This window comes from Pelophylax lessonae (assembly GCF_965119305.1).
Source record: "Pelophylax lessonae genome assembly, chromosome: 12".
Taxonomy (NCBI): Eukaryota; Metazoa; Chordata; class Amphibia; order Anura; family Ranidae; genus Pelophylax; species Pelophylax lessonae.
The window spans coordinates 22,669,212-22,741,300 of NC_138779.1; the positions used below are offsets into that span (position 1 = coordinate 22,669,212).

A 72,089-nucleotide genomic window follows, 5' to 3' on the forward strand; every position below is an offset into this window, starting at 1 on the left:
GTTCGGCATTTGGTCTGAGCACTGACAGGCTGACCCCCCACCCCTTCGAACTTTGCAGCAATGCTGGCAGCACTCATATGTCTATTTCCCAAAGACAACCTCTGGATATGACGCTGAGCACATGCACTTAAGTTTTTTTGGTCGACCATGGCGAGGCCTGTTCTGAGTGTACCCTGTCCTGTTAAACCGCTGTATGGTCTTGGCCACCGTGCTGCAGCTCAGTTTTAGGGTCTTGGCAATCTTCTTATAGCCTAAGCCATCTTTATGTAGAGCAATAATTATTTTTTTTAGATCCTCAGAGAGTCCTTTCCATGAGGTGCCATGTTGAACTTCCAATGACCAGTATGAGAGAGTGAGAGTGATAACACTAAATTTAACACACCTGCTCCCCATTCACACCTGAGACCTTGTAACACTAACGAGTCACATGACACCATGGAGGGAAAATGGCTAATTGGGCCCAATTTGGACATTTTCATTTAGGGTTGTACTAACTTTTGTTGCCAGCGGTTTAGACATTAATGGCTGTGTGTTGAGTTATTTGGAGGGGACAGCAAATTTACACTGTTATACAAGCTGTACACTCACTACTTTACATTGTAGCATAGTGTAATTTCTTCAGTGTTGTCACATGAAAAGATAGAATAAAATATTTACAAAAATGTGTAACAGCTGCCATAACCCTGGTATTAATGTCAAAGTACTGACGTATATACACAGCGTTTGTTGACCTGTTTACTAATGAAGTCCATACGCTATACGAAACATCGACCGAAATTCACTCATTTGGACAGTTCATTTGTTTTTCTTGCAGTTAATGGACACAAATCGGTAAGCGGTTGTGATGTTTTTGAGCCAAAAAACAAAGGACAAGTTTGGAAATTATCTGCCAAATGAGCGATAAATTGAAAGGTTAATGTGTTTCTTGTCCAAACTGTATGCACTAGGTATATGTGAAAAAATGAACAAAAAACTGATTCATTTATGTTCATTGAATGATTTATCGGTCATTACATGACGGCACGATCGTCCGCTCTCACAGCCGACTGTTCATTTTTCAAAAATGCGTTTGAACGATTTTTCGTTTAGAGTATGGCAACCTTTTTCAAGCAGGGTGCCCAGGCACCCTGGGGTGCCTTAGGGTTTCATTAGAAGTGCCTCAGCAAAATGCCTAAAAATTGCCCAAAAATTGTATACAAGGCTGCGGGGTGGATGAAGGCTGCCTTTTTAGTTACAGGTTTTCCTTGTGCACCATTACGACCTTCTATCTGCCAACCTGCTAACGACCAATGACATCATCAGCTGATAAGGAATATGTCAGCCATCTGCATAGTATGTTAGTTTGACCCTCCCCTGCTTCCTCTATATCAGCTTTAAGGTCTCATTAGCTAAGTGATGGAGAAAAACTGAGGGAGAAGAGAAACATTGGATACTAGTCAGTACTAACAGCACCTCCGACATTGGGTGTCCTACGTGTCTGGATGTTGCTGCATTATGTAAAACTATTAGAATACTGTCGTTTTTACAATTCAGGATAAGGTGCCCCAAGATTGTCCATAATTTTGGAGGGTGCCTCGAGACTGTCTATAATTTGGGAGGGTGCCTCGAGACTGTCCATTATTTGGGAGGGTGCCTCAAGATCGTCCATAATTTTAAAGGGTGCCTTGACTGAAAAAAGTTTGAGAAACACTAGAGTATGGCCAGCATAAGGGTCAAAAAAAGAATATGCATTTTAAAATAACAGAGATACACTGTCTGAAGATGACTGTACCACTGTGGGTTGATCTAAAATTCTTTTTCCCTCACTTTCATTGTGGAAATGTTGCAGCAAACAGTTGTGGGACACCAGGAATGGAATTCGGACGCTAACTTTAGGAAAACAAACCTTTTTTTATTCACTAGCAAAAATGACTTAGCCCAGCTCATGCCCATTTGCCAAGTGACCAAATAAGAGTGTAAATCACATATTTAAAACAACAGTTACGTCACAGATACATATTTCCCTAACTAGCAATACATATCCTTCTCATACAGATTTTCCTTGTAACATTTATCTATGGCAATTTACATTCCTGGCTTCACGCTTATCTGTTTTCTTGTTAGTTCTAGGAGAACAGAGAGGAAGAGATAGTGAAAGAGGAGGGGGGGGGGGTCTAAAATACTCAGCTTGACTCTCCTGTCTTGGTCTCTGTAGTAACACAGAATCTACCATTTTGTTTGGCTAACTATCCACCATTTTAGAAGGCTTTCCAGGTGATGCCACATTCCCCCCTTTGATGCTATCGTAGCGAGAGTTTGAGCGGAGACTAAGCATCACATAGCATCATTGCAAAAACACTGAATTAAGAGGGGAAACCTCTGGAATGTGGGAATGAGTTATGGTACTTCTGGTTCGTCCCAGGGAGCTAATGGTTGATACTTCCACACGGCCATTACATGGGCTGCTGCCTTCCTTTCTACAGTGGCCTCAATAAAACCTCAGATCGCCCTGGCCACAAGGGGAATAAGACAAGGAAGAAAAATGCAGACGGCCATTATTACCATTGCTACCCCTAACATGGCTTTTAGCCCACTTGCATTTGGGAACCAATCCCCAAACCAACTGCCAGCATTAAACCCATCCCAGGTCTGTACAGGTATATGAGCTAGATTTCCCATGGTCATCAAACTTCAGACAGCAATTACTCAGATTGAACTTATACACACCCCTCCCTATGCAGCTAGCAAGTCATTTAAAGCAAGCATATTCTGGTAAATACCGGTACGTAGCTTGGTTTCTTGCTTAGCTAGTAAATTAAAAGAATTTTCAGACACATTAGTAATGATTTCTAATACAGCTTGTAGCCTGATAATTTTGATTAAACACTACGTTCAGGGGATCATCCATTGTCTTTCCAACTCCCTTTCTAGAGGCCAGGTGCCCTCAAAAACCAAGCTTGCTGCTACTTTGGGGTTGGTTATTAGAGTACAGTTTATTAGCTGGCCTGTGGAGCCACGGCTAACTAAATTTTGGTAGGTGCATAGGTGGGGTCATAACAGGTTACCTGGTCCCCTACAGTGCACATTGAATAGGTGGTTTCATTATGCACACAGATGCCAGTTACCACGCCTTCACATTTGTAATATGAATGTCACAGCAACATTTTGGTGGTTACGGGGCCCACCTTAGTAAAAAAAAAAAAAGGGGGCACATGATGTGCCCTCCCCCCTTACGGGTATTTCCAATATTATCACCATGGTTACCAGTAAGCTTATTAAACCATTTCTAACAAACATCATATCGGTGAATATTCCCAGCTTCGGCTGTGCGTTGACCAGTCAGCTTCCGGGTGTGACTGGAGCAGAGCTAGCAGATATCAGATGTCCTATTCTTCCACCGTATGTTGAGCCAACAGCTTCCAGGTATGTGTTGGAAGCAGGGCTGGAGTTCTTCCCTCTAATTTCTCTGGTAAGTTTTAGCTTTAACGGGTCCTGAGGGTCTACTGTACTCAGCCAGGAGTCTGTGTGGTCAGCAGTTCGCTTTACCCTGGAGTGGTGTATTCAGGGGGTCACCTCAGCCACCTTAATGGCTGTGGGGGGTTGAAAGTAGAACAATATAAGGACCCCTCCATTTTTGCCCTTAGGTGGTTGTGCTCCACTCTTTTACCTATACTGTATCTCCTGGCCTAAAGGGATGGACTGGGTTTAACAGACTTATGGGGAGTTTTTCCTGGACCCATTTCCCTATGTCCTGCATATTCTCCCCTAATTTCTGTAACATTTTCGCGGTTCACCACCCCCCATCTGGTATAAGTCTTCCTTGATGTCTTTTATGATAAGTGGGGGCCTACCATATAGTACTTCAAAAGGGGGCAATTTTATCCTCTTTGTTGAAGTACTCTGAATTCTCAGCAGAGTAATGGGCAGCATCAAGGTCCACTTCATTTGGGTTTCCTGACAGAGTTTGGCCAGTTGCGATTTCAGGTTACGATTCATCCTTTCCACTTTCCCAGAACTTTGAGGTCGATATGTGATGTGCAGTTTCCAAGTGATCTTGAGTGCTGTTGCTAATTCCTGGAAGCACTTGTGAACAAAGGCTGGGCTCATCCCCTATGGATGAGGGGATTCCATATCTGGGGATGATTTAATGGAGCAGGCATTTGACCACTTCTTTTGTAGTCTCAGTTTGTGTGGGCCAGGCCTCCACCCAGCCCGAATAGGTGCAGATGGCCACCAGCAAATATTTGTATCCTCCTGAGGGAGGCATTACAGTGAATTTAACCAGTAATTCTATTGGTGAGGCTCCTACAGCTTGTACTCCCAGCATCTGCTGGCTGCAGCTTGTGCCAGTGTGGCTAGTCAAGGAATATAAAAATGTGTCTCTAGGGCCTTTTCAATGGCAGTCTTGCCTATGTGTGTTCCCCTGTGGAATTCTGTCACTAACTCAGTTGCCACTGCAGCTGGGATGACAATTCTTTCATCCTGCAACTGATGCCACCGGTCTTCCCTGTACTTTCCGGGTTCAGTCTCTATCCATTCTTGTTCTGCTTTAGTGTAGATTGGATCCCATTCAGAAAGTGGTACCGGGAACAGGGGGGCCATTATCTGTTGTGGGGGCCGCTGGAATGCTGTATCCCTGGCCACTCAGTCTGATGTCCTGTTGTCTCTAGCTACCTGGAAGTCTCCTGGAAGTCTCCCTTCTGATGGCCGCTACAGTGGATCACTGCAACTCCAGATGGGGCCCATACGTCTTCCAAGAGTTCCAGTATTTCTGTCCCATACTTGATGCTCCTCCCTCCAGATGTAATGAGCCCTCTTTCCCTATACAGGGCTCCGTGAGCATGGAGAATAAGAAAGGCATTGCCAGGAAGGCTCTGCCAGAAGACAAGTTAATACCCGCAGGCAAGTCTCTGTTCCTCGAACCTCCCAAAGAAAACCGACTTGCATAGACTTCATCCATGACCTTAAGGCAGTCATGTGCCAGAGGTTCTGGTGGGGTGAGAAGCAGAGTGGCTGGGTTTAGGGTATTAACAGTCTCTAAATGGATTCGAGGATTTTCACACAGCATGGCCTGGAATTTGACCATCTAGCTGTTAGCGAACCAGTGATTTCCTTTGTAATCTATCAATGCCTGTACCTGGTGTGGGACCCAGACATGGGTTACCTGACCAAGCGATAGCTTGTCAGTTTCGGCCACCAAGAGGGCTGTTGCGGCGACGGCCCGCAGGCTAGGAGACCAACCCTGTCCTACAGTGTTCAGTTGTTTTGAAAGGTACACCACAGGGCGTTGCCATGATCCCAGTTACTATGTCAGGACTCCCACTGCTATTGTTCTTCTGTCACGGAACCATGAACCAAACGTACAACAACAGATAAGTGAAAATAAGAAGGCTTTATTGAAAATCAAGCTGTAAAGCAAAAGTCCAAACGGATGGCGAAACCGAGGCAGAGTCCTTGCGAAGCCAGAGGTCAGGAACCAGGAGGGTAGTCAGACGAAGCCGGGATCAGGAACCAGCAGGGTAGACAGACGAAGCCAGGATCAGGAACCAGCAGGGTAGTCAGACGAAGCCAGAATCAGGAACCAGAAGCAGCAGCAGTCTTAGAAGCATGTGAACACAGGAGGACCAAGCAAGGAACTGAAGCCACAGACCTCCTATATATATGAGCTAGGCATCCAGCTCCTCCCAGTGGGAAGGAGGAGCCGCAGAGTGGGAGGCTACAAGAAACCCAGAAACCAAGATGGCCGCCAGCACATGTCAAACGAAGGAGAACAGCAAGAAGGTAAGACCATGACAGTACCTCCCCCTCAAGGGCCCCTCCTCCGCGGAGTAAAGAACGGTTTCTGAGGGAAGTGTGCGTGGAAGGCACGGAGAAAGGCAGGAGCATGGACATCTGCAGAGGGAACCCAGGAACGCTCCTCTGGACCATAACCACGCCAATGAACCAAAAACTGCACCCGACCGCGGACCAGGCGTGAGTCCAGGATATTGCTCACCTCATACTCCTCACGATTGCCCACTTGGACCGGACGAGGCCGAGGAACCGAGGAAGTGAAACGATTACACACCAGTGGCTTCAACAGGGAGACATGAAACACGTTGGAGATCCGCATGCCAGGAGGAAGCGCAAGGGCATAGGCTACCGGGTTTACCCTGCGAAGCATTTGGAAGGGACCAACAAAGCGAGGCGCCAGCTTGGGAGTGGGCACTCGAAGGTTGAGGTTGCGGGTGGACAACCATACACGGTCTCCGGCCTGGTAGGAAGGAGCAGGCGCTCGTCTGCGATCAGCCTGGAGTCTCAAGGGACTTCTGGATCTGTACCCAAGAAGCACGTAGGACGGAAAGGTGATCCTCCACAGCCGGAATATCCTGGGGAGAGAATACCTCCGGTAACACGGCAGGTTGGAACCCATAATTGGCCATGAAGGGAGACGTCCCAGAGGAAGAGTTCACCTCCGTGTTCCTGGCAAACTCAGCCCAAGGCAGGAGGTCAACCCAATTGTCTTGGTGATCGGAGACATAGCAACGAAGGAATTGCTCCAAGGCCTGATTGGATCGTTCTGCGGCCCCATTGGACTAAGGTTGGTAGGCCGAGGAGAAGGAGAGATGAATCCCCAACTGGGAGCAAAAGGCGCGCCAGAACCTGGAGACAAACTGACTCCCCCGATCCGACACAATCTCCTTGGGCAAACCGTGCAACCGGAAGACCTCCCTGGCAAAAATCGTGGCCAACTCCTGTGCAGAGGGTAACTTCTTGAGAGGAACACAGTGGCACATTTTGGAAAACCGATCCACAATCATGAGAATGACCGTATGGCCTCGGGATGCAGGGAGGTCCACAATGAAATCCATGCCCAGGTGTGACCATGGGCGCTCCCCGGTGGCTATGGGTTGCAGAAGGCCCAACGGAAGGTGCCGAGGGGACTTACTCTGGGCACAAACGGAGCATGCCGCTACATATGCGGCAATGTCGGAACGTAGGGAAGGCCACCAGAACAGACGTGAAACAGCCCAGGACAGCTGATTCTTTCCAGGATGCCCCGCGGTCTTGGAGTTATGGTAGGTTCGCAACAACCGAGTGCGCAACTCCTCAGGCACAAAACATCTGCCGTTGGGTCTCCCAGAGGGAGCACCAGATTGAGCCGCCAAAATCTGCTCACCCAGGGGAGAGGTCAGGCTGGTGCGAATGGCGGCCAGGATCTGATTCGGAGGTATGACCGAAGTCGGAATTGACTCCTCCCTGGACAGGTCGGAGTACTGCCGTGATAAGGCATCCGCCCTGATGTTCTTGGAACCGGGTAGGTAGGAGACCACGTAATTAAAACGTGACAAGAACAGAGCCCATCTGGCCTGACGTGGTGTCAATCTCTTGGCCTCAGAAAGGTAGGTCAGATTCTTGTGGTCCGTCAGGATGAGGACCGGAACCACCGAACCCTCGAGCAAGTGCCTCCATTCTTTAAGGGCCTGCACGATGGCCAATAACTCCCTGTCACCAATCTGATAGTTGCACTCCGCGGAAGACAGTTTCCGGGAGTAAAACCCACAAGGAAGCAGAGGACCCTCTGGTGTTCTACGCTGAGACAGAAGGGCGCCTACTCCCGTCTCAGACGCGTCCACCTCGAGGACAAAGGGCAACCCAGGGTTGGGATGCGACAGAATCGGAGCCGACACAAAGGCGGACTTTAGAGCCTCAAAAGCTCGGATGGCCTCGAGCGGCCAGACCTGGGAATTACTGCCCTTCCTGGTCAGATCCGTGAGAGGCTTGGCTAGCATGGAAAAGTCCCTGATGAACTTCCGATAATAATTGGCGAAGCCCAAAAAGCGCTGCAGGGAGCGAAGGCCACTGGGCTGGGGCCACTGTAAGACAGCCGAAACCTTCTCAGGATCCATGGAGAACCCCTCAGCGGAAATGATGTAACCTAAGAAGGTTACCTGGGATCAGTGAAATTCGCATTTCTCAAGCTTACCGAACAGCTTGTTCTCTCGTAACCGTTGCAACACTCGTCTGACATCCAGAATGTGAGTCTCCATGGATTCAGAATATACCAAGATGTCATCCAAATAGACCACCACACACTGCTGCAACAGGTCACGGAAAACATCGTTGATGAATTCCTGAAAGACTGCGGGCGCATTGCACAACCCAAAGGGCATAACCAAGGATTTATAATGACCGGTCCTGGTGTTAAACGCGGTCTTCCACTCATCGCCCGCCTTGATCCTTACGAGGTTATATGCCGCCCTCAGGTCGAGTTTGGTAAAGACCGTGGCCCCTTTAAGGCGATCGAACAGCTCGGAAATCAAGGGTATCGGGTAAGCGTTCTTGATCGTGATGCGATTGAGACCCCTGTAATCGATGCAAGGCCTCAACTCACCGCCCTTCTTTTTCACAAAGAAAAATCCAGCCCCTGCCGGGGACGAGGATTTGCGAATGTGTCCGCGTGAAAGCGCCTCCTTCACGTACTCCTCCATGGCCTCATTCTCCGCTACCGACAGTGGATAGACCTTGCCACGAGGAGGAACGGCACCAGGTTGTAACTCGATGGCACAATCGTATGGGCGGTGCGGAGGTAGGGCAACCGCGCGCACCTTATCGAATACATCCCGGTACTCCTCGTATTCAGGAGGCAACAGAGAGTCCGAGGAAGTACACAGCAACTTGACAGGCCCATGGATGCAACTAGCCCCACACTGTGGTGACCACGAGAGGATCTCGGCCGATCTCCAATCGAAAGTCGGATTATGCTTCTGGAGCCAGGGGTACCCCAAGACCACCGAGTAGTGTGGAGACGAAATAACCTGGAAGCAGACCGACTCTCTGTGAACGGCACCAATGGCTATCCCCACTGGAAGGGTCTCATGAGTCACGTGTGGCAGCAGAAGGGGTCTGCCGTCTATCGCCTCAAGAGCCAGTGGAGAACCTCGGGCCTGCAGAGGAATGGAATTGGCGGCAGCGAACACACTATCAATGAACAAACCACCAGCACCAGAGTCCACCAACGCCTGGGTCGTCACTGAGCCCCCGACCCAGGAGAGGACAACAGTGATCAGTGGTTTGTCAACACGGGAAACCGGGGACGAGGAGACTCCACCCAAGATCTGCCCCCGACAGGATCTCAGGTGCGAGCGTTTCCCGGACGGTTCGGACATGCCAACCGAAAATGCCCACCGAGACCACAGTACATGCATCGGCCCTCGCGTCTCCGGAGTACCCTCTCCCCCTCGGACAGGCGAGCAAAGCCCAGCTGCATGGGTTCATCCCCAGCCAAGTCATCCCCAGGAGGCGTGGGAGGAGAGGGAGGCACGGGTGGGACAGCAAAGGTAGGCGCCAATCTGTTAGGAGGCCTCCGCAGACTCTCCTTAAAGGAAGGTCTCTCCCTGAGTCTGGTGTCAATCAAAATCAGGAAAGAAATAAGAGACTCGAGCTCCACTGGTAGGTCCTTAGCTGCAACCTCATCCTTCAAGGCATCCGAGAGACCATGAGAGAAAGCAGCGACCAGAGCCTCATTATTCCAGCCCACCTCTGCTGCCAGGGTACGAAACTCAATGGCGTATTCAGCTACGGATCGTGAACCCTGTCTGATGGACATAAGGAGCTTCGCAGCAGAGGCAGCACGAGCCGGCACATCGAATACCCTCCGAAGAGAAGCAACAAAACCGGAAAACCCGGCAACCACCGGATTGTTGTTCTCCCATAAAGGGCTGGCCCAGGCCAAGGCCTTGTCCGAGAGCAGCGAAATTAAGAAGCCCACCTTTGATCTCTCAGTAGGAAAGGCATGTGGCAGCAACTCAAAATAAATGCCCACCTGGTTAAGGAAACCTCGACACTGAGTTGGCTCTCCCCCAAAGCGCTGTGGAAGGGGGGCAGAACCGGTCATACCCCGAAACACCGCAGGCGCAACAACAGGTGTCGGGGTAGACTCTGGCGCAACAACCGGAGCGGCAGTAGGAGCGGGCCCAGGAGCGACAACCGACCCATCGGCAACGGGAGCGAAATGAGCCGTGCGTTCAAGCAGGGTTTGCAACGCCACGGCGAACCGACCCAACAGGTGATCCTGCTGATCAAGTCTGGCAACCAGCGTGGGTAGCGAGGATGGCCCTGTACCGTCAGAATTCATGGCTTGGTCCTAATGTCACGGAACCATGAACCAAACGTACAACAACAGATAAGTGAAAATAAGAAGGCTTTATTGAAAATCAAGCTGTAAAGCAAAAGTCCAAACGGATGGCGAAACCGAGGCAGAGTCCTTGCGAAGCCAGAGGTCAGGAACCAGGAGGGTAGTCAGACGAAGCCGGGATCAGGAACCAGCAGGGTAGACAGACGAAGCCAGGATCAGGAACCAGCAGGGTAGTCAGACGAAGCCAGAATCAGGAACCAGAAGCAGCAGCAGTCTTAGAAGCATGTGAACACAGGAGGACCAAGCAAGGAACTGAAGCCACAGACCTCCTATATATATGAGCTAGGCATCCAGCTCCTCCCAGTGGGAAGGAGGAGCCGCAGAGTGGGAGGCTACAAGAAACCCTGAAACCAAGATAGCCGCCAGCACATGTCAAACGAAGGAGAACAGCAAGAAGGTAAGACCATGACATCCTCCCATAGAAATGGCTCTTTCTCTCCCACCTTTGTCAATTTATAGAGGGTCTGGTATCCAAATCCGGCAGAATCCTGCTGCTCCCAGGTTGGGGCAGGGATCTGACAAACAGCTTCTTACCTGCCCTTTCCCAACTGTCACTGGCCTTGTGACACCCTGAATCCCAGGTATTTTACAGTCTCCCGGCACAATTGAGCTTTTCTTCTAGATACCTTATAACTTGAGTAGCTGCAACAGTTAACTTGTTCACATTACTTCCTGTTTCATTCTACGGTCAGATTCTCTCTTTGTTTTCGATCTGTAACCCACCCAATAGGGCCACAGCTATTTTTCCTAACTCTTTAACATACTTTAAACCTGCTTGGCTTATTCTGTGTCTCTCCCCTGCATTCATAAAGAGTCAGTAGAAGCTGCTGGCAATCCGCCAAAGTGGAACTATAAGTCTGACTTATTGTGCGGAACAAGTCTGTCATAGCGGAGTTGAAAGATGGGGAAAGAGTTTGGTTTCTGGCACCGGGAGTCTTTGGGGTGGAAGTGGACATTTGACCTGTGTGCCCATTGGTTGCTTCTGTGGCTGTTTTGATCCTACTTGTGCTGAGAGTGTCAAGCCCAGGGGTACAATTTGGGGTATATACACTGCGACTGAACACTGATGGGGTCTGGTCATCTTCCTGTGGAACATAATGACTTAAAGCGGCACAGTGGCTCGTTCCCGTCCAGCGACGTAGACCTACGTCGCTGGACTCCTCCCCTTGTGGGCAGCGCGCCGCCGGAGGCTCGCTCCCGCTATATTCAGTCACAGCGGGAGTCGGGCCAGGGGAGGAGCAGCGGCGATCGCCGCCGCTCTTCCCCGATCGTCGGGGAATCGAGTTTGGAGATCCGCCCGCTTGTGTAAACAAAGCGGGCGGATCTCCTAAGTGACAGACAGGGACAGATTGCAGGGTTCAGCATAGCTAAACAAGCGATCTGTCCCTGTGTCACACAGTCACCTCCCCCCACACACGTTAGTAAGCACCAGTGTTGGGGTAGTTACTCAAAAAATGTAACTAGTTACTAGTTACTTCTGTAAATTGTAATGAGATTACTTTACTAGTTACTGCATTTGAAAAGTAACTTCACTACTTATTACAGTACAGTAAAACCTTGGATTGCGAGCATAATTCGTTCTGGAAACATGCTTGTAATCCAAAGCACTCATTTATCAAAGCGAATTTCCCCATAAGTCATATAATAGTATAGTCTATAAACAAAGATTATAGCAATGTGATAGGTTGTGTAACCATAAAATGTCCATCCACAATATGCAGCCTTCCCAAGGGGATTAGAAGCAAAATTTAGCAGAGCTACAGAATATAAGAGAGATAAGAGTGTAGCAATATGGTTACATTTAATGAAGGTTCAACATTTAGCAACTCACATGGTTGATGATTAAAATATGCACATCTAAGTATGCAGGCATCCGGGGTAAAGCTGTCCACATAGACCATCTTCTGAATCACCGGCTCTTACCACTGTCAGTCTGCAATCATGACGGGGAAGAATAGCCTGCAGTAGAGTGATCTGAAAGTGAGGCTTTGAATCACTCGTGGAGTGCAGCAGGGAAGGGATGATGAAGATGGCTGTGCAGAAGATGGTCTACGTGGACAGCTTTACCCCAGATGCCTACATACTTAGATGTGCCTGTTTTAATCATCAACCATGTGAGTTGCTAAATATTGAACCTTCATTTAATGTAACCATATTGCTACACTTTAGAGGCTCCTCTCTTCTTTTTTATACATGACGCTACTTGTATATCAAGACATCGCTTGTATATCAAGTCAAAATTTATTTTAAAAATTTGCTTGTCTTGCAAAGCGCTCTCAAACCAAGTTACTCTCAAACCAAGGTTTTACTGTACTTTACTCTCCTCTTTCTTAATTGACCGTGTAGAAGAAGATACATGACACTCTTTCTGCATAGAGTTTATTGTATAAACACAGGCTTTGGGAAACAGGAGAACAAAAGCTGAAAAAACAGAATAAAACATAAAGTGCAACAAAAAGTCATAAACTTCATCCCTCTCTATTCTTCGAAATAACGATTGTATCGCACGGCTTGGGTAACGCAGGAAAGCGCGTTTTTATAGCCTAGTAAAGTAGTGTAGTTACCAATATTAGTATTGTAACTAGTTACTTTACTTAGTTACTATAAAAAGTAATGTAGTTACTGTAATCAGTTACTTTGTAACTAGTTACCCCCAACACTGGTAAGCACCAGGCATACATTAACCCCTCCCTCTCCAATAAAATTAACCCCTTCCGTGCCAGTGTCATTTTTACAGTAACAGTGCATATGTATAGCACTGATTACTGCAGTAATGTCACTGGTAACCCCAAAAGTATCAAAAATGTCAGCCAAGGGTCCGATCTGTCCGCCGCAATGTCGCAGTCCCGCAAAAAAATCGCAGATCGCCGCCATTACTCGTTAAAAAAAAACACCAAAAATGACAGAAATCTTTCCCTTAGTTAGTAAACGCAATAACTTTTGCGCAAACCAATCAAAATACGCTTATTGTGATTTTTTTTTTTAACCAAACATATGTAGCAGAAAAACAAATTGGCCAAAAATTAAAAAAAAATTAGATTTTTACATTTTTTTTGGGGGGGGGGGGGAATTTCATATAAAAAAATGTGAAAAATATTGTTATTTTTTCAAAATTGTCGCTCTTTTTTTGTTTATAGCGCAAAAAGTAAAAATCGCGCAGGTGATCAAATACCACCAAAAGAAAACGGAAAATTGATATCAAATACTTACCGTAATTTTCCTTTCCTGATGGACTCCATGGCAGCATACGTTTGGGTAGGCCCCGCCTCCTCCTCTACCTCATAGGACCCCACTCCCATAAATCTTTGCTCCCTTTCAGCATCAGTGTTCTGTAACTAGCCTACTCAGGAATTGGGAGGGGACTCCTGCTGCCATGGAGTCCATCAGGAAAGGAAAATTACGGTAAGTATTTGATATCAATTTTCCGTTTTCCTGACAGACTCCATGGCAGCATACGTTTGGGAAATAACTCGCTATACACTCCCGGGTGGGAAGATGCTGAACAAAGAAACTTTAATTGGCACTGTCAACTGACAAGACTTGAACGCCAAAATTAACGGAAGATAAAGCAGCAGGTTCAAAACAATAATGGGAAAGAAAAGTATTAACAGATGACCAAGATGCTGCCTTGCAGATCATGTCAGGTGCGACATGCTTGGAAGCTGCCCAAGACGTAGCGACGCTTCTTGTAGAGTGAGCTGTAATCGCCTCTGGAGGAGCCAAGCCCTTTGCTCTATACGCCCATTGGATAGCCTGAACGATCCACGCAGCCACTGCTCTGGAAGATGCACGCATTCCTTTCTTTTTGCCATGTAGCAGAACAAAAAGGAAATCCGATTGGTGGAAGGAGGATGTGGCCTCCAAATATTGACTTAAAGTGTTGCCCACGTCTAGAGGATGGATCGAAGAATTCTCATCAGTTCTGAAGGTGGGAAGAACTATCTCAGCATTTTCATGGAAGACAGAGGTCACTTTTGGATTTGACCCTAGCATAGGGATAAAGACCACCCTGTCTTGAAAAAAGGTCAAAAAAGGTTCTTTGTGACCCAGATTGTGTATCTCGGAGACCCTTTTAGCAGAGGAAATGGCCACCAAAAATGCTGTCTTCAACGTAAGTTCCTTGACAGACATGGAAGCAACATCCTTTGAAGAAAAAAATTCCAAAACTAAAGGAAGATCCCATTTTGGGAATCTTGGCCTTCTCTGAGGCCTAAGCCTGACTGCTCCCTTAAAAAATTGCTGGATCAGATGATGACTTGCCCACTGAATTCCGGTAAAGGCTGAAATGGCGGATACTTGCACCCGGAGAGAACTAACCGAGAGGGGCAGATCCAGACCAGACTGCAAGAAACTTAAGATCTGCTGAACAGTAGGTGTACCTACTGGACCTGACCCCTGGGCCTGATGACTCATGAACCTGGCCCATATCCTTTCATATACCCTGTTGATGCTGGGCCTTCTTGAACTCATGAGAGTCGGAATCACCTCCTCTGGACATCCGAGAGCTTCCAACCTCCCCCTCTCAAAAACCAAGCCCTGAGGTGCAGCCGTGCAGGGCATGGGTGCAGAGTAGGACCCTGAGACAGAAGGTCCAACCTGAGAGGTAGAGGGAATGGATCCCTGAAGCTCAGAAGGGACAGCAGGGGAAACCATGGCCTGTTGGGCCAGAAGGGGATTATTGCCACGATCTCTACTTCCTCCATCTTCAGTCTCCTCAGGAATTGGAGTACTATTGGCACTGGTGGAAAGGCATAAGCAGACTGGAAGTTCCACCTGTCCGTGAGGGCATCCACTCCGAAAGCTTGAGGATCTCTGAATCTCGTGTAGTACTTCCGAAGCTTCCTGTTGCGTGGACTCGCAAACAGATCCACTTCGGGTGAAATCCCCAGGGACAGCACCCAGTTGAACACCTCTTGGTGGAGGGACCACTCGTTGTTGTCTAGTTGGAAACGAGATAGGAAGTCTGCCTCCACATTCAACACTCCCGGGACAAAGACCGCTGAAAGATTGGCCAGATGATGCTGAGCCCATGTCATGATCGGTTCTGTTTCTTGGAGGAGAGACATACTGCGTGTACCACCCTGCCTCTTGACATAAGCCACTGCCGTGGTGTTGTCCATCCTTAACAGCACTGAAGCCCCCTGTGTTAGATGGTGAAAAGCCTGGAGTGCTTTGAGGGCGGCTCGAAGTTCTAGAACGTTGGACACTACTCCGTGACCTGGGAAGTTCCATCTGCCTTCTGCCACTTCGGTCAGACAGTGGGCTCCCCAACCGGTATTGCTGGCATCGGAGGTTATCGTTACCCAGGAAATCGGAGCGATTGAGTGGCAGTTGGTCAGATTTGTACGGCGTAACCACCAGGGAAGGCATCCCTTCATGAATGGAGTCAGGTGAATAACCTGTGACAAACTCTCCGTTGTCCACTGTTGGAGAAACCCCTTCTGGAAGGGTCTCAGCTTCCACATAGCCCACTTCACCATAGGCGAGGTGGCTACAAGCGTCCCTACTACCTTTAGACACTGACGAGCAGTGAGACGAGAGGCAGCGAGAGCGTGAGACACCCTGCTCTGGACTACAGGAATTTTCTCTTCTGGCAGGGAAATGGTGCACTTCACCGTGTTGAACAGTGCCCCGAGAAACACCAGCGACTGCGTAGGCACCAGATGGCTCTTTTCTAGATTCAGAATCCAACCGAATTCCTGAAGCGTAGATGTCACTTGTTCTAGATGTAAGAGTAACTGATGCTTGTCCTGGGACAGAAGGAGGAGATCGTCCAGATAATGATGCAATCTGATGCCTCTGGTCCTGATGAGAGCAACAACTGCCAGCAAGGTTTTCAAGAACGTGCGAGGCGAAGTTGAGAGCCCGAAGGGAAGACACGTAAATTGCATGTGAGCATGACCTACAGCAAACCGGAGGAACTGATGGTACTCTTTTGCCACAGGAACGTGGAAGTACGCATCTTTTAGGTCGATCGATGCCAACCAATCTCCTGGGAGAATCGAATGTTGTATGGTGACTAGGGACTCCATTTTGAACCTCTCTTGATGGATAGACCTGTTGAGATATGTGAGGTCTATTACCGGACGCCAGGTGCCGTTCTTCTTCTGGACGAGAAACAGAGGTGAATAGACTCCCAAACCTCGTTCTGCCTCGGGAACTGGCACAACAGCTCGCTGAACCAGTAAGGAGTCCACGTAGGCGAGAAGAATCTTTTTTTTTTCTGCCGAAGGAGGAAGTGAGGTTGCGACAAACCTGGGTTTGGGAACGTTGTCGAACGCCCACGAATGTCCCTGGGACACGATGTTTAACACCCAGGGATCCTGAATCGAGGCCGCCCAGACATCCCGAAATTGGAGCAACCTGGCCCCTACCGGGAAGGCCTGGACGGGCCCAACCTCAAAAGGATTTGGTGGCCTCCCGGTCACCAGACGAAGAGCCTTTAGAGCCTTTCTGGAAGGTGGATTGCCTTGACTTCCAACCTCTTCCGTAGGACTTGCCTGGTCTGTAGCTGCGTGCTTCCCTGGCACGATTGGTAGTTTGTCTTCTCGGGAAAGAGCGCTTCTGAGCGCCTGGGCGTTTATCCTGAGGGAGGAACCCAGATTTTCCACCTGTGGCCCGAGTTATGGCTGCATCCAATTTTTTCCCAAAGAGGGAAGAGCCCTCAAAGGGAATTCGGCACCACGCCTGTTTGGAAGCAGCATCAGCAACCCAAGGCCTAAGCCAAAGGGCGCGTTTAGCCGTAACCGAAGCCAGCATAACTCGAGCCAAAAGGCGAATGGTGTCTAGAGACGCCTCCCCCAGAAAACCCGCAGCCATCTTCAGCTCCTGGATTGGGGAGCTCTGGAGCACTTCTTCCGAAACTCCTCCAAGAGTGCCCTCAAGGGCATTAATCCAGACTTCCATGGCCTTTGAAATTGTAGCCAAAGCCAAAGCTGGCTTACAGGCCATGCCGGCCGAAAGATATGCTCGTTTAAGGTCAGCGTCGATCCTCCTATCCAACGGATCCCTAAAAGAGGCTGTATCCTCCATTGGAAGGGTGACATGCTTGACCAAACGCATCACAGCTGCATCCACACTTGGGGAAGATTCCAGGTACTTCACCTTTTCTTGTTTAAATGGATACAGCTTCGCCATTTTTGTGGTCAGAGAATTTTTCCTTTCCACTTTGCTCCACTCTTCTGTAATTATATCTCCCAGCTCCCCTAGAAATGGAAAGTCCAAGCGCTCTTTGCATAGCTGCTTGAAATATTTTCGTTGTTTTGGGGAGGAGACAGCTGGATCCTCCCATTCAAGAGCTTCTCTCACCGCCTTCACTAGAGGGGAGACATGGCTGAACTCAAATCCTGAACCGGAGTCATCTGAATCAGATTCGGACTCTGACGGAAGGATAGAAGGATGGCTGGGCTGGGAGGACTCAAAAGGATCCTGAACCAGAAGATCTCTTTGCGGAGAGCGGGATGGCCCTGCAGAAGTACTTGGCTTCTGTAACTCAGCCAGAGAGTCTTTGAGGACTCTGCGTACCACTTCCTCAATATGATGGTCCGACTTCTCCCTTTCACCCGTAGCTTGGGCATAACAGGGTTTACACAGAGAGGAACCATCTGTTACTATGGTACCACATCCCCAGCATTTCTTCCCGTGCGGGCGATCAGAACGGCCATGATGTGTTGAACCAGAAGTTTTGCCATCACGTCCCCTACTATGGGGGGAATTGCGTCTGGACCTGGATGAGGAGTGCCGGTGATGCGACTTTGAACGTCTATCATCTCTGCGTGCGTTAGGCTGCTGATCAGACCTAGAAGAGCTAGAGATAGAAACATGTAGAGGTATATAAGAGAAACACCGAGAGATTCCCCCCCCCCCTTAAATGCCCAGCACATACCTGGTATGAGCGGGCTGGCCACTAGGGGGCGGAGAAGCGTCCATGGTCACAACAATAGAGGGCGAAAAAACACTCTTCCTACAGCCAGATACAAAAGACACACTGTACCAAGAATACTTAAGAGAAGAGAGAACTGCCAAAAGATCCTTTTAAAATTGCGAATCTTACCTGAATCACGCTAGTCAGAGTCTGGGGGAGGCTGTATCAACGCTGCCGACCTTCCCACCAGCTCTGACAAACACAGACTTTAAATATGCCGCCTCGCGGCCGCCAAACGTTACCGCGCATGCGCGAGTGACGTCACGCGTCATCCCCGCGCATGCGCACCGAATCCTGTACCCGACGGCTACCGCGCATGCGCAGAAGCGCCGCGCAACCCGGAAGCGGCGGCTGCAAACGCGGCCACGGCAAGACCGGGAGCCGCCGGGCACCGATAACAGGGGCAAAAACGCTGACTCTGAAAAGTGACACCCAGCTACAGAACCCACACTCAACCAAGCCACAGTAAGTAACCTAAGACACTGACAAATAGTAAAAAACACTGAAGTAAAAACGAAGTAAAAAGAGGTCCCATAACAGGGCTTACCACCCTGCCCAGAGCAGAGAAGAGTCCCAGAGGCGCACCACCGGTCCATATCTTCGGGCAAATTTAGGCCACCCGCGGCAGCAGGGCTCTCTCGGCCAGACCCCCAGGCTCCTGCAAGGGGGTTTCTTCCATTGCCCCCTCCATACCCTGCTAATAGCCAGGGCTTGGCGGAGACTCTACGACCCCTTCTGCTCCAAAGTATAGGACTGGAATAGTAGGAACATAACACCGTATGTATGAGGAGGACGAAAAAAGAACACTGATGCTGAAAGGGAGCAAAGATTTATGGGAGTGGGGTCCTATGAGGCAGGAGAGGAGGCGGGGCCTACCCAAACGTATGCTGCCATGGAGTCTGTCAGGAAATCTCTATTTGTGGGAAAAAAAGGACGTAAATTTTGTTTGGGTATGGCGTCGCACGACCGCGCAATTGTCAGTTAAAGTCGCACAGCGCCGAATCGCAAAAAGTGGCCTGGACGTAAGACAGCAAAATGCTCCGGTGGTAAAGTGGTTAAAGAGGAGTTCCGACCACTAAAATCTTTTTTTCAATAAAAATCCCCCCAGGACAGTCAGGGCTAGTACATTCTACAATGGATAGCCTCTGAACTGTCCCGGGTTGCACTTACCTTTTAGAAGAAATACTTACCTTGAAAATTTCTTCTCCAGTGCTGCCATCTCAGGTGTGGGCAGCTGAAGCCGCAGCGTCCTCTTCTGCGTGCTCTTCCGTGTCCTCTTCGGTCCCACAATGCACTGCAATGGCCCAGCCGTCACTTCTGGGGCAGGAGCGTCATCCCTGCACAGCTTCTGGGCTGTGTTTACATCAGCCGCCCGTCCTTCTCTCACTGCTGCGGTAGATCGCGAGTGGCCGGCGGCCATCGGAGCCGCTGGTCACACGCCCTGGCTCCCCAGGGAACGAGCGGGGGCGTACAGGCTCGTGGGCGGGATACCTGTAGTTTAATAGTCCATTGATCAGTGTTTGGGATGGGCATAAAGTTGAAAATTATTGATTGGTTATTGGGATGAACAGTGTGATAATTTATTGATCAAGTGATTGAGATTAAGAAAACATATTTGTTTATTGATCAGCAGTATTTGGGATGAAGAGAAAATTTGTGTAATAGTGTATTGATCAGTGATTGGGGTGAATGCAGTTCATACAAGGCTTGTTGATCAATGATTGGGATGTACACAGTATTGATCAGTGAATGGGGTGTACACAATATTGATTGGAGTGTACACAGTTTTGATCAGTGATTGGTAGGTACACAATATGGATCAATGAGTGAGATGTACACAGTATTGATTGGGATGTACACATTATTGATCAATGATTGGTATGTACACAGTATTGATCAGTGATTGGGATATACACAGTATTGATTGGGATGTACACATTATTGATCAATGATTGGTATGTACACAGTTTTGATCAGTGATTGAAGTGTACACTTTATTGATCAATGATTGATATTTACACAGTATAAATTGGTGATTGAGATGTACACAGTATTAATTAGGATGTACTCAATATTGATCAATGATTGGTATGTACGCAGTATTGATCAGTGAATGGGGTGTACACAGTATCGATTGGGGTGTACACAGTTTTGATCAGTGATTGGAGTGTACACTTTATTGATCAATGATTGGAATGTACACAGTATTGAGACAGTATTGATCGGTGATTGGGATGTACACAGTTTCGATTGGGGTGTACACTTTATTGATCAATGATTGGTATGTACACAGTATTGATCAGTGATTGGGATGTACACAGTATTGATTAGGATGTACACAATTGATTGGTTATTGGGATGAACAGTGTGATAATTTATTGATCAAGTGATTGAGATTAAGAAAACATATTTGTTTATTGATCAGCAGTATTTGGGATGAAGAGAAAATTTGTGTAATAGTGTATTGATCAGTGATTGGGGTGAATGCAGTTCATACAAGGCTTGTTGATCAATGATTGGGATGTACACAGTATTGATCAGTGAATGGGGTGTACACAATATTGATTGGAGTGTACACAGTTTTGATCAGTGATTGGTAGGTACACAATATGGATCAATGAGTGAGATGTACACAGTATTGATTGGGATGTACACATTATTGATCAATGATTGGTATGTACACAGTACTGATCAGTGAATGGGGTGTACACAGTATCGATTGGGGTGTACACAGTTTTGATCAGTGATTGGAGTGTACACTTTATTGATCAATGATTGGTATGTACAGTACACAGTATTGATCAGTGATTGGGATGTACACAGTATTGACACAGTATTGATCGGTGATTGGGATGTACACAGTTTCGATTGGGGTGTACACTTTATTGATCAATCATTGGTATGTACACAGTATTGATCAGTGATTGGGATGTACACAGTATTGATTAGGATGTACACAATATTGATCAATGATTGGGATGCACACAGTTCAGTGATTGGAATGTACACAGTATTGATCAGTGATTGGGGTGTACATAGTATTGATCAGTGATTGAGATGAATGTAGTTTATACAAGGCTCATTGATCAGTTATTGGGATGAACACAGTATTGATCTGTGATTGGGATAAATGTAGTTCATACAAGGCACTTTGATAAGTGATTTGGGTGTACACAGTATTGATCAGTGATTGGGTGAAGGTAGTTCATACAAGGCTCATTGATCAGTGATTGGGATGTACACAGTATTGATCAGTGATTGATATGAATGTAGTTCATACAAGGCTCATTGATCAGTGATTGGGATGTACACAGTATTGATCAGTGATTGGGATGAAGGTAGTTCATACAAGGCTCATTGATCAGTGATTGGGATGTACACAGTATTGATCAGTGATTGATATGAATGTAGTTCATACAAAGCTCATTGACCAGTGACTGGAATGAAGGTAGTTCATACAAGGCTCATTGATAAGTGATTTGGGTGTACACAGTATTGATCAGTGATTGGGTAAAGGTAGTTCATACAAGGCTCATTGATCAGTGATTGGGATGTATTGATCAGTGATAAACACGGTCTTCTTCCAGTCACACAGAAAAGGGCGCGCTCTCTCCTGTGACTGGAGTGATGCGGTCTCTGTGAGGCGCGGAGGGAGTTAAGGATCAGAAAGTAGTTCCGGTCCCTCAGTCAGCTCACCGCGCATTTGGCGCCCTTGGAGCCCTGTCCCCGCCCCCTCTTCCCCCCGTGTGACGCCATCACGCCGCGAGGGCACGCAGTCTTTATTGATTGTTCCTCCGGTCGGTGTGTTGGGGGGTTTCTTCTTTCCGCGCGGTTCTGTGTGAGGAAGAAGAAGAGCTTCTCCGTATCCATCCGCCAGCCGGAGAACCAGCCGCCGCCTCCGATCCATACCGCCCGAGGACAGACGATGTCGGCCTCCGCCACGCGTGAGAAGAGGAGCGCGGCCGCCTCAGTCGCCGCTGCTGCTGCCGCCACTACGACCAACAACGGGGAGAGCGGCGTAGCCGAGGCGGAGGGGCCGGAGTCTCTGGAGAACTGCGGGGTGTGTCAGACCCGACTGAGCGCCGAGCGGGAGCCGCAGCTGCTGCCCTGCCTGCACTCCGTGTGCAGCGACTGTCTGAGTCCCGAGCCCGCCGAGAGCAGCGCCGAACCTGGAGCAGGTGAGTGAGACCCAGAGCGCGGGATATCCCGGCATGCTGTGCGGCCTGTCCCCGGCTCTCCGCCCGGCCTCCTATACCACGAGGCCGCAGAACAAAGAGCGGAGCGGCTTCCGGGGGCCGGACCATCCCTACAGGCCGATCCAGGCACCCCACACACCGCGCCGCCTCCTCCGCTCTCCTACACGGCTGGTTGTCATAGGCGACCTCTATTATTGTGTATAGGCCCAGCTGTCTCCCCTAGCAACCAGCCTGTGACCACGTGACACACCCCCAACATAGGCCAAAACCACGTGGTGGGTTGGAGCGGCTGCATTGTAGTGGAGAAGCCAATTAGATCTGTTGTGTGCGAATCATGAACTACTAACCCCCCCACAGGAGAGCACACATTACACCCCCCACACAGATCACACACATTACATCCCACATAGGGGGATCCCTATCTATGGGGGGGCCTTAACTGTGTATAGAGGGATCTCTAACTAGGGGGGGGGCAATAACTGTATATGGGGGGGCAATAACTGTATATGGGGTGAATCTTACTATGGGGGGGGCAATAACTGTATATGGGAGGGGGGAATCTCTAACTATGGGGGGGGCAATAACTGTATATATGGGGGGGCAATAACTGTATATAGGGGGATCTCTAACTATGGAGGGGGGGGCAATAACTGTATATGGGGGCATCTCTAACTGTGTATAGGGGGGGCAATAACTGTGTATAGGGGGATCTCCAACTATGGGGGGGGGCAATAATTGTGAATAGGGGATCTCGAACTATGGGGGGGCTTAACTGGGATCTCGAATTATGGGGGGATCTCTAAACTACGGGGGGGGGGTAACTGTGTATGGGGGATCTCTGAGGGGGGGCTTGTCTGTGTATAGGGGGGGATCTTTAACTACGGGGGGGTTTAACTGTATAGTGGATCTCTAAATAGTTGGGGGTTTTAACTGTGTATAGGAGGATCTCTATCTATGGGGGGGATTAACTGTGTCTAGGGGATCTCTTACTATGGGACGGTGGCAAAACTGTATAGGGGGATCTCTAACTATGAGGGGACCTTAACTGTGTATGGGGGCTACGGGGGGGGGGCTTAACTGTATTGGGGATCTCTAACTAGGGGTGCAAAACTGTGTATGGGGGGTGCATATCTGTGTATAGGAGGGTCTCTAACTTCGGGGGGCATAACTGTGTATATGGGATCTCTATATGGTAGGAGGGGGGGGGGGGTCTTTAAAGATGAAGTAAACACTGCCTTGTTTGTTCCCTTTCACCTGACTTGCAAAGGCATAATGTGCTAGTATGCATCACATACTAGCACATTATGTGACACTTGACTGCAAACAAGACCGCATCCATCTTCACCAAGTCCTCCTTCCGTCCTGGTCTGTGGCTGTGCACTCTGGCTGTGTGACTGGCCAGAGTTGTGTTCTAAACAAAAAACAGCCAATTTTGTTTACTTTCTGCTATAAAGCATATCTAATATATTAAAAAGTCATTAAATTTCTTCCTCAGCTTAGGCCAATATGTATTCTGCTACGTATTTTTGGTTAAAACACCCCAATAAGTGTAAATTGATTGGTTTGTGCTAAAGTTATTGCATCTACAAACTTTGAGATTTTTATTTACTAGTAATGTTGGCACTCAGCAACTTATGGTGGGACTGCAATGTTGTGACGTCCAAATCGGATACATAACTTCCCTCTTTTGGGGGTTGGGGTGGAACCATGGACACTAATAGTGATCAGTGCTAAAAAATATATATTGTCGCTGTACTAACGATACTGGTTGGGAAGGGGTTTGATTAGGGGTGATCAATGGGTTAAATGTGTGGCTAAGGTGTAAGTGTAGTGGGGGAGGTACCTTTACTACTAGGGGAAGGCATGGGTCGGTGTTCCTGCTTTGCAGAGACACGGGATCCATGCCTTCTGCACTGATAGAATGGTAATCTGCCTCGTTTCTAAGTAGGCAGACCGCCTTTCTGTCAGTGTACCAATCAGCAGTTAGAAAAATCAAAACAAGTGGCGAGCTATGAAAATGTCAGAATGCTCTAACATATAAAGTGCTACGTATAGACATAGCATTATATATATATATGTATATATATATATTCAAAACTAAGGGCCCTTTCACACGGGCGATCAGATCCGCTTGTCAGTTTTTTAGGCGGATCGGATCCTCCATGCAGCTCTATGGGGCAGTGGATGTCAGCGGAGTCACCTCCGCTGACACCCGCTGCCATCCATATCCTATCCGTGAAATCTGGACGGATGGAAACCCTATTTTTCCATCCGTTCGGGGATCGGATGAGAGCGGACAGGCGGTCCGCTCTCATCTGATTCCCCATAGGATCGGCGGATCGATCCCTGCTAAGCAGCACGGATCCGCCTAAGGAGGCGGACCGCGTAAAAGAGCTCTAAGTGTAAAGAGCTATCGATATGTAAAAAGAAAAAATGTGCCTGCTGGGCGTTGCATTATATTCAATCAATTTCTGTGTTTTTTTTTTTTTTTTTTTTCCCGCATAGGTTCTTTACCTATAGTTTATACATCTAAGGACTAGGGCTGCAACTAACGATTGTTTTCACAATCCATTAGTTGGCTGATTATTGTTTCAATTAATCGGATAACCTGAAAAAGTGTGGTGTATAATTTAGTTAATATGTAAAGTTTATAAAAAAGGCAATTTATTCATAAATATCTCCATGCAGTGGTAAATGTACTGTAAATACTCCACTATATGGTTAGGGAGCAAAATCTCTAATCCACACTGAGAATAACACAGAAAAGATACTGTATATAAGAGGTTAAATCTGGTAAATATCATCAGACTTGGATCAAATTTTTTTTTGTATTTAAAGAAAAAAAAGACTGTTTTGATTTTTCAGCCAGGACTGTAATATTCAGTGTGTCACAAGTAAGTACACCCCTCACATTTTTGTAAATGTTTTATTCTATCTTTTCATTTGACAACACTGAAGAAATGACACTTTGCTACAATGTAAAGTACTGAGTGTACAGCTTGTATAGTGCCCATTCACACTTCCGCAACTTGTCAGGCAACTGGTCACACTGACCAGTCGCAGTCCATGCAGTGCTACGGGAACCTTTCTAATAGGAGCGACTCAAGTCGCTCCGACTTAGAAAAGAAAGTAGTTCCTGTACTACTTAGGGGTGACATCGGAGCGTCTTGCGTTGACTTTCATTATATGAAGTCGTGCAAGTCGCGGAAGCACGCGACTTCACAGGTCGCCCCCGAAGTTGTGCCGCACTAGTGTGAACCGCACTAAGGGTCTTTTTACACGAGCGATCCGGTCAGATCCGTCTGTCATTTTTTTTTTTTTGGGGTTATCTGATCGGATCCCCCATGCATCCCTATGGGTCAGGGGGTGTCAGCGGAGACATGTCCGCTGCCATCCACATCCGATCCTGTCCGTAAAATCCGGACGGATGGAAACCCTATTTTTCATCTGTCCAGGGGATCGGACAGGCAGTCCGCTCATCCGATTCCCCCATAGAGATGCATGGGACACTGACACCTCCCCCTCCGCACACAGAGCGGAGAGGGAGTTGTCACCAGCCTGCTCAGGCGATCTGTGTATCGATCCCCCGCTGAGCAGCACAGTCTGCCTACGGAGGCGGACTGTGCAAGAAGCGTAACAGTGTAAATTTGCTGTCCTCTCAAAATAACTCAACACACAGCTATTAATGTCTAAACCACTGGAAACAAAAGTGAGTACACCCCCTAAGTGAAAATGTCCTAATTGGGCCCAATAAGCCATTTTCCCTCCCCGGTGTCATGTGACTCGTTAGTGTTACAAGGTCTCAGGTGTGAATGGGAAGCAGGTGTGTTGAATTTGTTATCGCTCTCACTCTCTCATACTGGTTACTGGAAGTTCAACATGGCACCTCATGGTAAAGAACTCAGAGTATCTTGAAAATTGTTGCTCTACCTAAAGATGTCCTAGGCTATAAAAAGATTGCTAAGACCCTGAAATTGAGCTGCAGCATGGTGGCCAAGACCATACAGCGGTTTAACAGGACAGGTTCCACTCAGAACAGGCCTCGCCATGGTCGACCAAAGAAGTTGTGTACGTGTTCAGCGTCATATCCAGAGATTGTCTTTGGGAAATAGACGTATGAGTGCTGCCAGCATTGCTGCAGAGGTTGAAGGGGTGGGGGGTCAGCCTGTCAGTGCTCAGACCATACGCCGCACACTGCATCAAATTGGTCTGCATGGCTGTCATCCCAGAAGGAAGCCTCTTCTCAAGATGATACACAACAAAGACCGCAAACAGTTTGCTGAAGACAAGCCGACTAAGGACATGGAATACTGGAGCCATCTCCTGTGGTCTGATGAGACCAAGATAAACGTATTTGGTTCAGATGGTGTCACGCGTGTGTGGCGACAACCAGGTAAGGACTACAAAGACAAGTGTGTCTTGCCTACAGTCAAGCATGGTGGTGGGAATGTCATGGTCTGGGGCTGCATGAGTGCTGCCGGCACTGGGGAGCTACAGTTCATTGAGGGAACCATGAATGCCAACATGTACTGTGCAATACTGAAGCAGAGCATGGTCCCCTCCCTTCAGAGACTGGGCCATAAGGCAGTATTCCAACATAACGACCCCAAACACACACCTCCAAGACAACCACTGCCTTGCTAAAGAAGCTGAGGGTAAAGGTGATGGATTGGCCAAGCATGTCTCCAGACCTAAACCCTATTGATCATCTGTGGGGCATCCTCAAACAGAAGGTGGAGGAGCGCAAGGTCTCTAACATCCACCAGCTCTGTGATGTTGTCATGGAGGAGTAGAAGAGAACTCCAGTGGCAACCTGTGAAGCTCTGGTGAACTCCATGCCCAAGAGGGTAATAATGGTGGCCACACAAAATATTAACACTTCGGGCCCAATTTGGACATTTTCACTTAGGGGTGTACTCACTTTTGTTGCCAGAGGTTTAGACATTAATGGCTGTGTTGAGTTATTTTGAGGGGACAGCAAATTTACACTGCTATACAAGCTGTACACTCACTACTTTACATTGTAGCAAAGTGTCATTTCTTCAGTGTTGTCACATGAAAAGATAGAATAAAATATTTATAAAAATGTGAGGGGTGTACTTAATTTTGTGAGATACTGTATTATGTATGACACTTGTCATAGGCTGGTGGCTTGATAAAGGCTACCCGTGCCTGCTGTCACTTATGCTGGCCATACAAAAACGTGGCGGGCACCGACGCTTCTGGCTCCTGTCTTCAGAGTGCCCCAATAGCAAGCTGCAAAGCATAGTATAGAGCAGGGGTCTTCAAACTATGGCCCTCCAGATGTTCAGGAACTACAATTCCCATCATACCTAGTCATGGCTGTGAATGTCAGTTTTACAATGCCTCATGGGATTTGTAGTTTTACAACAGCTGGAGGGCCATAGTGTGTCCCTATAGCAAGGTTAAAAAAAAATAAATAACTTCTGCCTTTTAGAACTACTCGCTTCCTGCCCACAACTACATGTCCCATGAGGCATTGTTTCTCACATATTCACAAGTTCTCAGGCACCTAATGACATGTATGGATGGTGTGCTAAGCTGTATCTGTGCTGCACTTTCCAGATATGTAAAATAACGCATTTTGTATGTATGTATGTATATATATATATATATATATATATATATATATATATATATATAATATATATTTTTTTTTTTTTTAGCAGAGATCCTATAGAATAAAATGGCGATCATTGCAATATTTTGTCACACCGTATTTGCGCAGCGGTCTTTCAAACGCCTTTTTTTTTGGGGAAAAATACACTTTAATGCAGGGCTGAACAGGCACCAGGTTGCATTGGTGACTAGAATTGGGTGTTGCCAGACATCCCAAGTCTCCCGCGAGGTGCGCGCGTCTCGTCACCCGTAAGTGCAGCACAATGTCCTGGCTGTCAGCTGTGACAGAATGGAGCCAATGCTTCCTGTGTAGTTATGGCTCCATCACATGCGGAGTGACATCAAATGCACTCTGCCTGTGACCGGAGAGATACAGGAAGCATCCGCTCTGCATGCTTCCTCCAGTGCTGCTCCACACTCTCTGCCTTTTCCCGCCAGCAGTAAGTCACATGTGCAGCACATAACTGTAAATATCCCAGCATGTGCAGGGTTTCTGACTCCTACCACCATCATCACTTCAAATTACTGAAGTGGTCATGGTGGTTGGAGTGTTGCTTTCAATATCTCTCAGAAGTAAACAAAGTGCACACTGGTCTAATTCCGGGCAACATCAGCCGGTTCATTAAAAACTGGCCGCCATTGGGCCCATGTGTATGGCAGCCAGTCTGACACAAGCCGGCCATTCGCCATGTGCGGGGGAAAAAAAACAGCTCCTAACTTTTTTTTTTTTTTTGGTCTTAGATTTCAAGCAAATTTGTCAAGCCCTGCTTTAATTAAAAAAAAAAAAAGATCTGTACAGTTAGATATATATATATATAATGTTTATATGTGTGTGTGTGTGTGTGTGAAAGATGTTACGCAGAGAATCATGATCTTTATTCTTAGCAGAAAAATTGTAAATTATCATTTTATTCAGAATTAAGCAGCTCTACTGACCGGATGTTAGTACTGCAGCTCCTGCGCCGTCAGGTTTTTTCCTTCAGCCCTGGTGGGTGGAATGGAAAAAAAACGATTAGTGTTTACTAGGCTTAAAACATGAAACTCTTCTATGCAGTTTTTAAAAATGTGCTTAAGTGCCAGTTTCCACTAGTGCAACTTGACACATGTCAAGTCGCACAGCAAGTCAAAAGCCATTGATTTCAATTGGGCCCGTTTCCACTGCCGCGACTTCAAAAGTAGTTCGTGCACTACTTTTGGGCCGACTTCAGTGCGACTTCCCTCTATAATGAGGGACAAGTCGCACTGAAAGCCGCAGTTTAGTTTCACTACGAAGTCGCGCTAGAAGTAGCACGACTTTGTAGCCGCGGCAGTGGAAACGGAGCATAAAGCTGTATGTGTGTATATAATCGCACCCAAGAGAGTTTTACTGACCAGATCATCAGACATAAATGTAAAACTAATGCAGCCACCACATTTGATTGGTGAGCTGCAGTTTATTACATTTGGGGGGGAGGGGGCGTTAATACTTCAAGAGCAAAAAATAAAGTAGCCCCAAGTAATTGAAGGGAGAGTGGGATGAACATCACTATGGAATGTGGTGGGTGAGGAGTCAGAGGTGAGAATTGCCATAAAAATGTTGGGTAGTGATTTAAATCACTGAGGTCACATGGTTATCTTTTGTGTCAAACAGAATGATCCATCACAGGCTAAAGGTTTTCTTAAGTGCTTTTTATTTTAAGAACCAAAACCTGTTCTCCATATGGTGGTCCAGTTGTGAGGAGCAATATCCCACATTTGTGCAGCAATCTTATTATGTTTTAGTGTTTGCTCACAAGGCAAGGAGTGCCATGCCTCTGAAAAGCGATTTTTGTATTGGGAACCACAGGCCATGAGGGGGAGAGGTGTTGCCTCCTCTGCCTAATTTATCCCCTAAATGCTGTTGCAGCATGGCCCAATTCAATTAAAAGGGTTGCATTGAGGGCAGTAATGCAGAGCTGCATTCCGGTCATGGCATATGTAGATCCCCGGCCACTAGCACTACCTCTTCAGCTAAACCGGCTGAAGTTGGAGGCAGTAAAAACATGCCTTAATTTTTTTTTTTCTTCCCCTGTCGGTGCAGATTTATGATCCTGTAATAGTCGAAACTTTTACACAATCCACACCTGCACCATGTGCATCCTGTGTGTGTCTTTCAAGAACAGGAGGTATGGTACAAGGTGGCCTATCAGATGTAATCTAATTTATGTATGCACTAGAACTTCACCCTGCAAGTGAAAACCAGAAAGGCTCCACTGAGCTGATTGACTGACTCCTATTGTCCTCACTGGCAGGAGCTGTAAATTATTTGTGCAGCGGTCTACCCGTGCAGACTGCAAACTTCCGTTGAGTTTAGCAGCAGTTTAGAGAAAAGGGAAGGCACCATGGAGCTCTCTATGGGTTGGTACACACTGGACTGCACAGTCCCTGTTTTGACAGCCGATTACAATGTGCTGCCAAACGTACTGAAACGTGGTAAAAGTAGTGCAAGCATCACTTTTTCAGATCACAATGCACCAAACTGCATCGTACTGTGGTACCATGTGATTTAGTGGCTGTGTTTTGCGAGAAGTGGATTGTGGTGCCATTAAACAATGGGCACCTGCGCGCATCTCGCAAGGGCAGCGTGTTCACGTGTTTTGTGGGAAACCTTTCCTGCTCCCATTTCTGGATTTAACAGGCCCTAAAACACTGCTTTCCACACTTGTCTGTCTAAAATCACATAATTTAGGGCATGGTAAAATATTCAGGGGCTACCACCTTGTAGAAGTTTTGACTAAATTGGTGCATTGCAATTTTTTATGGCTCCCAGCAGTGGGGACCTTGCATTGACTACTTAAGCCCCGGAAGATTTTACCCCCATTCCGACCAGGGGGTATTTTGCGATTCGGCACTGCGTGACTTTAACGGACAATTGCGCGGTCGTGCGACGCTGTACCTAAACGAATTTGGCGTCCTTTTTTTTCCCACAAACAGAGCTTTCTTTTGGTGGTATTTGATCACCTGTGCGATTTTTTTTTTTTTTTTTTTTTTTTTTTTTTTTTTTTTTTTTTTTTTGATCACGCGCTATAAACAAAAAAAGAGCGTCAATTTTGCAAAAATAGCAATATTTTTCACATTTTTTTATATGAAATTCCCCCCAAAAAAAATTTAAAAATCAAAATTTTTTTACTTTTTCGGCCAATTTGTTTTATGCTACCTATGTTTGGTAAAAAAAATCGCAAAAAGCGTATTTTGATTGGTTTGCGCAAAAGTTATCGCGTTTACTAACAAAGGGAAAGATTTCTGTCATTTTTGTTGTTTTTTTTTTTACGTGTAATGGCGGCGATCTGCGATTTTTTTTTTTTTTTTTTTTTTTTTTTTTTTTTTTTTTTTTTGCGGTACTGCGACATTGGGGCAGACAGATCGGACCCTTGACTGACATTTTTGACACTTTTGGGGTTACCAGTGACATTTCTACAGTAATCAGTGCTATATATATGCACTGTTACTATAAAAATACACTGGTAGTGAAGGGGTTAACTTTATTTGGGAGGGAGGGGCTGTGTGTATCCCTAGGGGCGTGCTTTCTACTGTGATTGGCTGGGGCTTGAGCTGTATGGACACTGATCAACGGATCTACATACTAGATCCGAGTGATCAGTATCCTAACAGCAAGGAGAATGACAGGTGGCTTGTTTACACAAGCTGCCTGACGTTCTCCCTCTCCCCCGCCGATCGCCGAGTGACCGGCGGACATCGGGTCCGCCGGTCACACGCGCGGGGGGGTCCGTGACCACGCCTCTGGGGGCGCGCGCTCTCGCTCCCTAGACCCTCACAAGCTAGTGACGTAGCCCTACGTCACTTTGCCTGTGAGGGGCTGACTGCCGACGTAGATCGGCGTTAGGCAGTCGGCAAGTGGTTAAGCATGTATGGGACATGGCAGAGATTGGGATTGTACAGTTGCTATTGCTGCATTAGAGGCACTCATCACCTTGCCTATGTACATTGCCTTGAAAAAGAATTCACACCTGTGACAGTACTCACCGACACTGGGAATGAGACACACTATGTGGGGCCCTTGGAGTAATTTTATTTTGGATTCCAGGCCATGTCTCCCCAAGACAGTCACTCATAGATGCTAATATCAGCTCAACCACCTGTCTTCCACACATTGATTATGCTGATTTATTCACCTATTATTTTTCTATCCAGATGGCTAGATAATTATTCAGGTTAATTATTTTTCTGTACACAATTTCATCTGCATAGGATAATGTAATCAGGCACCTGACCTGGTGGGGTAATTTGATCAGGAGGGGAATGTCCTCCTGTAAGGTATAAATTCTGTGTGAGTTTGTTCAATAAAGGTTCCAGTTCTAGACAAGCTAAGTTGTCAGCTAGTTTTGTATGGGAGTGGTTAGAATATCTGATATCGAAGTTCAGACTGGAGGAAGCCGTATACTGACGGAAGCCCACAAGCGCAGTGTGGGTCACGCTTCCGTTACAACACCCCTTGAAATTTTCCACGTTTTGTTATGTTACAGCCAAAAACGTAAATGTATTTTATGTAATAGACCAGACATTTCCAAAGTCTGGCCCCCGGGACAATTGCTTTTAATACGGCCCCTCAGGTAATTTGGAAAAATCTATTGTGACCCCTGTGAATCCCCGAGTGCTGCTCAGGACCCCTGGGATCTCTGGATCTTTCAGCGCCCCGGTTACTTGTGAATACACGAACACCCACCTCCAGCTATATATCTCTTGCTCAACATGGCCTCGGACTTGGCCTGGCTACGGAGCACTAAAACACAAATCCGGCGCGAGTATGACCGCACCAGCGCCCTGCCCTCTCCATGATGATTGGCATAACACCTGGGGATCAAGTAGCAGCGGTGTGGAAATAAAACGCACCAGGAGGAATGTTCAAAAGTATCAGTCACACAAGGGTTAACCACATATAAGTGCTATATGAACCACCGATGGTGATTACTGATGACAGCAATAAGTCATGAATGATGCCAATGTAGTAAAGACAACATTGAATTGAAAAGTTGTCAGGACAACCATACGAGAAGCAGGCATTACTCGCACTCCCCTGCATTGGGTCATCGGACATGCCCCTCGCCACCAGCGGCTCTATAGCAGTTCAAGCCTCGTTTTGGTCCTCCTTCCAACCCCCCCCCCCCCCAGAGTCTGATGTCATGTCCGGGTCCCCTTCCCGGTCGGCACTCATCGTGGGTGATCAGAGCGGCCACAGACGGAGATCCTTGCCTCCTATACCGGGCATTGTTTGACCACCTCTTCCACCCTTTCCTGTCCAGGATTGAGGCATTCCCTTATCCTGAGCAAGGCACAACTGTCCACACTGCTGCGTTGTTCCTGGATGGTTTTACATCTACACACACTGGATGGTCACCAAGCTGTGAGTTTTTTAACCCCTTATTTTGGCTTCACCATTGCAGATCCAGCGGGGGTCATTGTACAAGGTGTACTGCTGTTATACATAAATGCAACTGATTTTGAATAAAACTTTTCAATGTTTGATTTACTACATTGGCATCATTCATGACTATTATTGCTGCCATCATTAATCAGTGGGTTCATATGGTGCTTATGTGGTTAACCCTTGTGTGACTGATTAGGAAGCACGCATGCTCCAAATTGAGATGAATACGTTGTAAAATGTCAGTTTGTCTAAATCAGTTATATATTTGGACATGTGTACTTGGTGTTATGTTCCTGTTCATATTTTTTTTAACAGACCACCTTTATTACCAATAATATGTAATGCAATTTGCAATGTTCATGACATATATATTCCAGCTTCCTGGATTTTTTTTCATCTGGCCTTCAGATATGAAAGGCAGAGTGATTTAACACCAGTTTAGATTTGTCATCCATGTGATGAAATAAAAGTTTGCGGTTTGCAATAAACTTTGCAAAAATAATTAATTTGCATTTTAGTTTAATGGTCCAAATGTCAGGCGAAACGGTCGGCCCTCACGCATGTAAAAAATTGGGACACCCCTGTAATAGACCAGCACAAAGCAGCACATAATTGTGAGGTGAAAGGAAAATGATGGTTTTCAAAACTTGAGTGTGGTGTGAATTTGTATTCAGTCCCCCTGAGTCAATACTTTGTAGAACCACCTTTTTTGTCTTTTTGGAGATGGCTCTACCATCTAGAGAGGGACGTTTTTGCCCATTCTTCTTTGCAAAATTGCTCAAGCTCTGTCAGATTGGATGGAGAGCTTCTCTGAACAGCAATTTTTAAGTCTTGCCACAGATTCTCTATAGGATTTAAGTCTGGACTTTGACTGGGCCATTCCAACTAATATGCTTTCATCTAAACCATTCCATTGTAGATCTGGCTGTATGTTTAGGGTCATTGTCCTGGTAGGTAACCCTCCGCCCCAGTCTCAAGTCTTTTGCAGACAGGTTTTCTTCTAAGATTGCCCTGTATTTGGCTCCAACCATCAGCTCTGACCAGCTTCCCTGTCCCTGCTGAAAAGCATCCCCACAACATAATGCTGCCACCACCATGTTTCACGGTGGGAATGGTGTGTCCAGGGAGATGTGTAGTGATAGTTTTTTGCCACGTAGCATTTTTTTGCTTTTAGGCTGGAAAGTTCCATTTTGGTCTCATCTGACCAGACCCCCCTGCTTCCACATGTTTGCTGTGTCCCCCACATGGCACAAACTGTGCAAACAGGACATCTTATGGCTTTCTTGTCACTCTTCCATAAAGGTCAGATTTGTGGAGCGCACGACTAATAGTTGTCCTGTGGACAGATTCTCCCACCTGAGCTGTGGATCTCTGCAGCTCCTCCAGAGTTCCCATGGGCCTCTTGGCTGCTTCTCTGAATGCTTTCCTTGCCCGGCCGGTCAGTTTAGGTGGACGGCCATGTCTTGGTAGGGTTGCAGTTGTGCCATACTCTTTCCATTTTCGGATTATGGATTAAAAAGAGCTCCGTGAGATTTTCAAAGCTTGGGATATATTTTTTATTTTTAATAACCTAACCCTGCTTTAAACTTCTCCAACTTTATCCCTGACCTGTCTGGTGTGTTCCTTGGCCTTCATGATGCTGTTTGTTCACTAAGGTTCTCTAACAAACCTGAGTGCTTCACATAACAGCTGTATTTATATGGAAATTAAATTACACACAGGTGGACTCTATCAGTAAGGTGACTGACTTCTGAAGGCAGTTGGTTCCACTAGATTTTAGTTAGGGGTATCGGAGTAAAGGGGGGTGAATACAAATGCACGCCACACTTTTCACATATTAATCTCTAACCACTTCTGGAGTGAAAGGATAACTGTTACTTTAGCTGACAATTGCGCAGTCGTGCAACGCTGAACCCGAGCTTTATTTTGGTGTTTGATCGCCTCTGCGAATATTTTTTTTTTTTTTTGAGACTTGCAGCTAGGGGTGGCTTTTTGCAGATTTTCTAATGTTAAGAGCTCAATTGGTGTTCTACAGTTGCACTCAACACACACCTGTTTGCGCCCTAAGCCCTGGTTCACACGGGTGCAATTTGACGGTTTCAAATCACGAACTGGAAAACGGCGACAGCGAAACAGCGTTACTTGAAGAACTGAGCAAAAGCAATTAGTGGGAAAATTGGTCATCAGGTACGGAAAGTGACAACAGCGACGATTCTGATGTCTGTCTTGCACATCGCTTGTGGAATTTGGGAAGTTTATCAAATGATGCTTCAGAATTTCCAACGGAGCATTGTGCCAGAAAGAGACATCAGAATCCTCGCTGTTGTCACTTTCCGTACCTGATGACCAATTTTCCCACAAATTGCTAGCGCTCAGTTTCGCTGTCGCTGTTTTCCAGTTCGTCTAAAAGCGCTTTTGCGCTAAAATGCTTTTTGGACGCCATGGCCATGGTGGTTAATTTTCCAGGCACAAAGCACTGGAAAAGCACAGGCAGGGCACTGGAAAAGTCACCAGGTGAAATCTTGTGGTGAAATGGCATGATAGTGTAATGCGTTAGGATCACAACTTTGTATCATGTTTGTTATATTTACATTTTTTTAATTGCCACCGGTTACACATTTTTTCCCTCAGTTCAGTCACTTTTTTTTATTTTTTACCGAGACGGATGTCCCTTTTTAGGGTCCTTTCTCACAGATGAAAAAACAGACATAATGTAGGTCTATGGGCTAGCAGACGTTAGCGGATTACCATCCGCTGACATCCGTTTTTCTTTCGTTTTTTAAATTGAAGAAAAATAGGGTTCTCTTCTGTCTCGAACGGACGAAAAATGGATGTCTGCAGATGGTCGTCCGCTAACCCATAGACCTACACTATTATATACGGATAGAGTAAAAACTGACATACGGACCGTCACTGTCCATCACATTCAGGTCTCTGTAGGTGCAAAGCTTGTGTCCCCCCCCCCCCCCCTCTTTATGAATCTTGTTTCTCTTCCTTCTCATTTTGACTTTTCTTTTCTATAAGGTGGCAATGATGAGTCGCGCAGGGGTACGGACCTCGGCTGTATAATGGGAGCCGAATGCAGATCATGACTTTCTAAGATTGTCAACGTGTGGTTGGCTGCTTGGAACGGGTCTGCATGAAACTGTCGCCCACCTGAGCCACATCTATAACATCCTGGACCTGCAGCTATTTCTTTCTGGGCTTTCTGCTTTGCTTTCCTTTCCTACTTGGTGTAAAATAAGGAAGTCTAGTTTCACCAAGTTTTTTTTTTTTTTTTTTTTTTTTCCAGATCTCTATAGTAGGCAATTTGCTTATTTGATTTGCTGTTGGGAGTACATATGAGGTTTGTGCTTTACATAACACACTAGTTTGTTATGAATCTATGCATTGTTAGTACTTGAAGATTATTTGGGGAATGGGTTGGTTATAGGTGAGCTTTTGACATTATTATGCGGCGTTCTTCAATGTGTTAGCATGTAATCTCAGCACAACTGTTGTATATTAGTTTGTAATGGTAAACTCCTTGAGGGCAGGGACTGATGTGAATGTACAATGTATATGTAAAGCGCTGTGTAAATTGACAGCGCTATAAAAGTACCTGAAATAAATGGTATTCTCTACCAGATAAGAGAAACCCCAAAGTAATTGGGATTGATATAGCGCTTGCTATTATTATCCAGGGGTAAACAATTGCTTAATGACCCGGATAAAATAGTGTGGGGCGAAGTATAAATTAAATCCTAGATGTTATTTATATAAATAAGTTTTAAAACTTAATATGTGACATATACTCAATTGCACGAATGCAGTAAATCATCAACAAATCAAACAATCAATATCCATAAGTGCCAAAAAAGTCCAAAGAAAGTTCATATGTGACTTTAGTGCATATAAATAACTTCAGTGCCAAAAAGGGGAAGAAAGTGCTTGTGCCGAATCTCCAATGGTCCGGCTGCTGGTGTTAGTGATGTGGCTTTAAGAAATAATGGGGGTTGCGCACTCACCAGAGGTTGTGGGTCTTAGTTGCCGTATGGCAAAAGGACCATATGCGCCTTATGGCCTCCCTGGCCAGAGAGATGGTGACGGCTGGGCTATGTAGTTCCCTATGGTCCGGGATCTCCTTCCTCAATAGACTGGGTCCCCAGGGTCCGATTAGGGTAAAAAAATAGATGCTCCCACTAGTTCAGTACCATTAAGTGTTTTATTAAATAAAAACTGGTAGTACAGTACACAAAGGTTTAAAATATTCACGATCGCACCTGCTGTGCTAAGCCTGTGCGTGGAGAGCGGTGACTGCCGTCTTGCGTTCCACCAGGCTACAGGACGTGCAGCGTGCGGTCCACGTGAAGCGCGTTTCGTCAGAGCGTGTGACGTCTTCAGAGGTCTCTACCAGGCTATTTAAAGTATATCTAAACCCAATTGTGACCTCTTAACATATATTGTGGGGGATAAAAACGATAACTGTTTAGTACATCTTTGTACTGTAATCCTGCCAGAAGTCTAGTGTGCTTCAACTGTTTGGAGTGATAAATGTGCCCACAGGGCTCAGTCACACTAGAAACTGCACATCTACTGCATTTTTTTTTTTTTTTGCATGCATTTGTGCGTCAGCACATTTACATGCAGTTGATGAGCATTTTGCTATCTGAATTTGTCCCGTGAGGTCACTTTTCTTTCCCTGGGCTTCTATGTGCATACTGTTGCAGTGCGTGTTTGTGGCTCAGAAACATGCATTGTTTGGGTTTTGTGTTTTTCTGCGTTGCCCTGCTATAGTGTGAAATATGCCCATAGGATTACCTTGATTATGAACGGTCTATGCAGTTGGTAGTGCAGTCAAAAATGCATCACACTGCGTTGGGTGTGAATGGGCCCAATTTAAAATCACAACCAACATTGTCAGCTCTGCCTGGTGGGCTACAGTACTTCAGCTATTACCACCCCTTCATGTCCTACTCCACATACATCAGTGGATTTATTTCTCAGCAAAACATCCCTTCTGCCTTGACTCCTAAGAGCTTGCATGCTGTGTAGATGGAGCTCTTGGAATGTCATTCTGGGGGGGGGATGTTTTTTCAGTAGAAACTGAGCCCACAGGCGATCCAATCAGACTGTCTCCAAGAAGCCTAATGCCTCGTACACACGATCAGATAGTTATCGTTTGCATTTTGTAGCATGATACTAATATCGAATTCAACAATGCGTACTAAACGTATGATTTATTTATTTTTTTCTTTTTTAACGCTTCTGGAAAAGCTTCCTGGTTGCATAGCTACGTATCAGTGCAAAATAAAAACAATGGCAGCCAGGCCTTTTCTCAGGTTTTTGTGTTTCTGATCATGTGTGGTCTTGGTCTATGTGTGGTCTTGGTCTATCGATTTTTAGCGGACGCATACTGTACTGATTAAACTATTGTTCGTTTGTTGTATTGTTTGTAAGGTTACTAGTCTAGCCCCACAGCAAACTTTGGGGTTTTTTTTTTTTTTTTTTTTTTTTTTTTTTTTTTTATTTAGTTAACTATGTATATCGTGTGGGCATTCTTTTATATTTATCTAAATCATATGGGGCACGGGCAAAGTATTCATAGACACTGGGTTATAGGCTCACACCTTCAGGTGCCATACAGGTCTTTGCACACTTTAGCTATTGGTAAAACTGAAGAACGTAAAGCTGAATTATGTTACCATCTTTTTAGTATGTTGAAAGTTAATGGAATTTGAGCATTAATTTTCAATCTATATGTACATGAGATGTTCTGTGCTAAATTCTGGTGTTTGCTTAATGTCTTTATATTTCATTTTTAGCCGTGATTAACTGTCCAGTGTGTAAGAATCAGTGCTTACAGAGGGACCTAGTTGAAAACTACTTCCTTAGAGAGGATTCGGCACCTGGTCAAGCAGCGGAGACTATTCACGTAAGGACTATTTATTTATTTATTTTTTAAAAAGACTTGTGTGGCAGTTTAATCCATCTTCCTAGGTAAATGGACAGTAAGCAAAAATTCGTACGTCAGGGCTGTACCTGCCTGGCTTTAGAGCAGTAGAAGCCTTAATATAATCTTACTGGGAGCGAGTGTTCTCAATGGGTGGTCCTGTCTACTGCCTCCTGCCTGATATCCCTCAAATGAAAAACCGAAGGATTCAGGCTGAATAGATTCAGACTCTACATACTTTATTAATCCCAAAGAGAAAATTTTAAAATGGTTACTTTAAAAAAAAAAAAACACAAACTGAAACAAGACACTATAACTCAGATGCCACCCGTTTGGGTATTTTGGTGGGGGCAGCTATCAAAGTACCAGAGTTTCAGGTGATTTTTTTTTTTTTCTCCCCTCCATGCTGTGGATGCCTTCTTGTCTACCTGGAAGAAATTGTATGGCCAGCTTAAGCGCTATTAACCCAAAAGCAAACCCATTGTAGCTTTCCTTTTTTTTTTTTCTTTAGATGATGATGGCTAATATTTTAGGCTTTTTCACCAGGTGATCCAGCCAATAAGTGTGTGGGTTTTATTTATTTTTTTCATTCAATACTGCTTTAAATGTTCTCAGCTAATTTTGACTATCAATTTTTTGTTTGATTTTGAGAATATTGTATTTAATTTTGTAATGCAGAGGTGCACCAGCTGTGAGGACAATGCCATTGCTAATAGTTACTGTGTGGAGTGCACTGAATGGCTGTGCGAGACTTGTGTGGAAGCCCATCAGCGAGTCAAGTATACAAAGGATCATACTGTCAAAGTCAAAGGTAACGCAAGTGTATCTTAACTTTTGCATGCATCGTGAGAGAGATTTGGGTACCCAGATGTAGCTTTTCTTCTAAAATAGTAGAGGAATTTTACCCCCAGCAACATCTTAAAGTAGCCTCCTCATTCTTTTGCTTCAAATCTGCATAGTGTCACTTTGACTTGGTAGAAATGCTGAGGTGTGAGATTTGGGTGACTTGGACAGTTGTTTCATCGACTACGGTCTAACCTCCTGCAACATTTGTGCTTTGACTATTCTTTGCTCCTGCACAGGTAGTTGATCCACAGAGGCTGGGAACATTGAATCTATTATGGTGCCAATGTATTAGAAGAGATGCTGAGCTAATACTGCTTGGGAGGGGTTCTTGGGTGCATGAGACCTAAAAGGAAACACTGCTGAAGTTTATATGGTCTATTTAGTGTCTCAACAGATTTGTGTGTGGGGGTTTTTTTTTTTTTTTTTTTTTTTTCTATTTGGATTTTAGCAGCAGGTCTTACCGTTAGCCTTGACCTTTTCTGCTTCAATGCCAATATACTCCTAGGGAAATGGTCTTGGTCTGATTCCAGGTAGTTTAGTAGTTCTGGACAGGCTCAGCTTTGTTGTCCTGGGACAAGCCTGTGATCTCTGCTTTGGTATATTGTCACTGTAGAATATTGGCTTTATGTACATTAGTATTTTAGAGTTTCAAAGTATGAAAAAAATTTCTGTCTCTTATTAGGTGGATCCCAGAAGGAGTCAGAACATACTGTATTCTGCCCAGTCCATAAGCAGGAGCCTCTCATGCTGTTCTGTGATACTTGTGACACATTGACCTGCCGTGACTGCCAACTAGAGGGACACAAGGACCACCAGTAAGCTTTTGTTTTGTCTGATATTAAAGTACAAGTGCATTTTCTCTATTACTTTTAGAATGTGTACTTGTCTCTACAACTTACGAAAAAAAGTTAGGTTAATACGCCCCATATACAGTAGCATTGCCTGCACCCTCAGAGCTTTGTTCACATTCTGCTTTGCTGTGTACAGTTAACTAACCCCTGGGCCCAGACAATGCTGCTTAACTTAAGAAATGTTTTTTGATAAAGGCAATATCACGTTGGCAAAAGTTGGAAGAACAAGTATAAATGCATAAATTCAAAAAGTGATATCTAAAACTTTTCAAATTTCCAGGTATCAATTTTTTGAGGATGCTGTCAAAAATCAGCGTAAAATCCTGTCTGCTCTTGTGAAGAGACTTGGAGAAAAACATACTACCCTTCAGAAATCTACCAAGGATGTTCGTAACTCGTAAGTACTTCTAGAATCTGTTGCTGCCTCTTACTTTTTGTTTTCCTTCCTGTGGCCAATAAAAATAAACCAGAATGTGTGAATCCTAGAATTCTGTTTTGGGAGATGGGAGTTCAAGCCACATGGGAAATCTTAGACCGGTCTTCTGGATCTTGCTACTCTGGCTTTAGGGCAATATACCCTTCTGCTGCTCTTTGCTAAGCTTTTTTGAAGTGAGGTTTTTTTTTTTTTTTTTTTATTTATAGATTTTCATCCATTTTGGTTTGTGCACTAACAGCTGTCAGTGCAGCTGTTTTCTCCAGTACTGGAAGTGGGCCCTTTGTAGACATTGCTTATTATCCTACGTTAATCTAGGAGCTGATTTTAAGAAATTTTGGCTTGCAGGATTCGTCAAGTGATTGATATGCAGAAGAGGCTACAAGTAGATGTAAAAATGGCCATCTTACAAATCATGAAAGAGCTCAACAAGCGTGGAAAGCTACTTGTTAGCGATATGCAGGTTTGTCTTTTCATTTGACGGTCATGGGTTTTTATAGCTTTCGGTTCAGTATGTTTTAAAGACTCTATGCTGGTTTCCATTCAAGTTTTCACGGGGGAAAAAAACATTCTGGAGCTGGTTTAGCCTTAATCTTGCCTTCTTGGGTTCCTCTTGCCCCCTGTCACATGCGAATACATTTTTAATCCCTTCTAGTTTTTGCTAGTGTATCTGAGAATCACATTTTTGCACCTTTTTCAGTATCTTTAGTGTGTTTAAAAAACTTAGTCAACTTGGACAAAATATCATCCTGCATGGCACCCACTATCTGCTAATCACGGGTGCAATGCTTTACACAGGGGTGTGTGTATAACATGCGGTTTCCCTCCAACAGCTAAGTAATGCAAGCCATACACTGCTTACATTTTGGAGGATTCCTGCTGATTTGGCAGACAATTGACAATTAAGCTGTGGATTGTCCAATAACCCGGCTCAACACACTCTGCTCTAGGTAATCGAAGGAGCCAGGTGTTAGGTTCGCAGATGGGATGTAATCACTTTATATGTTCAGTATAGAAGCAATTAGATATGTGCCAATGACTATTAGTGCAGCAGCTGTCAATATAGTGTCAATGGTTAGGTGATAGTGCTGTATTTTGATACGTCCATTCAGATAGCAGTGAGTGCTCTGCTGCCTGTATAAAGTAGCCAACCGAGGAGATTCTTTCCTGGGGGGATCCAATTATTCAGTGGGGCTGAATGAGAGAAAACAGTGTATGGCTAGCTTGACTATATTAAACACATAAATATCTTTAAGTAGATCTAGCATCTCAAATTGTTCTAGAATTCTCATGAAGGGTCTTTATGTTAACATGAATTTGTCAATCTGGTTCTGTATTTAGAGAGTGACAGAAGGACATCAGGATAAACTAGAAAAGCAGCACTGGAATATGACTAAGCTACAGAAACAGCAAGAACACATTCTGAGATTTGCTTCCTGGGCCCTTGAGAGCAGCAATAACACCGCTTTGCTGCTTTCCAAAAAAATGGTAGGTGAATTTTTTTTAGTTTCCAAGGATCATGTACCTACTTGACACATCATACACTAACCATTTTTCTTCTCTTTTAGATCTACTTTCAACTGCATCATTCTCTGAAGGTTGCAGTAGATCCAGTTGAACCATTAGGTGATCTGAGATTTCAGTGGGATTCTGAAACCTGGACAAAACATGCAGAGTTCTTTGGTAAGGCTTTCCTATCAGAAGTGTCTTTGTGAATGTACAATTACACATTACGACATCAGTTGTAAATATTGTCAGCATCTGAATTTCAAGTGGAGCAGGCACACCTGGGGTACTTTAACCACCTCAATACCAGGCACTTTCTCCCCCTTCCTGCCCAGGCTAATTTTCAGCTTGTGTTGTCACACTTTGAATGACCATTGAGCAATCATGCAACACTACCCATATCACCTTTTTTTCACACAAATGGAGCTTTCTTTTGGTGGTATTTACTTCCTAGGTTTTTTATTTTTTGTGCTACAAATGAAAGCACCAAAAATGCATTTTTCTTGTTTTATACTGCTACATCAGTGTGAATTCTGTGTGAAAGGTTGGCTCCTTTCACACAGGCGGACTCCGTTTTTCTCTGCAGGGGATCGATCCCCCGCTGAGCAGGCGGGTGACAACTGTGTCTCTGTGCTGTCAGGTCCCCATTCTTTATGGATGAATTGGATGGGAACGGACAGTTTGTCCGTTTTTTTTATCCGATCCGCCAGACAGATGGAATACAGGGTTTCCATCCGTCCGGTTTTGACGGATCACATGTCGGCGTACATGTTTCTGCTGACATCCGACGACCCATAGAGATGCATGGGGTGTCCGTTTTTAGATCCGCCAAAAAAAACTTGACAGGCGGATCTGAATGGACTCCGTGTATGAAAGGGGCCGTAGTCTACAAGCTATGGTGCCATTTATTGAAAATTGATGACACATGATGTACTGATGGCCCATCTCCTTTCTTGAGGCCTTAACATGCTTAGTAGACAACCCAAGGTATTAAGAGGCATGGTGTGTTTTTTTAATTGGAATTTTCTTTGTCCTTTTGACAGACAAAAGCTCTCAATGCTTCTTCACTATTGGGTTATGCGCCATCTACAGGAATAGACTAGGCAGTGAAAACTTTTCACTCGACAGGCCTAATGGATGATGAGCCCACAGTCAGGACAGCAGGTAGTTTTTGGCTCCGGCAAAGCCCAGAAGTCGGGTCAGGTGTTCCCTTGTCTTGAAGACTTTCACAATATGGTGAATGAGCAATTAAGCACGAGCTAGTGGTGCAAAAGCACTTTAAACGCTGTTATCCCTTTGCTGACTCAGTCTCAAATAAGGTGGATCACCCTGTTTCCAGAAAAAAGCTACTGTGGTACCTGGAGAAGACTCCCCGGTGTTTACCGACCCAGTGGACTCCCTTTACCCGCCACCTGCATTTGCTGGCGGACTTGATACTTAAACCTGTATTTGCGTCCTTCCTGGTTTCTCGGACGGTTACAGAATGGGTTGAAGTGCTTAGGGCTAACTTGTACGCTGAGTCAGACCCCCCCCCCCCCCTCCCCTGACTTGATAGCTCACGGACCAGATACCCCAGTCCCTTGTTTACCTGTGTGCTGCGGCCCTGGCCGCGGCTCCTCTGGTTGCCAGAGTGTCAGCGGTGGGGATTGCCATACGCTGGTGTGGCTGCAGAGCTTGTCGGCAGACCAGGCTTCTAAGAAGGCCTTAACTGATCTCCCATTTTTGGGTAAACACCTGTTTGGGGACCCCTTGGATGAGTAGTCAAGCGCCTAACAGGGGTAAGAGTTCTCTGCTACCCCAATCCTCAAAGGCAAGGCACCTCACATTATGAGGGGACCCTCTTTCACAGCTCAGATTTTTTTTTTTTTCTTTGTGCCTCAAGGGAGAGGAAGCAAAAGGTAAACCATTCAGAGCCTCTGGAGGAAATGCCTTGGTTTGGTAAGCCCAAGACTAGCCTGTCCGCTTAAACGGCGTGACTGTTTAAGGCCAGGCGTTGAGAGACGGGTTTCTCTGATTCTGTGATTCATACCCTGTTGAAGGCCTAGAATGGTGACTTCCAGAAAGATTTTATCATCGTACTTGGAAGATGTATATTGCCTGGTGTGAATCACTTGCTCGTTTTCGGTGACGGGAGACTTGGTTTTCTTGCAGAAAGGAGTTGAGCACCATTGAAGGATAAGTGTCGGCCTTAGCCGTTTACTTCCAACGCCCGTTGGCGACTAATTCCGTGATCCGCACCTTTATTCAAGGGGTGCATCATCTGGCTCCGCCAGGAAGATCACCTTTGCCTCCGTGGAATCTGAACTTGGTCTCGTCTGTTCAACGGCCTCCATTTTGAAAATATAGGGTCATATCTCTGCCTTTGCTGTCTCAGGTCGCCTTTCTGGTGGCTATCACTTCTGCCTGCATAGTGTCTGAGTTGGAGGCGCTTTCCTGTCCACTTTTTTTCGTGGTCGTTCATAGAGATAAGGTTGTTCTACGACCTAATCCGTCTTTCCTTCCTAAGGTGGTGTCTGCTTTCCACCTCAACGAAGATTGTTTTGCCTTCACTCTGTTCTAAGCCTAAGCATCCCAAGACATTTACCTTGCATTCTCTGGCTGTGGTTCGGGCGATCAAGGTTTTCCTGTCGGCCACAGAGCCTTTTAGGACATTTGATTCTTTGTCCTTACTAAGGGATCTCGTAAGGGTTTGGCTGCGACCATTTCTTAATGGATCAGGCAGACGATTAAGGCCTATTCATTGAAGGGTCGGGTTCCTCTTTTCCCGGTGAAGGCGCATTCTACTAGAAGCACTGAGAGCTGCATCTGTTAAAAGGACGATAGAGAAAATTGGATTTTTAGAAGAGCCTACTGTAAGATCCTTTTCTCTGAGTCCTTTGACAGACACAGCTCCCGCTCCTCTAAAATGGGGTTGGTTCTGTCTTTCACTCCTTGCTACGAAACTGATCTGAGAGCACAGTGTGTCTGGGGTTATGTCGTGAGGGGACAGCCCCTATAGGCGTGTCGAGTGAAAAGTTTTCAGTCCATTCCTGTAGATGGCGCATAACGCAATGGTGAATAAGCATTGAGAGCTGCGTCTGTCAAAAGGACTCAGAGGAAAAGGATTTTATGGTAAGTTCTTACAAAAATACAATTTTTTTTCGAACAATTTTTTAGAAAACTAAGATTCATAATTTTTTTTTTTTTTCAGCAAAAATGTCGTTATTTCTCTCATGCGAATAGGCATACTTGCAACTAAACCCCAAAAACTTCTGCTACTCATCCTAAGTATGCTGATACCACGTGAGACTTTTTCACAGCCTAGCTACGTAGAGAATTGTAAAATCGAAGTACCTTCAGGAATTATCCACTTTACCTTCTCACACTTTTTCAAGTAAAAATCAGTTTTCTTTGCTAGAAAATTACTAAGAACCCCCCCCAAAACAGTATATATTTCTTGTGGCCAAGGCCTTGGAAAAAGTGGTGGGTTTTGAAATTTTTTTTAGTAGCCATTAACACAACCACACCAGAAAGGTCCTACAAGGTATATATAAAAAAAAAAAAAAAATTACCCTTTTTTTTTTTTTTTTTTTAAACTGGTAGAGGGAACTTTTTTTTTGCCATCAATCTTAAATACAATGCACACACCCAAACAAAGATGGATACAAGCTCTCCCGCTCCCTGTTAAAGCAATCAAGCAGCTAGCTACATGGCCGTTATGATTGCTTTTACTTTAGAGAGAATCGCTGGCTGAAAGATAGATATCTCAATAATGCATCGTTCAGATATCACCTCTTAAAGCCCAGGCGGTCATATGACTACGGGCAAGTGGTTTAAAGTAGTTGTAAAGCCTAAAGGGTTTGCTTTTAACATTGTGCATTCTATGCATGAAGGGTAAAAAACCTTCATTATGCAGCTCCCCACCGAAGTCCCCCCTAATACTTGAGCCACATCCAGCAATATCCACGAGAGTGGCTGCTGCCCAGTCAACATCTGACGAGTAAGGCCTTCACACAGGCTTACTTAAACATGTTCATGCAAAGGGCTGTGTTTGCCTGCATGCAATGCACAGGTGTTTGAACGTGTGGGAGCAGGCACTTCTATTCGTGTTTGTTGGCACTCATGGACACAGCCGCTGCTCCTAATGATTCATGTGGCTGCGGTTGTGTCCACAAACCCAATGTCTGCGTTCAGAGATACACATTAATTGTAAATGGGGACCAGCAGCTGTGTCTATGCAGTTGCTGCTTCCCAGTAGACCTAATTGGGACGGTCTGTGAATTGCCTGGGCTAACGCGGTCCTTCGCACACATGTATGCTTAATTATGCCCATGTGCATAGGGCCTAAAAGTCAGAAAATTCTAGTTCGATATTGATTTATGGCATGTTCAAATGTTGTTCTCATGCCTATTTTGTTTTCAGGAAAGATTGTATCAGACAAAACTGGTGTCCTGCCATCTTCGCATAATTCGAATTCTCAAGTGCTGACACCCCTTACTAACTTCAGTCCAATGGTACAGAACCGATCCAGACCCGGTCAAGGGAGAGGTAACTTTATTCAAGATGACTTTGCAGGTGTGTTTGTTTTCCAATGTCTTACGCCATTGGTTACAGGTAAGGTGTATTGCGTGCGTGATTTTTTTAACATGTTTTTTCTTTTTTCTCTTTGTAGAGGGTGAATCCTCTGGGTTAGATTCTGTCGGTCAAAAAAGGTAATTCTATCGGATCATGTTATACGCCTAAAATGACCCAACAGTTTCTGTACTGTAAAGCCTAATTTTTATTTTTATTTTAAGGGGGCGCTCTTCAGAGGGAGGTGATGTTAATGAACTGCTGAAGAAAGTACCAAGGGTCAGCTTGGAGCGTTTGGATGTTGATCTTAGTCCAGCTACGCAACCCCCAGTTTTTAAAGTGTTTCCTGGAAACACCACCGAGGACTATAATCTAATTGTAATTGAGAGGGGGAATGCAGCAGCAGCTGCTGCAGCGGCGGCAGCAGGAGGAGATCCCATTGTAAAGGTAAGTAAAATATAGCCTTCAAATTGTCTGTCAGATTCTGTGAGATTTTTTATTTTTTTAATGGGAGTCCATAGGCTGAGGGCTAGGGATTTGTTATGGGTACCCAGAAGTGAGGGATGGACGCACGTTGTCTTTCTGTATGCTGCAAGCGTGGAGCAGTGTTCTATCCCGCACCTGTGCTTATGTCCTCCGGGTGTTCTCAGCTCTTCCAGACTCCAAGAAACAGGGGTCCTGACCGCTGACACCCACTCAGGCCTATGGATACTGGCTGCCTGCTTCTCCCCAAAGCCCCTGGTAAGGAATCAGTGGGGGTCTCCAGTGGGTTATTTCCTCGGGGGGCCTCAAGGTGGGACTAAGCAGTATGGTTTTCAAAGCCACATCCAATTTGGAAATGATAAACATAAGGCATGAGGAAAAAAAAAATCACCTTTTACTGTGATGCATGTGATTGAGGCTTTCGTAACCAACAATCATTGCAATTGGCAAAAAATTTGGGGGAGCATACCCATGTATTTCCAAAGCTGCTGCAGCTATGAACCAAAAGACATGTATATTAAAAAAGAATAGCGCGCAAATGCAAAAGAAATTACTACCAAATCTGAAGAGAGTCCATAAATAAAAATGGGGGTTTGGTCCCACCATATGGCCATATCGTGCTCAAGCCCACTACTGCGTCAAAGTACCCCATTATCAGTGGGAATTTTTGCAATCATTGCAATTAGTCGTTAAGCATGCTGTGAGTGCCGGCAGATCACACACAATTGTGCGGTGCACAGAATTGAGGACTGCTTTCTTCGAAGAATCCAGCGGAAGCGAATGCATACGCAATTCGTGCCCATATATGTAAATGGTGTTCAAACCACACATGTGAGGTATTGCTGCGATTGTTGGAGCGAGTGCAATGATTCTAGCCCTAGATCTCCTCTAACTCTAAAACTGGTAACCTGTAGGAGTCCTTGAATCATCGCCTGTGAAGATTAAGTACCAATGTTTGTCACCATTCAACGAGCGTGCACAATTTTGAAGCATGACATGTTGGGTATTTACTCGGCATATCATGTCTTTCACATTGTAAGACTGCTGCGCAAATGCCGTGTGATAAAAACTATTGCAACTATCTCTATTTTATTCTCTAGGGTCTCTGCTAAAAAAAAAAGTTTGGGGCTTCTAAGTAATTTTCTAGAAAAAAAAAAAAATGGTTTTAACTTGTAAAACAAGTGTCAGAAATAGGCCCGGTCCTTGGGTGGTTAATACCTGAAATTAAACTATTCAGCTTGTATATCCTTTTCAATTGTTTTTTGGTAGGAAGAGGCAATGGAAACGGGCATCGGCATCCCAACTGGTGAATCCAATGAGGAAAAACCTCAAGTGCGACCCGATGGCCTGCCTGAAAATGCTTCTGCAGCTCGCCCAGCAAGTGTAGCCAGCGATGGGGTTGCTCCAGGTGCTAGCACTGGGTTAAAAGACGCTGGCCCTTCTGCTCGCTGTAAAGTCTGCCAGAAAGATGGGACACTGCTTACATGTGGTCAATGTAAAAGCAGCTTCCATAGAGACTGCCATCTGCCTGCCGTTGAAGTAGCAAGGTATTGCAAAATTGATTATAACTTTAGAAGTAATTCATTCATTAGTTGTGCTTGCCCTTTTAATGTACATGTAGGTTGGTAAAGGACAACCACTTAAAGACATCCACATATTAGCCATTGGTCCAGGCTCTTGTAGGTGTCGCTGTGTCCACTGAAAGTTTAATTGGGGTGGCAGCATTGAAGGGAAAGTCAGCTGGTTTAGTTACAGGCCAGTCCTGGAATACAGTTACACGAGTGTTCCAACACACTACCACAGCATGTGTTTTCCCCATTAAATCTCTCAATCAAATGACTGGAAAGGTTGCTCCAGAACTTTGATGGGATGTAATCAGACATTAATATAATGTATTCAGTAGCTTACTAATGTTTGTTGTCGTCTTAGTGGAGAGTGGAAGTGTATGCTGTGTCAGGATTTTCCAAAGACTGTTCAAGGAGATGTTCCAGCAGATGCTAATCCCTCTGACATGTCAGCAGTTGATCAGAAGGTTTGTGTGAAGTTAATTTTGATTCAGATTTTTTTTTTTTGAGGGGGGGGGGGGGCGGTTAAATTTGCATGCAAGCTGGTTGCATAATATTTTGTATTTTTCAAAAATTCTTAACTTTCTGTAAAATGACTGGTTATGTGGTCCCCTTATTTTACCATTCATGCATGTGAAATAATTGAAAAGCTCCATGCCCATTCCTCCACAGTAAATGGCAGTCAATGTGAATGAGTGATTTTGATTCTTTTATTTTTTTTTTCCTCCAATTACTTCCCCGGTAGTCTGCTTGGTCAAAGAAGCACCAGGCCAGTGCCTCACTGTAGACACTAAAATGTTTGTTTTGTCTTCCTGTGTCAGAAAATATATAAAATACCACCATGCTACGATCTGGGAGGCAAATATGTGCAATCCTTTAGTTTTATTTTTTCCTTAACTTGTGTTTCCACACCTTTTCATTTCTTTGATTGACACAGTTCTTGATCTTAACCATTTGGTTATACTGCCCTCTACAGGAGCAGGGCACTAGCATTAGATAGCTGTTGGAATTTTTCTTTAACCACTTGCCGACTGCCTAATGACTATTTACGTCGGCAGTCAGCCCCTCACAGGCAAAGTGACGTAGATTTACGTCGCTAGCCTGTGAGGCTCTAGGGATCGAGCGTGCGCCGCTGGAGGCGCGCTCACAGCCCCCCGCACCCAATGTCCGCCAGTCACTCGCAATCGTCAGTTACACCGGGAGAAAGGCAGGCGGCTAATGTCTACAAAGCCGCCTGTCTTTCTCCCCTGTGTAACAGCAGAGATCATACGGTCCTGCTATGTAGGACCGTAGATCTGTGCTGTTACACACACACCCACACACACACACACACACACACAATCAGTTAGAAGCACGCCCCTAGGGACACACTTAACCCCTCCTTCTCAAAGTTAACCCCTTCCCTGCCAGTGTAATTTTTAGTGACAGTGCATATGTTTAGCACTGGTACCCCCAAAAGTGTCAAACGTCAGTCAAGGGTCCGATCTGTCCGCCGCAATGTCGCAGTCCTGCAAAAAAAATTGCAGATCGCCGCCATTACTTGTTAAAAAAAAAAAAAAGACAAATCTTTCCCTTAGTAAACGCAATAACTTTTGCGCAAACCAATCAAAATATGCTTTTTGCGTTTTTTTTTTTTTTTTTTTTGTTTTTTTTATTACCAAACATATGTAGCAGAAAACAAATTGGCCTAAAATGTTAAATTTTGATTTTTTACATTTTTTTGGGGGGGAATTTCATATAAAGTGAAAAATATTTTTTGCAAAATTGTGGCTTTTTTTGTTTATAGCGCATGATCAAAAAATTGCACAGGTGATCAAATACCACCAAAAGAAAGCTCTGTTTGTGGGGAAAAAAGACGTCAAATTTGTTTGGTACAGCGTCGCACGACCGTGCAATTGTCCGTTAAAGTCACGCAGTGCCGAATTGCAAAATAGGCCCTGGTCAGGAAGGGGGTAAAATCTTCCGGGGATTAAGTGGTTAATGGGACCCACTAAATTTTTTTTTTTTTTAATACAATTTTTCACCTGTCTCACTGGACCCCAAGATACAGTTTGTCGGGGTCTCCTACCTTAGGCTGTCTGTATTTTCTCACTATATGTTCAGGTTCATGCAGTGCGGACGGCTTTATATTTTCTTTAAAAGTAACTTCTGTGTTCAGCACTTGTAATATGCAGCAGCCTGTGTTTTCCAACATTCTGAACACCTTTTCCCAATTGTCTTTTCAGAAGTGTGAACGTGTACTGCTAGAACTATTTTGCCATGAGCCATGCCGGCCTTTTCACAGACTCTCAAGTGGAGCGGTAAGAATATAATTTAATCTTGCAGGCCAGTACCTCCTGAATTTACGCCTAACTGCTGCATAAAGTATTTGTAGTAACTGGCCCAGTGGATAATTTCATTGTATTTTAGCTTTCTTTTATGACCTGTTTGAGCCACCATGTGGTGGGGGGAAAAATGTAGTTGTGACACAGGCAGGAACCCCCATCCTCTTTTAATGATGCATTGAGAATGTATATTCTCCTGTGTAAGCTGTACTATCCTTTATTGGAAAGAGAATAGGGTTCCACAGAGCAGAATTTCATCTGTTAAATTAACTACAGGTTTTTACCCTATATAGTTTCCAGAATACTTTACTTTCACTGCAGTAGTAAATGTCCCTTGGTGACAAGTAATGTTACCTAAACAAAAGGTTTCCCTCAGTTTAGGCGTGTTTCACTAGTACAGCAGCTGGTGATGTCACTGGTGCACTGCGTTTTTAAATGGCCGACATATTGAATATTCTGTTTATTTAAAGCTCTGTGCTGCAATTGTGGTTCCTATGTGCATGCATGGGAGTGAGGTCACGGCTCAGCCATTCAAACAGCCAGGGCTCGCAAATCCTGAAAGACCAGGTGAAGATGGAAGCCCTGTCAGCTTTGATAGTGTGCCACTAGAGAGCTTTGTTTTAACTCAGGTCTTTAAAATTTGCTAGTATGCAGAGCCTACTAGCACATTATGCCATTGACTTGCAGGGGGAAGTTTACTACTGCTTTGTCTTGAAAATGAATATTGCTCATTGTCTTGCTTTTTGTATTTTTTGTTTTAGGATGATGACCCCTTGATCGACTTAACACTTATTCGAGCCAAGCTGCAGCAGAAGCTCTCTCCTTTCTATGCCAGCCCTGATGAGTTTGTTAAAGATGTCTGGTTGATGTTCAGAAATATCAGCAAGCTTGCGGAGGTTAGAAAGCTTTAATTCTGTTTTTAGAAATTTAAACTTGTATGTTAGAGGCTTTTATCCAAATGTTTGCAATAACCCTACCTGTATGATGAAAGTGCTTTAGTGAAAGTACCAGATTTACATGGATATTCCTGGAAGCGAATGCCTGGTGTCATTTTTAGCCAGGAGAGAAGATTGGAAATATTGTGCATGGCAGTCGTGGTTCTAGGGTAGAAAAATTGGCGTTTGGAGCTTTCAAATGGAATGCTACTTGGCCATCCTTTCATGAATTGCCAAATGGGGCAAGGAAGGGAGTATAGGAGGGTTCCATGGGACCTGAAAACACGCAAGCCTTATCAAGCATGATTTTCCTTGCCTTTGACAGTAAGATTACACCAGATACTGCAAACATTTGTTGCTGCTCATGGGCTTCGTGCCTCTCATGGAGCTTTTAAAGCTTCTCAACATGCTTAGTTACAATGTACTTAAAGTGGAACTTTACACATAACTTAATAAAAAGGGCATACATGCTACATTAAAGTGGAACTTTACACATAACTTAATAAAAAAAAAAAAAATCTTTAGCAAGGAAAATGCATGTCACAAGTTATGCTACCAAAATTGGTGTGTGCTGTAAATTGCCTCCAGCATTGCTCGATTTCTTGCCAGAGGCAGCCATTTTGCTGAAGCTCGGAGCCCTTGTCAGCAGATTGGCCTCTACAAATAACTAAGCATGTGCAGAGCAGGGTGAGACAATGTTGCTGGATTTTAAACTGTATAGACCCTTATTTTTTATGTTTTACATAGCTTTAGCTGCAAGCATCAAGTGACCTAGCAGGACTTAAAAGTGGAAGTTGAGTTAGAGAATTAACACTTTTTAAAGTGGTGGTAAACTTGTGGGAAAGTCACATGCAAGGCAATGTCATAATGTGCTAGTATGCATGGCATCCTGGCACATTGAGAGACTTGCCTTAAAAGAAGCCCTCCAGTGTTGCATTGTCACTGCTGACGGGGCTTCCATCTGCACCTGATCTTCCTTTCTGGTTTGCGGATTCTAGGCCTTCGGACTGGCCAAGCCGTGATGGCGTCACTCCCTCACATATCGTGCCATTCCTTCAGAGCACATGTGCCGGTGAATTCGCCAGCCGCTCTGTGGAATGTCTCAAACTGTGCACGTTGGGAGAGATTTTTTACCTTGCAGGTAAGCTTTATTAGAAGCTTACCCGCAGGTAAAAATTGGCACACAACTTTGCTACCACTTTTAAAGCATGCAACTGTTACATTTCACTTTGCTGTGGCTGAAATGCAACCCTTCACTGTGTTAAATGAAAATGTTTGTTTTCCTACAGGATAAAGCAGTGGTTCAGTCCATCATCGAGTTGCAGTCATTTTTTGAAGCCAGACTTAGCCTGCTCTTTGGAGATCGCAAGTTTACTTGTCTGGCAGGCGAAGCGGGCATGGATGAAGATCAGCAAAACGAAAGCTCAACTCAGCGGAGTTCCCCCATGAGCACAACTAGCGAGAGCGTATCGTCTGTAAGGAACAGCGGCGATGCAGAATAGTCCTTCCTTCCCAGATCTATCCTGATTTAGTGGACATGCGCATGTTTTGTTTTCCTAAGAAGTCACAACTGCGCAAATGACTGGAGATTTTATTATAGTCCTTCCCCTTTCCTTTTTTTCAATAGCGAAGTGATAGGTTGTCACTGGAACATGAGTGAGTGGATGTTTTTGGCAATGGAGGCTTTCTGGAGAGGTAAATGTAGTTGTTGGAGGGCTTTTTTTTTTTTTTTTCTCTTCCATTTATTTTTCGGAGTCTCTTCTTTTGTTCAATGCCTCTGCAGTTCCACTTGTATGCAAAAATCCCCTGAAGTCATGACAACCATTTGGTCACCACACGCGTTTCTCTAGTCAGTTTAAGATGTTCCACCTGGACAGGTGCTGTTACTCTAGACGTTCGTTTTTGGATGGAGGGTTCCAGGGTAAACATCTACTATAAGGTTCTAATGTAAAGATCTCTCCAGTTATTTTTGTAGTTTCTTTACAGCTGGTCAAATTTAGTTTTGTATAGTACTGTCGAGCTTGACTTCTGTCGTTATTGATGGGAGCTCCAATCATAGTACTGTTAAACTCCTTCTGTCGCTTCCGATGGAAGATTTGTCCTTTTTAAAATGTTTCATTTCTGAAAGCGTATAATTCCATATGATTTTTCTTTTTTATATCCTTGTTAATCTGTGAGTATCTATGTAATTTGGTACAAAACTGACAGGATAACAGCGCTTGTGTACTTACTACTAGTGTTACATGTTCAAAGTCAATGAGACATTTCAGTTGGGGTTCTCCAAACGGTTACAATCAAGTTTAACATGTTGCTTTTTAAAGGAAACCTTTCAGGAAGAACCATGAAGGTTGCCACTGCTTAACTCTCCTTCTGAAGATGCGATTTGCCTGGCTTTTATGCAGCGCCACTAGACCTTGACCCAGAAGAAAAATTGTCTGATGTTTCTGATCTGAATACTTGTGGGTGGGGAAGGACGTTGTGCCTGCAAATATAAAGGCCACAGGGTCAACATAACACGGACAGCCTTCACATCTCTTTCATGACAGGTTTGCTTTAAACAGAATTTGGTTTTTAATTAAAAATTGATGGGTTATCAGAACTGGAGAACCCTTTAGTTCAACAAAACTTCCAACTGCGCCATTGAATGTGCCATTCCAGTGAAATGTCACTCCTGCTTTATCATGTGTAGTGTTATTATCCCAGCCACTCACAGTAATTAGGATTTTACAGCACTGTGAAAGCCGGTGTCATGGTTGGCAAAGTTCAGAAAAGCTACTAGGCTTTGGACATCTAAAGCAGTTTCCCCCCCCCCCCCCCCCCCCCAATTTCTTCAAGTTGTAAATAGCCAGTTAATTCCTTTCTCCTCCCAAAAAATTTCATTTTTTTTTTTCCTTAAGACATTTGCCAGGTTTCAATTTAAAGATCCGATGCGATCACCTTTTCACACTAACATGGAGGCTTTTCTCTCCCCCCTTTTTTTTTTTTTTTTTTTTTTTTTTTTGTTGGCACGCTCAAATGAAGTGTAACATGAACTTGTATGGATTAATTTTGGCCAACAATCCGCTAAAGGTGCAGTTCCAGGAATGCAGTTCCCAAAAAATTGAAATGGTTAGACTGAAACATTTTGGGAATGTGACCTTGAAGGAATGAGTGTCCTTTGTATGTTTAAGATTCAAACTTGACACACCTTTCATTACTGTGTAGCCTTTAAATAAAAAAAGCCAATGTATTCTCATTAGCCAGTGTGCTGTTCTGTTTGCCTAGATATTTGACTGCTATAATTGGTTTTCTTCATTTTGTAAGAGCAGTAAACGCAACCAAGTTCATTTTTTCCTTTGTGCTTTTTTTTTTTTTTTTTGCATTAAAATAAACACTTCAAACATTTATTGTATCCGCTAACATGCTTGTTTTTTGTTCCACAGAAGTGGCCTTTTATTTTTAGTTTTATTTTACAGAATTTACCATTCCTTGCAAAATTAAGCCTGTATATTTTAGAATGCTTTCATGTGAAATAAACATTTCAAACTTGGTGCAAATGGTTTTCTTGAGTGCAGTTGCTTACTGCGGTTTAGAGTTATTTTCAGAGCAGGTTTTTTAATATGGGGTAATCTAAATAGCTGTTTGTTTTGCCTATAGATATGGAACTTCAGCAAAACGGTGACTTGAAATTTCATGCCCATGAATGTCTGTCTTTATTTCTTTGAGTGAAAAATGATGGGACCTGCAAAAATATAGTTGCATTGATTAAAAATATGAACATGGCTAGAAATGTACAAGTTTTTTATTACCATATGAAGTGCGGCAGAAATTAGTTGCATAAGCATGACGTGTTCATTCAACATGACTTGTACAGGTGCATCTCATAAAATTAGAATATCAAAGGTAAGTTATTTCAGTAATTCAATTAAAGTGAAACTCATATTTTATATAGATGTGTTGTACATAAGAGTAATATATCAAGCATTTTCTTTTAATTTTGATTACGGCTTGCACCTAGTGAAAACCCAAAATTCAGTGTCTCAGAAAATTAGAATATTACATAAGATAACTCAAGATTTTTAATGGATATGTCCACTGAAAAGTGTCCATGTACAGTATAGTATGCACTCAGTACTTGGTCCCTTTTTCATGAATTACTGCATCAATGTGGCATGGAGGCAGATTAGTCTTTGCTTAGGTGTTATGGAAGCCCAGGTTATTTTAATAGCTGCCTTCAGTTTGTCTGCATTGTTGGGTCGGTTTCCTCTTGACAATACCCCACAGATTCTCTACGGGGTTTAGGTCAGGCAGGTTTGTTGGTCAATCAAGCACAGTGATACCATGATCTTTAAATCAGGTTTTGGCAGTGTGGGCAGGTGCCAAGTCCTGCTTACAGATTAAATCTGTTTCATGAAGCTGGTCAGCAGAGGAAGCATGAAGTACTCTAGAATTTCCTGGTAGAGGGCTGCACTGACTTTGGACTTGATAAAACACAGTGGGCCAACACCAGCAGATGACACGGCTCCCCAAATCAACACTGACTGGAAACTTCACACTGGACCTCATGCAACTTGGATTCTGTGCCTCTCCAGCCTCAGACCTTAATGTTCAAATAAAATGCAGATTTTCCACAATCAATTGTATTTGAATGTTAAATTACCTTTTCCTTTTCAGTCTGCAGCTCTAATTTTTTGAAAACGCAATATGGCAACCTGGAGGTGTTCTGTATACTGTGTGCGCAAAATGCCCCAATAAACAATTTCCTGCTTGTGAGATTGGCTTGCCAATTTTTCCAGAAGTCTTCACTAAGATACAAGTCAGATTTCATACTTTTTCCTGCAGCAAGTCATTTTGGCTTTTCTCAGAGTCCTGCAGGTGCACAGCTAATTGATAATTATGAAACCATTCCCATTAGACTCGCACTCCTGTATGGATACAGACACATGGGATCTCTTCAGAATAACAAAAGGTAGGAATCTACAACAAAGTTTGTTTTAATCCCTGTAATGTACAGAGATCACCCACAGGGGAAATGTGTTTTTCTTTTTTAATACAAAAGTGGAGTTACATTTTAAAGTGAGGATATAGTACCATTGTAAGAAAAAAAGGTAACTGACTGATGGCAGTATGTATGGTGGGGGGGGGGGGGGGTATAGTTGGGACAGGCCCATATTTAGCCTGGTGTAATGTCCCCCCTCTTTTTTTTTTTTTTTTATACAAACACTGTAAACGTCAGGGAATTGAGACCAGTTGGAATTTTGGGAAAGGAATGTTGTCTTATGTTTGTCTGATATTGCCACTTTATTAGGTGCAACTTGCTATAGTACTGAGTTGGGTCTCATTTTGCTTTCAGAACTGCCTTAATGATTTATGGCATAGATACCCTATTTCCCTGGAGTAAGACGTCCCTGGAAAATAAGACCTACTTAATTTTGCCTCGATGAAATATAAGGCATCCTCTAAGGCCCCCTGAAGCTACTGTAACTCTGGGCCGTAGCGGCGGGTGCCACCGTGCAGCTCACTGTTGGCCGTAGCACACAGGAAGTGCAAGGTCTCTTTTAATCAGAGCCCGTGCCGCTTCCAGGACACCCTGCTGCTCGCTCTGCCCTGACTGAGTCTGGCTTACAATTAGACAGTGAATCGTGTGGGGTAGGAGTTGGGCACATTGTGTGGACACACAGGGGTGACTGAGGTAGGGGGGAAATGTCTGGTGAAGGTGTCCACTGGCACAGGGGTGTGGGGAGTGGGATCACTTAAAATGACAGGAGGATCAGAAGGGGGGGGGGGGGTGAATCAAAATGACACAGAAGGGGGGGGTGAATCAAAATGACACAGGAGGATCAGAAGGGAGGTGAATCAAAATGACACAGGAGGATCAGAAGGGGGGGTGAATCAAAATGACACAGGAGGATGAGAAGGGGGAGGAATCATCAAAATGACACAGGAGGATCAGAAGGGGGAGGAATCATCAAAATGACACAGGAGGATCAGTGGGGGGTGACTCAAAATGACGCAGGAGGATCAGAAGGGGGTAGAATCAAAATTACATGGGAGCATCAGAAGGGGGGTGATAAAATGACACAGGAGGATCAGAAGGGGGGGGGTGATTCAAAATGACCCAGGAGGATCAGAAGGGGGGGGGGGGGTGCGGGAATCAAAATGGCCCAGGAGGATCAGAAGGGGGGCGGGAGAATAAAAGAAAATGACACAGGAGGATCAGAAGGGGGGTGAGAATCAAAATGACACGGGAGGATCAGAAGGGGGGTGGAAATCCAAATGACACAGGAGGATCAGAAGGGGGGCGGGAGAATCAAAATGACGCAGGAGGATCAGAAAGGGGGGGGGGGGGGTGAATCAAAATGACAGGAGGATCAGAAGGGGGGTGAGAATCAAAATGACACAGGAGGATCAGAAGGGGGGGGGGGAATCAAAATGACACAGGAGGATGGTTTGTGATGAGAACTACTACCGTACCATATGCAGGTAATACATTTCCCTTTTCTCTTGCGTCCTCCGACAGTCGCCGTCCACTCATACAGTCTTCACCAATGGGGTATTGACTTCATCTCCACAGGAGTAACTAGGCACAAGACTTGTTAAAAAACAAAGCATTTACATAGACACACCTATGGGGGCTGTCCCACTGGTCCAATACCCCCCTGCAATCAGCCATCCCAACTCAGTTTGTCTTCTGCCTAGTTAAGGAGTAAGATAGGCTTCCCTGTGCTGGGGCTACAGTCTCAGCCTTCTTCTATTTTATGATTTTATTTGTCAGTTAGTCGGATCTTCGGATGAAGACAGCGTTTGCGGAGCTGGGAGTCGGACTGGTCGTCCTGGTTTTCCAGGACAGAGGGCCTGATGGAATCCCAGCCCGCCATCGAGCGTTAAGCTGGCTATGTGTTTGCCCTGGCCTCGCAAACGACCCATCCCTGTCGTCAGGGATGCAGCCTGCGAGGTGGCTACCTCGCCTGGACGTCTCCCCACGGTTCTCCGTGCACTGTTGGCGTCCTGCGTTTTTGGCTGACGGCACCCCTGCCATCTTAGGGTGGGCCGTTTCCCGTCGATGAGAGGCACCCCACGCCATCGAGTCCAGGTAAGTACATTCTGTGTGGGGCCTCTGTCTGGGGCTGGCAGTCCTGTGTGTCTGTGTTATCCCCTCATGTCTGTGCGTTTTTGGGCTCCCTGATCCCGGTCCCTGCGGGGGTTTTCTCTCACAGCCAGTGCACTGTTGGGGTCCCTCTCCTGTGTCACTTTAGTGTGCTTTTTGGAGGTACAGACACGTGTGGTAACCGCTGCGGGGTTAAACACTGCCGGTCCGCCATTTTAGGTGTGGGCAGCATGTCTGGCTTCACTGTGGGCGCTTATACAGCATTGTATGTGGTGTGTTTTGGCGCCTTCTTGTGTGTGGCAAAATATTTGTTCCGAGCACATGTCGGCGGCCATTTTCCCGAAGCCTCCCATTACTTTCAATGGGCAACCATTTTTCCTTGGCCTGCAGTCTCAGTTCAGTCTACTTGCGGTGTCATCACTTCCTCCCTCTGTTCAGAAGAGATCGGCTGCGGTGGTAACACTTGTGGGGGTCTGTCTGCTGTCCTTTTTTTGTGTGCACATACTTCTGCCTGTCAGTTTATCCTACTCAGGGGTCTGTTTGTCACAGTTTTGTGGCGGTGTGCTGCGGGGGTCCGTGGCGTGCTTAAAGGGCCAGTACCTTTAAAAAAAAAAAAAAAAAAAAAACTTTTTTACCATGGAATCTCAGGACAGCAAATTTCCCACAGCCCTAGTGGGGAATTTAGGTTCCTCTGAATCTTCTGCTCTGTCTACTTTGTCTGCTGCAGTGGCTTGGTGTCCAAAGTGGATATTCTGATGACTGAACGTGCTGCCAGAAAAAGGCCTAGTTTTTCCTTGTCTTCTGAATCTGATATGGTTGCCGTAGGTGGCGTGCCCCTTGAAGGGTCTCGCTCTTCTCAGTCTGAGGGGGAGGCGGAGGTTGCAGGGGTGGACGATTTCCCTCCTGGGACGGCCGAGGACCGCGCAGCTATGGATGTGCTAATTCTTAAAGAAACACTACATTTAGAGGATGAGCCCAATCCTCCGGGCATTGTGTCCTCTTTTGGTTCACACAGGACCCACAAGGCGGCGCAGGTGTTCCCTTGCCCCGCTGAGTTTCACGCTACTGTGAATGATCAATGGCGTCATTTAAAACGCACCTTTGTGGTGCCAAAAAGTTTCAACTCCTTTATCCCTTTGCGTCTCCTATGGATTTGCGCTGGTGTGTGGCCCCTCAGGTGGATCACACTGTGGCCAGATTGAACAAGGCCACTCAGGTACCCACAGAAGATTCTCCGGTATTTAGGGATCCTACGGAATCCCTTGCCCGCCATGCCTACATGATGGCGGGTTCCCTGCTAAAGCCTATTTTCGCCTCTGTCATGGCGGCTCAGACCAACGTGCTAAGACGCACTCTCGTGGCTGATTCCGCTCCCCCTACTACCGTGGCAATGGTGGACCAGATCTATCAAGGAGTCATATATTTGTGCGATGCGGCCTTGAATGAGGCCCCGTTAGCTGCATGCCTATCCAGTGTCGCCTGATATGGTTGAAAAGCTGGTCGGCTGACCAGACTTCTAGGAAAACGGTGGCTGACATCCCCTATGCGGGGTCTTGTCTGTTTGGGGAATCCCTGGATGAATTGGTGAAAGGGGTCACTGGGGGCAAGAGCACTCTGCTGCCCCAGAATCCTAAGGGCAAGTTTTTCCGTGGGAAGCGGGGCCCCTCCTTTAAACCAAATCAGGGGTCTTTTCGTGCCTTCAAGGCACAGAACAAGGGGAAACCCTTCAAGGGCCAGGGGGGCCAGAGAAAGCCCTGGGCGGGCAAACCTAAATCTGGCCAAACTGGTACGGCGGCCCAGTCCGCCTCTGCCTGATGGGGCGCCCTCACCCATTTCAGGGGTGGGGGGACGTTTGCGCGGTTTCCTCCAACCTTGGCGGCTCCGAATTCCGGACAGGTGGGTTCAGGAAATCATTTGATCGGGTTACAAGATCAAATTCCTTTAGCGGCCGGCGGACAGGTTCTTTCCCTCAAATCTTCATTTGACTCCAGGGCGGTTACAGGACCTGCATCAGGCGGTGCAAGATCTCCTCGCCCAGGGGGTGATCGTCCAGGTGCCTCATCGGGACAGGTTTTGGGAGTTTTACTCGATTCTGTTCACTGTGCCCTAGAGCTGCACGATTAATCGTAACAGAATTGAGATCACGATTCACTCCCCCTGACGATCTTAACGTGACACTTGCTCGATTCTTTACATAGCTATGAGGGAGCAGCTGTCAAAAAAAAAAAAAAAAAGCCTGTCAGCATTAGTCTCCCACTGAACTGTAAACACAAATGATTACATTGTATCTTTTCTTTCCCTCTGCCGGAGGAAGGAAGTTTAACCTCTTAAAGACTAAACCTTTTTCCTACACTTGTTTGCAAGTTAAATCAGTTTATTTTTCCTAGAAAAGTAGTTAGAACCCCCAAACATTTATATATATATATTTTTTTTTTTTTTTTTTTTTTTTTTTTTAGCAGAGACCCTGCAGAATAAAATGGTGATTGTTGTAAATTTTTATGTCACACTGTATTTGCGCAGCAGTCTTTCAAACGCAATTAATACACTTTAATGAATAAAAAAATAAAACAAAACCTAAAGTTATCCCAATTTTTTTTATAATGTAAAAGATGTTACACAGAGAATCGTGATCTTTATTCCAAGCAAAAAAATTGTGATTCTCATTTTGGCCAGAATTGTGCAGTTCTACTGTGCCCAGAAAGGAGGGCAAGGTGCGTCCTATTCTGGACTTGAAAGCTCTGAACCGCTTTGTGCGCGTTCGGAAGTTCCGCATGGAATCACTACGCTCGGTGGTCGCCTCCCTGAGTCCAGGCGAGTTCCTGGTTTATATCGAACTGAAGTTGCATATCTACACATCCCCATATTCAAGGGTAATCGGAGGTACCTCTGATTCGCAATTGCAGAGGAACACTATCACTTCGTAGCGTTGCCTTTCGGTATCGCTTCGGCTCCAAGGGTGTTTATGAAAGTGCTGGCTCCCGTTCTGGGCCTGTTACGGGCACAGGGCATTGCGGTTTTGGGCTATCTGGACGATCTCCTGTTAAGATCGAGCCCCAGTCGGAGCCTGCTGCGCGATCTGTCCACGACAGTTCAGACGCTTCAGGAGTTCGGATGGACCATCAACGTGCAGAAGTCGACCTTATCTCCTTCGGTTCGTCTCCCATATTTGGGATTGGTTCTGGACTCTGCTCAGGCGAAGGTGTTCCTGCCGGAGGACAAGCTCCGGAGCCTACAGAACGAGGTCAGGGCCCTCAGGGACAACAAATCCTCGTCACTCAGGATCTGTATGCGGTCCCTGGGGTTGATGGTGTCGGCCTTTGAGGCGATACCGTTTGCACAGTTTCACACAAGGTCTCTCCAAGCGGAGATCCTGGCCAGATGGGGCAGGCTACCTCAGTCCTTGGATCTGAGGGTGTCTCTGAGTCCCCAAACCAGAATGGATCTTCTGTGGTGGCTTCAGTCCCTGGCTGTGGCGGACGGAAAATCCTTCCGGCCGTTACTGTGTACAGTGATTACCTGTCGGACTGGGGTGGAGTCCCGGGCAACCTGTCTGCCCAGGGCACTTGGTCGGTGGAGGAATCCTCCCTCCCCATAAACATGTTGGAATTGAGAGCGATCAGGCTGTGCCTTTTCCATTGGTCGGATCATCTTCAGGGCCGTCCTGTACGGGTGCAGACGGACAATACCACCGCGGTGGCTTACATCAATCACCAAGGGGGCACCAGGTGTGCCCGGGCGGCCCAGGAAGTGACCAGTATTTTGTCTTGGGCCGAGACTCATGTCCCGGCGATATCGGGAGTTCACATTCCGGGTGTAGAGAATTGGCAGGCCGATTATGTGAGCCGCCAGACCCTGGACCAGGGGGAATGGTCCCTGCACCCAGAGGTGTTTCAAATGCTGTGTGCGAAGTGGGGATCCCCGGATGTGGACCTGTTTGCGTCTCGGCTAAACCACAAGGTGGAAAGGTTCGTGGCAAGAACGCACAATCCTCTGGCAGATGCCTCGGATGCGCTGGTGGTGCCTTGGCATGAGTATCATCTGATACTGATATACGCCTTTCCTCCGATTCAGTTGTTGTCCAGGTTCCTTCACAGGTTGGCCTCTGAACCAATTTTGGTGATTCTGGTGGCGCCGGACTGGCCACGCCGGTCCTGGTAAGCGGACATCGTTCACTTGACCGTCACGCCTCCATGGCGGCTGCCAATGCGAGAAGATCTGCTGTCTCAGGGACTGATCTTCCATCCTGCTTTACAGTCGCTGGCTTTAACGGCATGGCTGTTGAAATGAGGGACAAGGGGTCTCTCCTCAGAGGTCATTCCTTCCTTAATCAAGGCTATAAAAGAGTCATCTGGTAAGATTTATTACCGTACATGGAAAGCCTATTTTGCCTGGTGTGAGTCCAGGGGCTTCTCTCCTTGTTCATACTCGGTGGCGAGAGTGCTGGCTTTCCTTCAGACTGGTGTGGACCAGCGCCTTGTGTTAGCCACGATTAAGGGCCAGGTATATGCACTGGCAGTTCTTTTCCAGTGCCCCGTGGCGTCTGATTCTTTGATTCGCACCTTCATTCAAGGTGTGCGTCACTTGGTCCCTCCTCGAAGGGAACCCTTACCTCCATGGGACTTGAATTTGGTCCTGTCAGTATTGCAACGTTCCCTGTTTGAAAACATCAGGGAAATCTCGTTACCTCTGCTTTCTAGAAAGGTTGCCTTTCTTGTGGCAATCACTTCTGCTCGCAGAGTGTCGGAGTTGGCGGCCTTGTCTTGCCGCTCCCCTTACCTGGTGGTTCATAGGGATAAGGTGGTCTTGCGACCTAACCTGTCCTTTCTTCCAAAGGTGGTTTCTGATTTTCACCTTAATGAGGACATTTTTGTGCCTTCGTTCTGTGCGAAGCCTAAGCATCCTAAGGAGGTTGCTTTGCATGCCTTGGATGTTGTCAGGGTGATCAGGGTTTACCTGTCGTCGACTGTCTTTGTCCTTCCTGAGGGACCTCAGAAGGGTATGGCTGCGTCTGCGGCGACCATTTCAAAATGGATCAGACAGACAATTGTACAGGCCTATTCGTTGAAGGAACGGGTACCTCCGTTCCCTGTCAAGGCGCACTCTACTAGAGCGGTGAGTGCGTCCTGGGCTTTCCGACATCAGGCTTCGGTGGCCCAGGTGTGTAAGGCTGCGACTTGGTCGTCAGTACCCACCTTTTAAAATTTTTACAAAATTGATGTTCTGGCATCGGCGGATGCCTCCTTTGGCCGCAAAGTTCTCTTTGCGGCTGTACTGTAAGGGAACCCTGGTTTTATTTTGGGTCCCTGGCTGTTGGGGTTGTTTATCCCCTTGGTTATTTGCTTTCCTGGGTTGTTGCTCCTGTTGAGCCTTTTTTGTTACCCAGAGGGTTACCTTTCTGTTCACGTAAGGTTCCTTTCTCTGTTGTGGGTACTGCGTTGACTTTCGGACGGTTGAGTTGCCCACCCCTCATGTCTACACTGCTTTGGGACATCCCCATTGGTGAAGACTATGAGTGGGCGGCGACTGTCGGAGGACTCCAAGAAAGGAATTTTACGGTAAGATTTTACAAAAATTCCGTTATATTGCAGCAGAGAACCTGTACATGCCCTTCCCCCACACCAGTTATCTCCAACCTGATAGGGTCCCAGGAATCTATGGGAACCCAAAGACCGAGGTGGGACAGCCCAAGAGGACCACCACCCCAAAGAAAGTTCGATATAGGCAGATCAGTAAAGGGAGAGAAAGGGAAAGGAAGAAGAGAGGGGGGAAACGGAGAAGGGAGGAAAAAGAGAAGGGGAGGGAGGGAAGACACATAAACATTGCATAGAATCTGAACTGGTACAGCTAAGGGGCAACCCCCAAGGGGAGCAGACACCGAAGCCCACTCCACCCCCCCCCCCCCCCCCCCAGGGGGGCAAGAGGACCACCACCCCAAAGAAAGTTCGATATAGGCAGAGCAGTAAAGGGAGAGAAAGGGAAAGGAAGAAGAGAGGGGGGAAACGGAGAAGGGAGGAAAAAGGGAAGCAGACACCGAAGCCCACTCCACCCCCCCCCCAGGGGGGCCTGAACAGCCCAAGATGTACCACTCAACCTAAGTCGGCTCGGGGGGTCTCGTTCCAAGTATCGCAACCATGGGTTCCAGATCTTGTCAAACAGCTTCATCTTGTCATTCAGCACAGCAGACAAATGTTCATTAATCATCAGCCAAGTCAATTTTGCTCTGAACATCTCAAAAGGTATAGTTGCTGAGCGCCAGGACCGTGCTATCATTATTCTAGCCGCCACAAAAATAAATCGTATAAGCAATTTAGCCCCTTTGGGGTGTCCGTCACCATCTCCCCCAGCAACGCATGTCTCGGGGACTTCCGCAGGTTCACTTGGGTCAAAGAGTAAATAAAATTATAGATTTGTATCCAGTAGCGCCGTACTTTTGGGTATACCCACCACACATGATAGGCCGTTCCCTGTTGACCACAGCCCCGGAAACATAGCGGAGTAGCCCCTGGGACATACACCGCCAACCTAGTGGGGACCATATACCATCGCAAGAGAACCTTATAATTTGCCTCAATAATGGAGGTGTTGATGAGGGACCTAGAGGCAGTGTTAGCTAATTTATGCCAATCCGTCAGGTCCAAAGATTCCTGCAGGTCCCCCTCCCAAGCCTCCATGTAACTCAGTTTGCTTGAATCAGAGGATGTCAAGATAGTATATATTTGGGAGATATGGCCCCGCTGTTTATCATATTTCTCACACAAGAATTCCATGCGGGTTCTGCAAGCGAGGGCAGTCCCCCGTTGCAAAGTGCGATTTGAGCATAGCGATAGCATTCAGACTCTGGCATATGCAGCTTTTCCATCAAGATCCATTTGGTGAAAAGACCCCTGTGGTCACAGATATCTGCAATGCGCAGAAGGCCCTCCACCATGAGAACGCCCAGGGCTCAAGGCTCGGGGCAAAGTCAGGGTTTCGGAACAAGGGAGCCAACGACCTGTGAGGGGATTCAAATTGAAGTGTCCTGGAGAGCCTGTCCCGCAACCCCAGGGAGAGAGAGAGAGCGAAGGGCACATAACGGCCGGGCGGGACCATGGAGGCAGCCATAGCAGGTGAGAAATTGGGTGGCCCCCAGCGGAAACAGACTCAACTCGCAGCCACAAAGGAAGTGCGGCCTGCGAATGGGATCTGATGAGCTGGGCAATTTTGAGCTGCATAAAAATATTTAAGGAGGTCCGGGACCCCTAAGCCACCCCTCCCCCTGGGGGTGTGGAGAGTGCGTTTATTAACCCTCGGTTTCTTAGTACCCCAAACAAATGACAGCATTTTCTTCTGAAAGGAAATAAAATCTGGTCTATGAAGTTGTATAGGGAGAGTACGGAATAAATACAAAATTTTGGGAAGTACCACCATTTTCAGGGAGTGAATTCTTCCAAACCAAGACGGGGGCCTAAGCTGCCATCTGGTTAGGTCCTCCGAAAGTTGTCTAAGCAAGGGCGGGTAGTTCAAAGCATACAGGGTGCGAAAGGAGGGGGTGAGGTTAATTCCCAAATAGGGAAGAGCCTGCCATTGAAAAGAAAAGTTTTGTTTCAGTAATCCTGTGTAGTTTTTGAGGAGTGAAATATATTCTATATAGAGTTTTGAATTGTATTAACCGTTCCCAAGTAGGGACCAGCTGTTGCTTTGGGTAATCCCATATGCCCTCCCAGTCTTCAGTATCCAACTCTGGTATCTCACCATGCTAGAAGGACAACGGTTTATGCAGACCATCACGGACAGATGGCAGAAGGGTCTTTATAGTTGAAAGCGGTTTCACAAGAGTATCATCACGCAGTAAAAACTCGATCCCCGGAACAGCCAGGGTGACCAGTTGATTGTGAAATTGTGTCTGGAAAGCATTGTGTAGATGGAGGTATCAGAACAGGTACAAGTTAGGGAGACCATATTACCGGTATATTGCACCTTTAGGGAATCAAATGTTTTGAGAGAACCACCCTCACAAATTCAATTACGTTATTTAATCCCTTTATAGGCCCAACCGTTGGAAACTGAAAAGGAAAACAAATCCAGTAGAGCCTCAGCCTAGTACACACTATCAGTCTATTAGCAGCTCAGAGCGGAGGCACTGTACTAACAATCTGATGTTAGTACAGCGATCTCCCCTGCTGAGCTATTGTGTTCTGACAGGAGGGGAGGGTGCCCCCCCCCCCCCAGAATACTCAGTTCAGCGCTCTCCGCCATTGGTAGAGAGCGCTGATTGGGAGCAGGTTGGCTCCTGGGGTTATCTAGCATGCTCGTCTGACAGAAGCTAACCGAACGGCCGAATGTTGGCCTGTTTTTATTGAACCAGCCGATGTCGCCCAGTATTCTATGTTTCAGTGGCGGCCTGTCTATAAGGGGCGCAGGGGTGCCACCCCCCAATCTGTGGCCGCAAAAAAAAAAGAAAAAAATTTCCATTTTCAGGGCCCACTAGGGGCGCCGGACCTAGTGGTGGGTATGGGGGGGGTGGGGTTTTGCCCCCCCCCCCCACGTGAGGCAGGCAGAGGTGCTGATTGGCGGTCTTCTGGGGGTCATCGGGGCACAGATCAATGCGACCCAACATTCCCCAGACTCCAGCCTGGACCAATCACACAGGAGGACATCCCGGGACCTGTGATGTGACGCGTGGGGGCGGTGCGTGCGCCAGTCACTCACCGTCCCAGCATCACGTGACCACCTTCCTGTCCGCTGGCTCCGTCGAAGACTGCAGCGAGAGCCGCGCATGAGGATTGGATTCGATTCGGTGCAGAAGAAGTTTGTGACGACTGACAACTCCGAGCCCAGTGGCAGTGAGTGAGTTAAATCTCCACTTCTTCGCAGAGTCCGCACGCAGACAGTGTGTAAGGCGAGCTGAGTAGTCGACTCAGCAGCAGGTCACCGTCCGTGACTGAGTGAGGTAAGTTCGTGATGCCACAGGGGGGGGGGGCCCGCCCGGCCAACACATGTCTGTCATCATGTCACTGACACTCACTGTCTGCTTTGAAGGGAACACGCACGCAAGCACGCTGGTCTCTGCATTGATGGGGGGGGGGCGGGGGGGCACGGCAGACAAGCTGGTGCACTCACTGGCTGCATTGCCATTGATGATGGGGGCATGGCAAGCTGGTGGTCATCACTGCATTGATGATGGGGGGCACTGCAAGCTGGTGGTCACTGCATTGATGATGGGGGGCACGGCAAGCTGGTGGTCACTGCATTGATGATGGGGGCACGGCAAGCTGGTGGTCACTGTATTGATGATGGGGGGCACGGCAAGCTGGTGGTCACTGCATTGATGATGGGGGCATGGCAAGCTGGTGGTCACTGCATTGATGATGGGGGCAGGCACGGCAAGCTGGTGGTCACTGCATTGATGATAAGGGCACGGCAAGCTGGTGGTCACTGCATTGATGATAAGGGCACGGCAAGCTGGTGGTCACTGCATTGATGATGGGGGTATGGCAAGCTGGTGGTCACTGCATTGATGATGGGGGCACGGCAAGGTGGTGGTCACTGCATTGATGATGGGGGGCACGGCAAGCTGGTGGTCACTGCATTGATGATGGGGGCACGGCAAGCTGGTGGTCACTGCATTCATGAGGGGGGCATGGCAAGCTTGTGGTCACTGCATTGATGATGGGGGCAGGCATGGCAAGCTGGTGGTCACTGCATTGATGATGAGAGCACGGCAAGCTGGTGGTCACTGCATTGATGATCATGGGGGCACGGCAAGCTGGTGGTCACTGCTGCATTGATGATCATGGGGGCATGGCAAGCTGGTGGTCACTGCATTGATGATCATGGGGACACGGCAAGCTGGTGGTCACTGCATTGATGATAAGGGGGCATGTATACTGGTCACTACATTGAAAGGGGGCATGTATACTGGTCACTACATTGAAAGGGGGCATGTATACTGGTCACTGCATTGAAAGGGGGCATGTATACTGGTCACTACATTGAAAGGGGGCATGTATACTGGTCACTGCATTGAAAGGGGGCATGTATACTGGTCACTACATTGAAAGGGGGCATGTATACTGGTATTATGGGATATACTAGTACTGATGGACCCCTTAATATGTGATATATTGGGAGAATTTGTTCACGCAAGCAAAATACAGGGGACAAAATGGGTGGAGTCTATACGGGGTGGGGCTTCCGAGAAATGGGAGGGGTCAGAATGGAAGGGCAGGGTCTTGCGCCCCACCATCTTAAAACTTCACCAGCCGCCACTGCTATGTTTACTAGGCTTAAGGGTGGGATTTAACCATAAGGGTGTATATGGTGACCAATGATGAGAGGAAACAGGGAGCTTTAAATGGCAGGCCTTGATGAGTACCTTTATGAACTATGTATTATGGTAAGGGACCAAAGTTCTTCTACACTAGGTGCTAATTTTGAAAGCAAAAGTGCCCCTAGGAGGACTTGAGACACTGGTTGAGAAACCTAAACTTGACTTGCGCGAATAGAAGTTGCTCTACACCCAGTGGCCTTCTGCTTACCGTATATTCTTCATGGCACGAGTTGTGTAATTATGTACAGAGAAGGCACACATTTTCTGTTATTGGATGATTCTATTCCCGGTTGGGGCTCATTATAAGTGACTGACCCTTCGAGCCTCCCGGGAGGTCGAGGTGATGAGGATTACATCTCGTTACAGCTTGTCTAATTGTTCTAATATACATTGCTGGGTGGACTAACGAGATTTGTAAATGGGTTTTCATGAGAAGAAGCAGTTATTCCGAGTACAACAGTGTGAGCCCTCCCTCTGGAGAGTGTGTATTTATAGATCCAATCCCAACATACTTCCTGTTTATAAACCAAAGATTAAAAAACATAGTAGTGTTTCTTGTGGCAAGTTAGAAAATTTTCACAGAAACCATTTTTTTTTTAAATCTTTGCTTTTGTCCTGTCCTAACATTACAGATGACCACTAGTTGCAGAAGAAACACCTCAGCTGATCCAAATCTCTCACACACCAGCAATAAATCTGTATTGCTGGGCCCTGGGTGACCTTAATAGCTCTAAAATTGCTTCTCCTGAAGAATGGAAATGGATGGTTGTGAGGCAGAAGACAATGATAACAAATGGATTCCTTTGAGTTGGCCAACTAATTAAAAGCAATGAGCCCCATGTGGCTGATGCCGAATCTCAACAGATGTTAAGTGAGACACAGAATTTGTCTCTTGTTGGCTAACTAATTAGTTTTGTTTTGGCCTTAATAAGAAACACCTGGATTTCACTGCTTAACCACTTGCCTCCAAAGCCAATTCTGACACTTCTCTCCTACATGTAAAATTTACCATTTTTTTTTGCTAGAAACCTCAAAACCCCAAACATTATATATATATATATATTTTTTTTTTTTAGCAGAGACCCTAGAACAGTGATGGCGAACCTTGGCACCCCAAATGTTTTGGAACTACGTTTCCCATGATGCCCTACTACCCTGAAGTGCATGAGCATCATAGGAAATGTAGTTCCAAAACATCTGGGGTGCCAAGGTTCGCTATCATTGCCCTAGGGAATAAAATGGTGATCGTTGCAACTTTTTATGTCGCACCGTATTTGTGCAGCAATTTTTCAAACCCTTTTTTTTGTGGGGAAAAAAAAAACTTTTATGAATTAAAAAAAAAAACACTAAAGTTTGCCCAATTGTTTTGCATATTGTGAAAGAAGATGTTACGCCAAGTAAATAGATACCTAACGTGCCACGCTTTAAAATTGTGCACACTCGTGAAATGGCGCCAAACTTCTGTACTTAAAAATCTCCATAGGCAATGTTTTTTTACATTTTTGAAAGCTAGAATTATTGCTTTCGCTCTAACATTCGTGGTGATACCTCACATGTGTGGTTTGAACGCCGTTTACATATGCGGGTGCGTCGTACGTATGCGTTTGCTTCTGCGTGAGAGCACATGGGGACAGGGGCGCTTTAAGTTTTTTTTGTTTTTATTGATTATTTTACTTTTATTTTTATATTTTGACACTTTCCCTTTGCATTTTTTTGGATCACTTTTATTCCTATTACAAGGAATTTACACATAATAGGAATAGGGCATGATAGGTCCTCTTTACAGCGAGATCTGGGGGTCTTTAATTCCCCACATCTCTCCTGTAGGCTGGAAAAGTTTGTAAACAAAAAAAAAAATGATCTCGGTTTCCCAGCCGAGGCAACGCATTGTTTACAACTGCTGAAGTCGGACGTGACGTCATAGCATCGCGCCCGGCTTTTGAAGGT

The 72,089-nt window shown here is 45.9% G+C and overlaps 1 protein-coding gene across 1 annotated transcript; it reads left to right on the forward strand.

Moving 5' to 3' along the window:
* Window positions 1–21,808: 21,808 nt before the first annotated feature.
* On the forward strand, window positions 21,809–54,695 carry TRIM28 (tripartite motif containing 28). Its single transcript, XM_082274416.1, has 16 exons — window positions 21,809–22,258; window positions 39,125–39,234; window positions 39,931–40,063; window positions 40,781–40,913; window positions 41,230–41,346; window positions 41,731–41,845; window positions 42,724–42,870; window positions 42,951–43,065; window positions 47,290–47,442; window positions 47,540–47,579; window positions 47,664–47,886; window positions 49,192–49,469; window positions 49,852–49,954; window positions 51,713–51,787; window positions 52,573–52,707; window positions 54,036–54,695. The coding sequence occupies exons 1-16, from the start codon at window positions 22,006–22,008 to the stop codon at window positions 54,246–54,248; spliced, it is 2,343 nt and encodes a 780-aa protein (XP_082130542.1). The 5' UTR covers window positions 21,809–22,005; the 3' UTR covers window positions 54,249–54,695.
* The last annotated feature ends 17,394 nt before the right edge of the window (window positions 54,696–72,089 follow it).

Coding starts and splice junctions, on each gene's coding strand:
- TRIM28 (XM_082274416.1), top strand. CDS start 22,006: ATGTCGGCCTCCGCCACGCGTGAGAAGAGGAGCGCGGCCGCCTCAGTC. Junction 41,846..42,723: donor TACTTGTTAGCGATATGCAG/GTTTGTCTTTTC, acceptor TTCTGTATTTAG/AGAGTGACAGAAGGACATCA. Junction 52,708..54,035: donor ATATCAGCAAGCTTGCGGAG/GTTAGAAAGCTT, acceptor GTTTTCCTACAG/GATAAAGCAGTGGTTCAGTC.